Source organism: Phacochoerus africanus, chromosome 2 (assembly GCF_016906955.1).
Source record: "Phacochoerus africanus isolate WHEZ1 chromosome 2, ROS_Pafr_v1, whole genome shotgun sequence".
Taxonomy (NCBI): Eukaryota; Metazoa; Chordata; class Mammalia; order Artiodactyla; family Suidae; genus Phacochoerus; species Phacochoerus africanus.
Window position 1 is genome coordinate 160,252,674 of NC_062545.1, and position 72,089 is coordinate 160,324,762.

Consider the following 72,089-nt stretch of genomic DNA (forward strand, 5'->3'; position numbering starts at 1 on the left):
CGGGGAGTGAAAAAACCAAGTAGAAGGAGGATAGAGTAAAACTGTGGAAGGTTTTGAATGCTGTGTTGGCATTTTGACCCTGTCCTTATGTGGTAAAGAGCCTCTGGTGTTTTATAAGAAGGTGACTTGATCTGATCTGTATTTTGGGAAGGTAAGTGACATTTGCAGATGAAAACATAGAATAACTTAATGACTTAGGGTTTAAGAGTGAGATGGGAAATAAGAGTCACAAGAGGCAGGTAGACTTGAAACAAGACCAATCCAGAGAAATAAATAGCCTGAACCAAGGCAGTGATGATGAGAATAAAGAAAGGGGGAGATATTTAAGAGGCATTTTGGTGGTAACACCAATGAAAAGTTCCAGGGTGAAAAGCAGGAAAGATACAAAGATAATCTTGATGTTTTAAGCTTAAAGCTAAAACAAGATAAAATTTGAACTTAACCAAAAGTGGGCACCCAAGAAGAGGCAGCTGACTCACAGAGGATGGTAATGTACATTGTCTAAAGCATGTTTAGCTTTACTCCAGGACTTTGGGGTAGACTTATCCAGGGGGAAGTTGTGGATTTGGGGGAGGGGAGTTAAACATATAGATACATGTCATCAGCTATCACCAAGGCCATGTGATCAGATGAGATCATATAGAGAGAATTTTAGAAGAGAAAACCTTCGGAAACATTTATGGCTAAATAACCAGATTGAAGAAACATGACACCCAAAGATAAAAACTCATCCTTGTATAAAAAGAAATCCATTTCAAGATCCATGACTTGAATTTATATCAGTGAGTCCCTGAGGTCTCATTTCCATCCCAAATTACTCCCTTGTAACTAATAACTATATTCATTCTAAAGACTTCCTGAGTGTCCACCAATTGCTAAGTATTGTTCTAGGGATGCAGGGCTACAAAAACAAATTAAACATGGATCCTGCCCCAAGAAGCACAAAGCTCAATGTTATTAATAAAGAAGTAGAATAGCTGTTATGTTGGCTATCATTGAGCGTAGTGTGTATTCACAATGCTGAACGGAAAGTATCAACTCTTCAACAACTGCCTGTTCCAGAAGATGTTTCCACCAAACCAAGCCGAAGCCATGACCAGACAACACAGCCCTTCTCAGTATGAGCAGGAGCCCTTTAGTACTAGGTGGATATACTGGTGGGACCAATGAACTAGAATTGTAAGGAAGGCTTGTATTTAGTTTTCTACAGTATTTTCTTACAGACATCACTCTCTCTGATGCCTACCTCAAAATTCAGTGGCTTTGAGCCTACCATGCTGCCCAGAAAACCCTATCAGCAGAGAAGAGTCCCCATCATGCCTCTGGAGCATGTGACCACCATATCCCACTCCTGTATCTTTACAGCCCAAGCACAGAGTCTACAGACATGTTATTTTTGAATGGCAAGATGGAAATGAGATTAATCACAAAAATGAGTTTCTTGTGAAAAGCATACCACTGCATACCAGTTAAATTCACTCTCTGTAAAGGTTTCCAAAGGGCATAATAGTTGGTTCAGGTGTGAAGTTTAGCAGTTAAATTATTTGGGTCAGAGACCTTCCTACATCTTTCAAATCATGTCATGTTTACTCATTCATGTTCTATTCATGGACTCCACAATTGGTTGAAAATCAAGAATCTCCCAGGACTAGTACTAAGCACCCCAGTGCTGTGCTGTAGGCTACTCTCCATTCACCTGCTTTCTATTCACATGAGCCTTTTGCGAAGAAAATGCAATTCAATAGGCTGTTAGAGTTTATAAAATTCTAAGTTTGGCATGGTCTACTGATTTTCAATCTATTTTTAATCTGTCTTGTAAAATTACTTATGGCTTATCATAAATAGTAATATATGCAAATTATTTCACCTTATGAATTTAAACCCTGTGTTTATTTATTTATTTATTTGCTTTTTATGGCCTCACCTGCAGCATATGGAAGTTCCCAGGCAAGTGGTCAAATGGGAGCTGCAGCTACTGGCCTACATAATAGCCACAGAAACACCAGATCCAAGCTGACTGACTCTGTGACCTACACTGCAGCTTGCAACAATGCCAAATCCTTAACCCACTGAGCCAGGCCAGGAGTGGAACCCACATCCTCATGGATACTAGTCAGGTTCATAACAGGCCACAACGGAAATTCCCAGAACCCTAGTATTTAAATTACCTCATCTGCTTATGTAAGTATCTATAAAAGTAACTTTCATGTGTAATAAAATAGCAACATTAACCAAATCAAATTTATATTAAAAAGCACTCTTTCTTTTCATTGCTTTCTATTGGCCTAGAAAATAATAGTGCCGATAGTCTCACGATTGTTCCAAGAAGAATGATCACACTGTAAAATTATATTGTATTTCTTTATTCTGATAGAGAAAAAAATTACAAACTACACAGCATATGAAATAATATACTGTAAATAATAACTGGCAACAATTAAAAGATATTTAATATTTGAAAAACTATGTACATGTCAAGTTTCTGTCAAGGAAAGGCCAAAAGATGTCAATTCAAAATTATTAATGTAATATTTCAGTTGGTCCCAATCCCAAATCCTATCTTTTAGCATCTATATTAGACACTAATTTCAAATCAGATGTATTAAAGTAAATTCTAATGTCTTCTTAGCTTAGCAAGGAAAAGTTATCCTTCACATGTTTTTCCTGCAGCTGGACTTATTCCTAGATCATTTACAGTGAAACTAGAATATCTGTGATAACTACTGTTTCAAAAAATATCCTTAGGACTGCTTCTCCATTACTATTCTACCATTATCAGTAAAGCATTCCACAATTCCTGGATGTTATACCCAAATCTTTGTGCACATGGCTGTAGTGAAGACTGGTAGAAATAAGTGTGTGTAGAAAGACAATGAAATTAGAAATGGGTGAGGTACATGGTCGTAGAACTGATAAGAGCAAGATCAGGACAATCGACCAGCTGTCTAAGAAGGGTCAAGTCACCAAAATCATCTACCAACCAATGTTAGAAGGAAGTTAACCCAAAGGAAACACCACATGCTTCCAGTTCGATTTAAATCTATTAACTTGTGGTGGTTCCTTGATGTTTCAGGGACTATTATAATGGAAACCAATTGGATTTTCAAGGACAAGAGACTTTGCCACTAAACAAGATGATATCATCCTTCTTAATGACAAATAGGAATGGGTGATCAGCTTTGAACACCCTAAAATCAGGGAGTTGCTTCTCTACCACCTCACTTCCTGACACGGCAGCTGCTTCCGTGCCCTCTTCTGTAACCTCAATGTAAGATTTGTGCATCAGTTTTGAAATGTATAGACGGCCTCCTGCAGCTATACCAGAAAGATCAGCTCTGGATTCATCAAAGATATCGCTCAACCCTAGGGCTTTTAAATGGTGATTGATTTCATAATTCTTTTCTATCTTGAACTGGGGAAAAAACACTTCAACATACTGAGGTCTCATTCTTCTTGGATTGGTCCAGTCCATTAGATTCCCAAAGGTCAGTTTGTTTTCAATCTGTAGGAATATTTAAAAGGCAATTTAGAATCATATGGTTAAAAAACAGATGAAACAACAACTACAAAGGGATATGGTTTTCCAGAACCATCCTCTCCTGATCTTTGCGTATAAGTATGTGAATGGGTCTTGGAGGTGTCTGGAAATGGTAAATGATTAAAATGAATGGTTCGGGTACTCTTTAATGAACCACATGTTTTTTTTGTTTGTTTGTTTGTTTGTTTGCTATTTCTTCGGGCCGCTCCCACGGCATATGGAGGTTCCCAGGCTAGGGGTCGAATCAGAGCTGTAGCCGCTGGTCTACGCCAGAGCCACAGCAACGCAGGATCCGAGCCGTGTCTGCAACCTACACCACAGCTCACGGCAACGCCGGATCGTTAACCCACTGAGCAAGGCCAGGGACTGAACCCGCAACCTCATGGTTCCTTGTCGGATTCGTTAACCACTGCGCCACGACGGGAACTCCTGAACCACATGTTTAATTTACTCTGCTATGGCAAGGTGTGACTTATTCGTATTTCAGGGCATTTCTGTTCTCTGCTCATATATGAAAGTATATAGCAAAAGTGGAACAATGGGCAAATGAAAAAAGTAGAAAATCAGAGATTATCAACAGGAGAAATGAACCAGCAGTCATTGAAATCAGCATTTCCTGACCATTTCCCCCTAATGAAAGACACAGAAAATAACAATATTTGCACAACCTGCAGAAGTGAATCAATGGAACCCCTGGTGGCCCAAGGCAAGAAGCCCAGAGCTCTATCTTCAAGGGCTTGTGTGATCAATATCTCCCAGCATGGATACACATACTGAAAGATGGGTAGAAATAATGCCTCTGGGTTGGAAGAGCATATGGCCTGGCAATAGTAGGTGTTCAATAAATGGTGTCTATTATTCCTTTTGATTGGAAGTACAGCGATCAAGACTTCTGAGACTGCAGATTCACAGACTCAGGAAGCCAAATTCACAGAAAGGAGGAGGAAGAGGAGGGGGAGGAAGGGGGGGAGGAAAAGGTAGAGAGAGAAATAGTGCTGAAAGATCAAGATCTGAGATACAGAGATGACATCCAGCTTCTCAGGGCCAGCACTGTCTGCCCCCTGCACTGTGCCAGTCTGCTGAGCCTGCTCCATCCATCACAGGGCAGTCTCTAACCCCTGCTCTTCCTAGAAACACAACACACAGAGTGAGACTATACATTTCAATTCTCAAAGGCTCAGGACTTCAAAATTCCATCATAGCATTCTTGTTTGAAGGTGTTTAGTCTACCAAAATTTCAATATTACACGAAAGACCATTTTCACAGCCAAATGCAAAGACCTAAACTCACGCCCTTTCCCTCTATTGCTTAGATTTCTCAAACCTAGGCTTTCCAATTTTATAGCTATTCAAGTAAAATCAGGCGAAACTGAGATAGTTCAGTCTCAACATCTATAATGGTATCTGGCATAGAGTATATACTCAAATATTTGTCAAATTAATGAATAAATGGGTAAGTCACCAATGCCAGCAACCTGAAATCTTAAAGTTGATGGATTAAAAGCACAATCAACAGTATCCTTCTGCAATAGTGAAGGTGACTGTAGTAACTTACCTGGGACAGGTCATTCTCAGGCAGCATTACGTACATGCTTATGCCACCATGATATTTGAGCTCAAGCACCTGCATGGATGGATCCTTAATGACAGACAAATTGAACCTCCGTTCTTGATGCATCATGGCCACTGCTTTCCTAGGACACTGAAAGTCAAGTCACAAGAAAATGTTAAAAGCCGACCCTATTTTACTTATTTGACCAAATTCAATAAGAATAATGTTGCAGTTTTTGTTCAGTTGGTCTTATGAATTTTTCTGAACTTGCTGCCAATAGTGGTCACATTGGTTCACATCTCAGTGGTAAAAGCACAGACTTTGAGTTTAAACTTCCCAGTTATGTGACCACAGGCAAGTTATTTCACCTCCCTTTCCCCCCACTTCCTCATCTCTATAATGGGAAAAAATAGTCTCTACTGCATAGGATTGCTGTAAAGATTATGTAAGTTAATATATCTGGCACTTGGAATATTGCTTTGCACTTAAGGTTTTATCTGAAAATGCCCATATAATAAGTAATGAGTAATTATTAAATCGTATTATAATTTGGAATGATTGCTATAAATTTTTCTACCCTTTTTTTTTCTGGTGTTTTTGCCTTTTCTAGGGATGCTTCCCGCGGCACATGGAGGTTCCCAGGCTAGGGGTCTAATCAGAGCTGTAGCCACCGGCCTACATCACAGCCACAGCAATGCCAGATCCGAGCCGCATCTACGACCTACACCACAGCCCACGGCAACGCCAGATCCTTAACCCACTGAGCAAGGCCAGCGATCGAACCTGCAACCCCATGGTTCCGAGTCGGATTCGTTAACCACTGTGCCACGATGGGAACTCCGTAAATTTTTCTTCTCATCAGAAGTAAAATTCAGGCTAGTACTATAAAAATTACAATTTAAGAATGGGGTCTCATAAAATTTTTAAATTTCTGCAAAATATTTGGCACTATTCCTTGTATTAACTTGAGGGAAATACAGTAGCTCTTACTGTAAGGATATCATTTGTAGATTTAGAAACTCTATAGAGATATTATAAACAATCTTTTTTTTCCCTAAATGATACTGTGATTCTGCAAGCTTTTCCACATTTCTGTATTATCTCCCTTTAAGAAAGAAAGTTTTACAGGAGGAAGACAGATAATTATTTATGCTCGGATTTATGTCCTTCTTTCTCTGAAAAGGTTGTCCTTTTTAACTGAGAATCAAAAACTCAGAAAGAATACACATGATGTGGGAAAGGGCAAAATGTATCTGCTTAGTGAGACAGATCAGCCAAGTTAATCTGGGAACAAATGGGGGCTGGGATATCATAGACACTAAGTCTTATTTCTATGCTAAGGCAGGGGAAAAAATCCCAGTGCTGGGTTATCCTGGAGAAAGACTAAAACTAGACTTCTTAGCTAAGAGGCAATTTCATCAATTTTTGATGGAAACAAAACTGTCAAGTGATATAGATTCCATATGTTATAGCTATATTATAAGGGATTTATTCAGGAATATTATTGTTTTAAATATAATATTAAATGACTCTAACTGTACATGCACATCTCACAGTTAGAATCACAAAAAAAGGTAAAATGTATGCTTTTGTTATATATTTTTCTTATAGATCCCCTACAAAAATGTCTTAAATTCATACTTTATTACTTTTGTTGGTTGATTCTGAATTTTTTTTTTTTTTTTGCTTTTTAGAGCCACACCCACGGCATATGGAAGTTCCGGGCTAGGAGTCAAATCGGAGCTGCAGCTGCTGGCCTATGCCACAGCCACAGCAATGTGGGATCTGAGCCGCATCTGTAACCTACACCACAGCTCACGGCAACACCAGATCCTTGACCCACTGAGCGAGGCCAGGGATTGAACCTGGATCCTCATGGATACTAGTCAGGTTTGTCTCTGCTGCACCACAATGGGAACTCCAACTCTGAGTATGTTTTAAGAAATATCAATTTACAGGACACCTTCAGCTGTGCTCCATAACCTGCATTAGAGGGAAAACAGAAAGTTTGTTTTGTAAGCAATTGACCACACAGTCTTGGTAATGCAGTAGAAAAATATAAGTAGAGAAATGGTGAACCTGGTGTTCATTTATGTAATCCTACAATTTCTATAAAGGTGTATGACTTGCAAAAACCTTCCTAAATTAAACAGATTTCCATACCTTGGGAGATCTGAACTGGCAATGTCGGGTCTCACTTTTGGTGAAGGCAGATTTCCATTTGCCTTTGAAGTACACAGCATTCACCAGCACCATGACAGCAGAGGAGCTTATGGTATCTTCAGGAAAGATTTTCTTGATTTTGCCTTTTGAAAAATAATTTGAGGAAAAAAGGTTAATTTTTTATGAATTTTTAAAAAGCTAAAGACAAGATGAATATGTTTTTCTTATCACATAATGACTATAAGGATAATGCCCTTAGTAACAATCTATGAGCAATTACTTTGTCCAACACTTTCTAAATGCCTTAAGTACAATATTTGATTTAATCCTCATAAAATCCCTGTGAGGTAGGCACTATTATTGTTTCCCTTTTCTGCGGAGGTCTAGGACATAGATTAATTTATTTGCACAAAGTCACACAAGGAATCCATCAACAGGATTCTGACACAGAAGACAATTCTCAGAGCCCCGCCCTACTCACAATCACCAAACTGCCTTAATATACCCCACTGGTAAGGCCACGGAACTCCAAGTACTTTTTAACTCCATTCTATTGATAGGGCTAATTCCTTCATTCCAGGTTAATGAGACTTTTACTAAATGCATTGGACTGTTCTGGATATTTGAATCATAATAATGAAAGATGTAGTCTCTGCCATCATTGGGTTCGCAGTCCAGCACAAAGGAGGCAACACCCAAATGTAGTGGTAGCACTCTGGTGTCACAGCCCTGTGCTCAGTGTGCTGTGAGGGCACAGATTAGGGGCAGCCATCTCTGGCTGGGCCACTCTGCCTGAGCTGAGGGCAAGGTGGGGGTCAAGGAGAATTTCCATAAAGACAGGACAGTTGGTTCAAAGACGCAGAAGCTTGGAAGATCAGAATGTATTGGGGGAAACCCTAACTCATTCTGATGTAACAGGAAGAGTAAGATTGGAAAAGTTGGAGGCAGGAGGAAGATAATAAAGAGCTTGGAAAGTCTGGTAAAAATTTTAGATTATTTTGAAGGTGATGGAAAATTACTATTCAGAATCCACTGAAAGACAAGAAAGAGCATAGTCATCATGGATCAGAGTTGCCTTTCTGAAAGATGACTCTAGCAGTGTGTGGAGGATGGTGGCAGGTGTGGGAGGGGAGAAATAGGGCCTGGGTAGGTTTGTTGGAATATTGGCATCCATTTTGAAGTGTTCCCCAAATGAGTACTGAGTCAGTATCCTCATCACAATGAGAATTATACATAGATTTGCATGAGAAAGAAAGAGAAATAAGTAGTTGTTGCAAATGAAGAAAGATATTAGTAATCTGAAAACCTTGAAATGCTGAACATTAAATAGAATCCCACTAAGTTATTAGAACAATAATTGCATAGTTCCTCTTGATTTATGAATAATAATATTTGAAACACGTGAGGACAATGGTCAAAGTAACCCCCTACTGATGGAAGACGAATGAATGAACAAAAAGAAAACAGTTGTATTCTTGTTTCTAGGATGAATTGTATGCTTTTGAATGTTTGCATTTAAGGGTGCAAGTCAATTGTCTCATATTTTTGAGACAGAGCCAGACTCAGCAAATACACGTATGTTGTTCAGAGTATAAATTAAGACCACTTAGGTAAAGAAATGACAAGCTTTGGAATCAGTTGACAACAAAACAATGAATAGATTTCTATGTTTGTTTTGTACTAAACCAGATCGTTAGCTGGAATTCCATTTTTAGTTGGAAAAAGACTTATCAATAAAGAGATATACTTTTTCTGGAAGGTTCTACCTTTGATATACATATGATGTGATAAATGAAGAATATTTAAAAATAAAAGATGAATTATTTATTCTTCAGAAAAAAAATGATGTGAAAATATATTTCTTAAACAATAAGATGTAATTTAAACAAGATCCTTCACTCCAAGAAGAAACATTAAGATACTGGATCAATCATTAGAATAAAATATTATGTTGTGGTTATTGAAAATCATATTCTATAAATGACTCTAAGCCTTTGTTCACTAACCAGGCATAAGATATTGAGGTTAACTGGGTAAATTACCTCAGCTCATCACTAATTTATGCAATGGCTGTACTAAAATCTATTTGTCTCACAGGATTGTTTCCTAATAAGATAATGTAATAGGTAAGATTTATAAAAAATACAAAACATTCAAATCATTAAGATTGCTTAAGGTGCTATTACTGTGGAGGTATGGAGGTTCCTCTGAAAACTATTCTATGGTAATAGAATTACCATATGATCCATCAATCCCACTCCTGGGCATGTATCTGGACAAAACTATAATTCAAAAAGGTACATGCAACCCTATTTCACTGCAACACTATTCACAATATCCAAGACATGGAAACAACCTAAATGTCCATTGACAGATGAATAGATTAAGAAGCTGAAGTACATATATAAATGTAATTCTACTCAGCAATAAGAAAATAACAAAATAATGCCATTCATGGCAATATGGATGCAACTAGAGATTGTTGTACTAAGTGAAGTAAGTCAGAAAGAGAAAGACCAATATCATATGATATCACTTATATGTGGAATCTAAAATATGGCAAAAATGAACCTATCTACAAAACAGAAACAGACTTATAGACATAGAAAATGGACTTGTGGTTGCCAAGGGGGAGGGGGAAGGGAGAGGAATGGACTGAGAGTTTGTGGTTGGTAGATACAAACTATTACATTTAGAATGGATAAACAATGAGGTCCTATTGTAGCACAAGGACTATATCCAATCTCCTGATGGAGAATATAAAAAGCATGTATGTATATGTATAACTGAGTCACTTTACTGTATAGTAGAAAATGGCACAATATTATAAATCAACATACCTTAATTAAAAAATTCAAAAAAAAGATTGCTCAAACCCACAGTGTGGACAAATACTATAACATTTTTTTAGAAATGTTTTGGCCATGGCCATGACATGTGGAAATTTCAGGCCCAGGGTCAAACTTGAGCCACAGCAGTGAAAACACCAGATCCTTAATCTACTGTACCACCTGGGATCTCCAAATAGAAATTTTTTTTTTCTTTTTAGGACCACACTTGCAGCATATAGAAGTTCCCAGGCTAGGGGTCCAATTGGAGCTATGGCTACCAGCCTACACCACAGCCACAGCAATGCCAGATCCAAATCACATCTGCAACCTATGCTGCAGATTGCAGCAACACTGGATCTTTAACCCATGGAGCAAGGCCAGGGGTAGAACCCACATCCTCACAGATACCATGCCACGTCCTTAACCCACTGAGCCACAATAGGAACTCCCAATATAGCAATTTTAAATAACAACAATCATTACTTCTGCTTAGGAGGAGGAGTTCCTTATATAAACTAAAGATGCCCAACTTTAAAGTTGAGAGTTCTCAGTATTCACATATAACTGACAATTCTTGCAGAAAAATAAGGCATTGCACTCACCATGTGTCTCATTTTCAATCCATTTATTAATTTTATATCTTGTTTCTTTTATATCATTTGTAAAGTCAACTCTTTTCATTTTGGCATTATATAATTTCTCAGCACGATCAACATAGTCCTATAAATACAAATGACATACAGTTATATAAGTAATATATAGTTCTTATATTTATAAATCACCACCAACTAAGCATATAAGAAATATATTCTTGAACTTGTTTCTTGATTTCCACTACCCTACTCCAGGATTACTTCCTGACTCAAAGATAAGAAAATAAAGCTGGAGGGGAACTGGAGAACTTTGAAGTTGAATTTGCATAGCAAGCATAATGTTTAACTTAAGTTTATCTGAAAGAATTGGGGGAGATCAATAGAGATTATAGCTAATGCCCACCCCCTGGACTTTGCCACTGCTTGCTCACTATAAATACTTCAATAACATCCTAACTCATCTCCCTTGCTTATGTCATCCTCCTCCTCCTAATAAAAACCCTTCATTACCTGGATGTAAGGTAATGAAGATACTATAAAACTCCTAGAGGAAAACATGGGCAGACCACTCTTTAAATAAATCACAGCAATATATTTCTCAATACATCTCCTAGAATAATGGAAATAAAAAACAAAATAAACAAACGGGACCTAATCAAATTTATAAGCTTTTGCACAGCAAAAAAAAAAAAAAATCATAAACAAAACAAAAAGGCAACCTACAAACTGGGGAGAAAATATTTGCAAATGATGCTACTAAAAAGGGATTAATTTATAAAATATACAAACAGCTCATACAGTTCAATATCAAAAAATCCAAACAACTCTAATCAGAAAAAAATGGGTAGAAGACCTAAATAGACATTTCTCAAAAAAAAAAAATATATAGATGGCCAACAGGCACATGAAAAAATCATCAACATCACTAATTATCAGAGAAATGCAAATCAAAACTGCAAGGAGGTATAACTGCATTCTGGTCAGAATGACCACCATCAATGGTGGAGCAAAGGGAACTCTCCTACACTCTTGGTGAGAATATAAATTGGTGCAGTCACTATGAAGAACAGTATGGAGGTTCCTTAAAAAACTAAGACTGGAACACCATATGATTCTGCAGTCCCACTTCTGGGTATATATCTGGAGAAAACTAAAATTTGAAGGAAGACACGCATTCCAGTGTTCACTGTAGCACTACTTACAATAGCCAAGACATGGAAGCAGCCTAAATGTCCATCAATAGATGAGTGGATAAAGAAGATATGGTGTGTATACATGCAATGAAATGTTACTCAGCCATAAAAAGAATGAAATAAGGCCATTTATAGCAACAGGGACAGACCTAGAGATTACCATACTAAGGGAAGTAAGCCAAACAGAGAAAGACAAATCTCGTATGATGTCACTTACACGTGGAATCCAAAAAAAGAAAAAAATACAGATGAACTTATTTACAAAACAGAAATGGACCCATAAACATAGAAAACAAATTTATGGTTACCAAAAGGGAAATGGGGGGAGGGGAGATAAATCAGGAGTTTGGGATTAACATATACACACTACAGAAAATAACCAACAAGGACTTACTGTATAGCACAGGGAACTATACTCATTATTTTATAATAGCCTACAAGAGAAAAGACTCTGAAAAGAATATATATATATATAACTGAATCACTATGCTATACACCTAAAACTGACACAACATTATAAATCATCTCTACTCCAATTAAAAAAAAAAATGTTGTGAGGAATAAGACACAGAAGTTGGCTGTTGGACACCACTGAGAAGGTATAGGTGGGATGGGAGACCATGATATTGTACTGATAACCACACACTTTTAGGTTTTCCTCAAGTATCATCAGTAGCCTAGGCACAATTGCTGAGGGAGATCATGGCACTGATACAGATTCAGGGCTTTGTGGGGAAGGAGGGTATTGATAAAGCAGTGGTTAAGGAATGGATACAGAGGGTAGTTTGGAATGGGAATAAAGCTAGGAGAGGGCTGATATGTTAGAGGAAATGGAGAGATCAAGAAATTAAAGAACTTGAGAGTTCTCGTCATGGCGCATCAGAAGGGAATCTGACTAGGAACCATGAGGTTGCAGGTTCGATCCCTGGCCTTGCTCCATGGTTAAGGATCCCGCACTGCTGTGGCTCTGGCATAGGCCGGCAGCTGTAGCTCCAATTAGACTCCTAGCCTGGGAACCTCCATATGCCGTGAGTGCGTCCCTAAAAAAAGATTTAAAGAGACAAAAAAAAAGAAAAATAAATTAAATAATTCAGTGCAGTTGAAAAACAGGTAGTGTAGTGAGAAAATAATAAAAGAATAAGCATGGGATGATGTGGCCACAAAATGAAAACTAGAGTTGTAGATTTCAGGTTGTTGATAAGTTTCAGGTGTGGCTTGGGTATCAGTTACTAAAATGGTGTAGAGAGAGGGTCAGAAAACTGTAAGAAGTTAAGCTGAATCATCCACAGGGACACTGAATTTATTAAAAATGGTGGCAGAATCAGGGAGTATGGAATAACATTGTCAGAGGCCCGACCCGAGGCATACTTAGCATGGATTGGCGGAGAAAGGAGAACAAGGTATCAGAGATGGTGGTTGGATCTTCCACAATACTATACTTTTTCGAGAGACAATTTATATGACATTATTATCCTTATCAATTCTAATAGAATTTACATTCTGTTTGAATCCATATGTAAATGTGAGGTTAAAAAAATGTTATAAGGCAAAATGTAAGCTTATACTCTTTGTACTGATCTGAATGATTGAATATTGATGATAGTTAAATTTTATGTTTTTTTATTTTTTATTTTATTTTATTTTTTTGTCTTTTCTAGGGCCACTCCCACGGCATATGGAGGTTCCCAGGCTAGGGGTCCAATCGGAGCTGTAGCCGCTGGCCTACACCAGAGCCACAGCAACTCGGGATCCAAGCCGCATCTGCAACCTATACCACAGCTCACGGCAACGCCGGATCCCCAACCCACTGAGCAAGGCCAGGGATCGAACCTGCAACCTCATGGTTCCTAGTCAGATTTGTTAACCACTGAGCCATGACGGGAACTCCTCCAATAGTTACATTTTAAATCAAAAGTGGTTTTTAGAATAACTAACTGTACTTACAAATGTTTGGGAGGAAAAAATGGTTGTCTCTATTTTTTATGTTCTTTTTAAAAAATTTTCTATTATAGTTGATTTACAATGTTCTGTAAATGTTTCTGTTGTACAGCAAAGTGACCCAGTCATACATATGTATGCATTCTTTTTCCCACATTAGCTTCTACCATGTTCTAGCACAAGTGATTGGATATAGTTCCCTGTGCTATACAGCAGGACCTCATTGCTTACCTTATTTTCAATGTTTTTGATCAGATCCCACCTTTACTGTTTCTGGGTACATTGCACTGAGAGCCAGAAAAGGGAACATAGAAATCTGCTAAAAATAGCAACATGGCAGACAAATCAAGTTCCAGTCTCAGGCTGGCCACCTCTAGGGACATAGCAGCATGCGTGGGAGTAAAGACATAAAATGTGGGACTGAATGTCAGGGTGGTTCCTGTAAAACTTGCATAGGATACTTTTGGGAAGATTAAAAAACAAAGTGGACTAATGCTTCGTAATTGACAGGCTGACAAAGGATTTGGGAGGGGTGCTGGAAAGGGACAAAGAATTTGAGTGGGTGACAGACAGAGGAAACAATAATGATTGGGTGGAACACAGAGAGCTGGAAAAGATGCAGGTAGAGATTATTAGCCCAGAGATTTCATTGAGGTGGAGTTTTATAGTTGTGTGAGAAGTGGAGAATTAAAAGGGAGAACAGACTTCCCCACAGGATCCAAAGAATCACAGTCATTGTGTCTGCTTGAATAGTACTATCCAGCTTCCACTTGTCACAGCAATGATGGTTCTAAAGGATGGGTTGACCATAGTGCCATGTAGAGTGCATCCTATATTGGTCTTTGGGTGAACAGGATTCTGCGATGAATGAATTGGCCATACAAACACCATATAATAATACTAAAAATTAGCCTGCTGACCACAAATGAGCCCATTCCCCACCTGTGTTGAGCCTCAGCTGCAATTCTACCAATGGCTGGCTTTTTTGGCTAGCTATCTTAGCAGGAACTCTTTTATAAGTGGTCTTACTGAAAAGATAAATAAGCAACTGCTGGAAGGAGAGGTGATAGGGTATGGCTGAGAAAGAAGGAGGCGAACTCAACACTAGGGATGCAAAACTATCCCAGTAAACAGAAAGCTCAGAGGAAAAATTAATAGGCTTTTCCTCTGCTGCCTATGGACAGCCCTAAGTGGACTATCTGCTCCTTCCACCCTAGTTCCAACTCCTCATCCCTGCCAGAGGACCAGCTCTCTTCTGCTTTGGAGCCTGTCAATCTGGTGACCCTGAATATGTGGATCACTCAGGGGGAAGTAAAGTTGTGCTTTAGAAACAAGGTGATGAGATTTAGAAGACATCTGGGAACATAATTAGTAGCAACAAGAAAAAAAAAAAAAAACACCTCTGTATGGCTCAGTGGGAAGGGGCAAGCATTTATTCAGATGACAGATTGAACAAAACTGGAGTTCATAATAGAAATCACCATTTAAAGGGGAGGCTTCACATACCTTTCGGATATCAAACACTTTTTCTGCAAAAAGTCCATTTGCAATGCTGAGTTCATAATCCTTGTGGGATGTGTTTATATCAGAAAGAATTCTTTTCAGTTGATAATGGAGTCCTGGCTGTTATTAAAAGGATTTTTAAAAATGTATTCTTGGACTGCAAAGATATGCATACTCTTTCACACATGAAACAAAATATGTATATTATACCATAAAAGAATTGAAAAGTATAAAAGCAGTAAAGAACCACATACATCTACAATTTCTTAGCCTTTCTCAAAATAGCATCTGTGATTGAAGTTAATTTGTTATTAAAATAAGTAACCTTAGTTAAAACCTTTAACGGAAGATAATGAATTTGCCTAGTATGTGTATTAAATAATTCATTTTAACAATGTAAGTTGGCTGTGAATATCAAAGGATAAAAAATAAACATTTAGTTCCACATTATCTTGCCAAAATCTGGCTAACACACAAGTAAAATATTGGCTAAATTAATAATTTACAAGTAAATTATCCCAAAATGTATTTGAAATACCTATAATATGGAAATCTGAATAAGACATGGTCCTTTGCTTTAAGGAATAGAGACCATAATTAAGCATATTAACAAGACAGGAATTTTTCTAAATTTAATCTCACAGACTCTTTTCCTAAAAGAACATATTGTCTTTACCTGAGAACTGGAAGAGTTTGCATGTCCAGAGACCCTGTTAAACTGAAGCACCTGCAAAAAAAGGGACAAGGGAAGCAGTTAGCAGGTCGTGCTTAACAAGAAGGGACTTGACGAAAAGAAACGACTCAGGACTTCCCTATTAGTGGTTATGTTGGTTGTTGGTGTGTGTGTTGGTTGCCATCCATGACAGGAATGAAACATTCGGTGGCCCCACTGACTTGGTTAGAATGAAACTTTATTGGGGAAAGTGTCACAGACTGGGAGAGTTCATAAATCAATGGCTACAATAGGAAATGCATTTAATTCTTTTGGTTTGCTTATTCTGGGCAGGCCAGAGCAGGGGGGGTGGGAGACAGTTTAATAATTATTCACTGATCAAATCTGGACAAAAAATCAAAGAGGCAACTAAAAAATGAAAACTTTGTATAATGAAGCAGGGGGAAAGATTAGGGCTTACCTCGCAAGCACCAAGACATAAAAGGGAAATATAGTTATTGAAGATCTAGGAAACACTAAATATGAAGCCAAACTAGGACTTGATAGAATCTATGATCCTGCAATGACCTTAAAGTACGCAGTTTTAGGTTTTTCCTTTTCCAGTGTGGCTCTTATAACTCCATTACTCTCATAATTGCTCCTATGCTCAATTTTTGATTTTCTATTATACTTTATCTGAATTTCCCCAGGCCCTTCAGTCTCTGGGATCTGAAATGTAAAATGGCTCTCTACAAGGAAGTGGTAAAGGGTACTGTGCCTGTCATAATCATGCAACTGTCTGGGGCAACCTGAATGTGGGTGGACAAAATACAGAAGCAGCCATGGACTCAGTTATCTTATAGTCCCCCAACCAATTATCTGAAAGGTCTAAATAACTGCCAGGGAATGGAGGATTTGTTCTATTGTCTACTTGTGAGGCCCAGAATCCCATTGGTTGAATTTTCTATAAACAGATGCAGCTTTGCTTTAAAGGACAATCTGCGCTATATTTGGACCACATCTTTAGTGAGGAGTGGCAGAAAGGAAGAGGGAGGAGGACCTTCCTGACACTGGGTAAAGAAATTTTGTTTGGGAATTTAAGTAAACCAGTTGACTGACGTTGTTATCAGCACTTCTGGGAGGGATTTCAACTTCAAGGTTTCAGACCCCCGATTAACTAGCCATCATATTGACTAGGGGAAAATAGAATGGCTCAAGAGATATGAAAACTTATAAAGGTTGGAAGTGTCACTGTTAGTCTGTGAGGCCACAGAGAATTGCAACCTACCTCAATTTGAGCATCCTCTTAATCTAGACGAATAATATGAGTTGGAGTGATAGAGAATGCAAAGTCTACAAGGCAAATTTGATGTACATATTATTGTAGATTTAAAATTCACAAGTGGGGTCTTTACAGGCATCAAGGCACCATGCTTGATGTCATTTTTTCCCCTATTTTATGCTGTTGTGGGACAGGAAGCCCCCATTATTTGGTCTTGGGCAAACATGAAGATTTTTCAGTGCCTTAAAGAATATTTGTTACCTCTTTTCAGTTAATAGAGTTGAGGGGTAGAATGTGCCAGGGTCTGTAATTCTGCCTCACATTTTTGTGGTCAATTTCATTGTGACTATGATTCCTCCACTAAACAGTGAAATTGCTAACTTGTCACTAAAAGAGGAAAATTCAGCAAGGACCTTTCTTCCCATGGAGTAATTTATTTTGTTATTACAAGGGGAGGAAATAAAAGCATGTGTTTATATTATTTGGACTATGTTATTATAGTTTTTTCATTCTTAGTGCTTGGAACATTTATGTTAGAAAGTAGATGAAGTTCACCTCTTGGTACCCCCAAAATGAAAAAGTGAAACTTGCAGATAAAAGTCTTCACCATCAATTACCTCCATATGAGTTGGGGAGAGAGAAAAGCACTGGCCAGATTTGTCCATTACCTTGACCTTGGGTAGTCGCTTCGTATCTTTCCTTCCTAAAAAGAGGGATTGTGGGTGGGAGGGTCCAGTTCTACAATATTTGAAAAAGTTCAGGGAGAAAGATATAACCAAGAGAAGGCTGAGAAAATATTGAAAGTCATATTGATGCTTATGTAATGTTATCTTGAGTAAACCATTAATGGCTTTGTGGGAAAACATTTTGAATGGTGTCTGCTCATCTGAGTTGTAAACATTTTACTCACTATCTCATAAAAACAACCTAGCAATTAACTAACATGAAGACTGGCAAGAAAAAAGGAATCTTTCCTCTTTTGAGGGGATAAAATTTCTCTGTCAGATTAACTTTTTAAATTTCCTGTAATTTTCTTTAAAAAATTTTCAATGTCCCTGTTGGATACATTGGTATTTGGGAATATTTGGATGTACCAGAAACATAAAATACCATGGTAAAGGGTCAGGACTCAAAAATGCTAATGGTTTTTTTTTAGTTAACTCTTGTGGAATTCAGACAATACTGTAAAAATTATATGAATTTCCAGAAGTCATTCTTATTAACTTTTTGAAGAAATCTTTAACTAGTATAAATATTTAACATCAATCTTTGAGTATTTCTAATTTTACTCCATTTTTATATTAATTTTATTGTCTTTACTGATATACCTAATTGGCTTTTAGTAAACTGGACCAGTATGATATTGAGGTGACACATACATGTTTTTATGTTTTAAAAAAATTTCAAAATCCATATTTATCACAATTAGAAATGCCAGCAGTCCTATATTTTGTGTTCTCTGATATCAATATGTAGGAAAATCATAATTTATTTTTTCTTTCTCATAATTGGTGGCATATTAAAATGACAGCAAACTAGAAAAATTACAGGTCTATGCAATGTAAAAAATTTTCAGAATATTTAGATTGACGGTAAAAAATAGTACTAATCCCAGTGGGCTTCTACCTTTGTATTCATGCCAAACTAAAAAAACTATTATTTCTTCTCAGAAATGGTAGAAAAAAATGACACATTATGCTTATTATTTTTTGAAATATTTTTGGTAGACCTAAATTGTGTTTTGGAAAATTCAAATTTGTATAAATTTTAAATAATATTGTAATATAAAGTCATAATTTTTTTTCTTTTCAGGGCTACACCTGTGACACACGGGGGTTCCCAGGCTAGGGGCTGAATCAGAGCTGCAACTGCCAGCCTACACCACAGCCACAGCAACCCTAGATCCAAGCCACGTCTGCAGCCTACACCACAGCTTGTGGCAATGCCAGATCCTTGACCCACTGAGCAAGGCCAGGAATTGAACCCGCGTCCTCATGGATACTAGTCAGGTTTGTAACCCACTGAGCCACAACAGGAACTCCTAAAGTTGTAAATTGGAAAAAATATTTATGACATACTCTATAATGAGAGAAATGTTATATGAGAGAGAAGAAAGAGGCAGTTCTAAAGAAGGGAAATAATTTTTTAACTTATATATTAAAACATGATAGGAAAGTACAGTAATATTAGAGCTAAATGAAAAAATATGAACCTGAACATATAAACTTGTAAATAAATACACCTTTCTGGCTCCTTCACTCAAAGGGTAAGCAGGTTTCATGTCACTTTAACTCCTTTGAACCTCACGCATGCCAATTCTGGACTTTAATACTATTATTCAGTAAAGGAACCAGGGCTTCATAGAGAGTAACTGACTCTTTTTGGGCCAAGAAAATTCCAGACAGGTCTAGAATGGGTCAGAAAGCGAAGATATTTTAGAGTTGCCTGGAAGAATTGTTTTTAAAAAGTAAGTTTAAACGAATTTATACTGGCCCAGTTGTGACCATTTGAGCATCAAAAAGAATGACTACTGGTCCATAGCAATGCTTAAGAGACATATAGATGGATGCCATAATTTATAGCCAAATTAATTGAGGCTGGGTTTATCTAAAACACTTACATGGTGTCAAGTGTCAGGTATTGCAATGAGAAAGTAAGTGGGATGTGTTGGTGGGGGGGAATGGGAGGAGTGAGGAGGTTGAAAATTCATTTCCAAGAAGGTATTTTTAAGAGGACTAAAGTTTGGCAAATAAATTACGGGAATATTTTTGTATCTATAGTTGCCATTTTTTTCTTACATGTTCTTATAGGAGGTTGCAGCAGCAAGTGTTATGAAAAGTAACTCATAAGTGTCACTGATTGGGGCAGTGACTATAAAAGAGCAGACTCCAGTGGGACAGGAGTTCTTTGAATTCACTGGGACCTGCCTCCCAAGAGCTATTGAGCCCTGGTCCACCAGGCATCTGTGGGGCCAGGAGACCTCAGGAGATGCACCTGGAAATAGTACAGAGAACATCCCTGACCTGAAATCACACAACAGTGAATAGCTGTGTCTTCTGTTGCATAAAAAATGAGCTTTAGTCATGGCATGGAGCTCACACGTCATTGTCTAACATACTGAACAGGAACAACTCTCAAGAAATTTTTTTAAATTGGATGCCATCAAACCAACCCCCATAGTTTACAGATAAGGACACAGAGGTCCACAAAGATGAACTGATTTTCCCAAGATCAGAATTCGGATCAAATCTTCTAACTTCCAGAGTAGTGAGACATTATGTATTTTTATTCATGAATAGAGACATTTTTATTTGTTGCCAAATTGTTTTTTCCCCCCAAAAGCTTTACATGTATTTATCCAACACTGATTTTAAAATAATTGAAATTTTACAATAATGTATTTTTAGCTGCCTTTCAGTTGGTGGATTTAGGGCAAATGGTTTTTCCTCTTGATGGATATTGTTGGGGTCTGAAGACATTTTTTATTTGCACAACTGGAGAGAGGCATGATTAATGATATCTGGTGGGGTGAGGCCAGGGATGCTGCTAAACTCCCTATGATGCATGGATTAGCCCCTCAAGACAAAAAATTATCTGGCCCAAAATATCAGTAGAACTGGGGTTGGGAGCCCCTGCTGTAGCACAAGATCATCCTGAGTTTGAATCTCAGCTCTGCTGTTTACTAGCACAGAGATGTCATGGAAACTCCTCCATAAAATCAGGAAAATGATGCCTAGGCCAGTGTAAGTGTGAGCACCAAATAGGATCATTTGTAGAGTTTATCCCAGAGCTTTCGCGGCAGTCGGCTGTTACCATCATTTCATTAGAGTGAGGTGTTCAGTGTACTGGGTTGTAAACTATCCAACTCTTGGAAAATGGTGTGCTTAGATTTGGTGATTATTCCCCAGCAGCAAATACTCACTGAGCTATCCAGAGAGCGAAACAAATTATTCCATCTTAAATTATCTGCACAAATAATCTTCAACAAGTACTTAAATTTGAAAGATTACAACAGGGACATGCTCCCTCCAGCACTCACTTACAGACTGAAATAATGGGACGAAGCAGTGGGCAGCAAGGGATGACTTCAGGGTTTTGATATGCAGCCTGGTATCTGACTTGCTGCCGGGCTACTGAATTTCCATGGCAAATTCCCTAGAGAATGGAGGGAAACCATACCCATTTCACTTTCCTGCACAGCCCAGCTCAAGGTTGTGTACAAAAGTGATGCAACTGTGACCTACACCACAGCTCACGGCAACGCCGGATCCTGAACCCACTGAGTGAGGCCAGGGATCAAACCCACATCCTCATGGATACTAGTCAGATTTGTTAACCACTGAGCCACAACAAGAACTCCTCCATCCCATAACTTCTGATTCAATTGGGATGGGGCCCGAGCATCTTCATTTCTAGCAAGTTCTCTAGGTGATGCTGGCATGAGAAACACACTTCGAGAACCACCTGACTAAGGCAAAGAATCAAAGCTGAAGTTCCAGAAACATTCCAGCTTAAGAAGAAGTGGTGCATGCTGTGTACATTCTTCACAGCTGGAGAGAGGTTCACCGAGAGGCCTTCAATCTCAATGGCATGGGACCACTGTAGTAGAATATTGGGAGAAAACATTTGTCCCAATAACTGATTACAGAAGCCATGGTTGGTGGCACAAGGGAGACTGACCTTATCAATCTGAGAAGCACAGTCACCTCTCGCACCCAGACGAATGAGGGCCAGAGCAGTGAAGAGGCTCAGAGAGGAAAAGAACACATTTCCACTTCCTTGATTGTTATCCATCTCTCTGAACAAGTTGAAGCAAAATTCTCCATTTGCTGCAGCGAGGGAGGCCATCGTGAAACTGAATACAGCCTAGAGAGGGAGAAAATAAAATGAGTTCCAAGTACATTTTCTGTGAATATTAGGGTTTTTTTTATTATTCATTTCTTTCTTTTTTCTTTTTTTTTCCTTTTTTTCAAATCCAAAGCTTCATTTCCCAGTCTTGGATGTAACTATCAAATAACTGAGAACAAAAAGAAAAAATTCCTTTGGCCTAGCGTCCTTGTTACCAACACTCTAAAACTATCTCTTCTGGCAACAATATTACAATACATGCTTTTTTTTTTGAACATTGATATTCTTTAGCACAATGTTCCAAGTTTTCTGCCTATGCTCTCATAATCATAGCTAGGGCATAGTCCCACTTCTCCTGATGTGTCATTTTTATTTCAGTAGTTTTTGATAATTCTGTTTTGAAGTCCTAAGCAGGCATATTCATGGGGTCTACCGTTTCTCAAATCACCCCAGATTTCTAAGGTGAATAGAGCAAAAGTGCTATTACAATCAAATAAATATTACAACATTAGGTGGTTTATTCAAGGAGCTATAGTCCTTGCTTTTTAATCATCTGCAATTTAAGAATAAACAAACACTTTAAATAATTTTCTTAATTTCAGGAAGAAATTGTGTGCTAGATTCTCTCTTCAAATAATTTTCAAGACTTCATATTGATTGACAAAAATCTTAGTAAATGTAATCACTCTTAGAAAAGTAAAACTTCAAAAGCAAAACCATAATAATCCTTTCCAAACATTTACAGAGAAAAATTACATTTAATAAAGCATTGTGGAGTTCCCATCATGGCGCAGCAGAAGCGAATCTGACTAGGAACCATGAGGTTGTGGGTTCGATCCCTGGCCTTGCTCAGTGGGTTGGGGATCCGGCGTTGCTGTGAGCTGTGGTGTAGGTCGAAGAAACGGCTCGCATCTGGTATTGCTGTGGCTATGGCGTAGGCCGGTGGCTACAGCTCTGATTAGACTCCTAGTCTGGGAACCTCCATATGCCGTGGGTGTGGCCCTATGAAGACAAAAGATAAATAAATAAATAAGTAAATAAATAAGTAAATAAATAAATAAATAAAACAAAGCATTGTGTGTGTATTAATATATAGATGTAATGTGGGCATGACTGCTTTAAGACTTGAAAGATACTTAAATAACCCTGTTGGGAACCTGCCTGCATGGTCCGGTGGGGGTCTAGAAGCTACTTGTGGTATCATAGTCCAAAAAACAAAAATCACACTTTTTGGTACATTTTTCTTCAGTCAAGCCCCAGTTGTTCTTGTGATTTTATTAATTCAAATGTTACTATTTTACCCCTGGGTAGGAAGGGAACCTTTAGTGTTTTTAAAAATCATTCTTTAAATCACTTTCGAAGCAATAATTGTAAAATTTCATTTTCTACTTTTTTAATCATCTGCCTGACTTTTCACAAAACTACCACTGTATTGAAGAGAAGCGAAACTACACAGGAATTTGCTCATTCAAACAATCAGGTTCATATTTCAGGGCATAGGTAAATTTGATGGCTGAAAAACCATAATAGATAAATAATCATTACAGAGAAACATTGACAAAGAAGTTCCTAGACCATTAAAAATTCTCAAGCAATGACTTTTAAAATGATAAAGGGTACTAGATAATACATCTTTAAACCTTCTCGTATAGACATGTTCATGCACTTTGAAAATAAGTGCCAGAAAGTATGTTCCACTTCATGTCATACTTTTTATCATCTCCCTTTATGCAGGTGCATTGTATTTTCCAGAAATGAAAGGAAGAGTCTTACCTTCTCATCTGATATAAAGTCTGAATCCCATTGGTGAATAAATAATAATATTTAAGGCTGAATTACTTGTATTACAACCTAAAATTCCACCAGGTGACAGAAAATATATATTTACATGGTACCAAAACTGTGATTTTTCTTTTCTCATAAAATTTCTTTTCCCAGCAACTTTTATTAAAAAAATAAACACCAACAAAAATAAATTAAATTCAAATAATCCATCGAGTCCCTAATGATTTGTTTCCTAGTTAAATAACTAAAGTAAATTCAAGAGGAATTGAATTACAGATGATGATATCAGCGTAATACTAGCAGTGTGCCAATCTCCAGATATAGCAATGATGGAAAATTCTTTCCAAATCTTAAAGGAACCTGGCTTTAAATTGATTTTTTTGTTTCACTACAAAAGAGCCACATTCTTAGATTCCTTACAGAAACTCTTATTTAGTACACAGATACGTAATTAATGTATAATTTTCAAGTTAACATGATTCAAATACTCAGAGTTATTTAATTCCTAGACATCAGACTTGAGGATCTAAAAGTCCACAGAAGCCTGAAGCCTATTTACTTAAATATGGTATATTTCAGTCTGAGAAATATTTTTACCCCTTTCTTTCTTTTGTTAACATACTATTTGTGTCAAAACCAAAGAGTAGATATGTTCTCACTAAAGCTTTTTTTAAAGTTCAACAAAAACATAAGCAAAATATCTTCTAAAGTATAAGAAAAACCAGGGACAAAATGTATTTAATAAAACATGAAATTATAATGATAATATTTCATGGATCTAAGCTTATTCTACCTAATTGATAAATTATTTCATCAAATATTATTTATCTTAGGATAATTTTGTCTGTATGATGAAAAAGAAGCATACTTCATATAAAACCCTCCTCCTTTTACGAAACTAAAGTACACATAGAGGGAAAAATTAATGACTGCTATTGAACATGCTTAATTTTTATTCTTATGATGTGAGTCAAAAGCAATGCTATAAGTAGTTACTCTTCTACAGAAGTATTTTCAAATCTTTCCATTTCTTTTAAAAAACGTGGTTTCAAATCTTAATAAATCCTTAATCAGATAAGCAGAAATATGCGATTAAAACAGAATTCAATTCTAATCTCAAAAATGTGTATATTCCAACCCATAATGCCTTAAGTAAGAACACGGGAAATATAGAATCTAGATGTGTACGTAACTCCCCAAATGCTTTTCCTCTTTTATAAGATAGACTATGAGTGTCCCTGGGGTCTCCCATCTGCTGCATGGGAGTGCATACCCCTCTCCCAGCCACAGACAAGCCCTAAGATAGAGAAGCGGAGAGTAGGACCGGACCACAGTGTTATCATCGTTTGATGAGTTTAGAATCTCAGGTACAAAGACTACAAAGACGCATCCCTTGCTCTCTTCTCCCTCCCTCTCTCCCTGTCCCTCTCTCTTTCTCGCTCTCTCACGCTCCGCTCTCTCTCTCTCAGAGTCTGGCCAGACTTTAAGTTGTGGACCTCAGAAATATTTACCTTACTCTCTTCATAAAGGAAGTTAGCTGCTGGTTGGGTGAGTCTGCAAGAGTTCTTTGCATTACTCCGAAATATAAAGCCTCTGACTCAGACACTCCCTACTTCCTTTGTGATGATCGTGGTAGTTTTAAATAATGTCATTAAAATGGAGTTACATTCTGGCCATTTATAGAGCAGGAGAAAGGGAATGTGCAGAGTATGAGCTACAGATTCAATTCAAAGTAGTCAAAACTGTTTTAGCATGAAATTTTACTTAACATGATACCAACATCACACAGTCTTTTCATATCGTATATAAACATTTTCACTCGTGGTGTATCGTTGGTGTTTTGACACACGGAAAGGTGTACTTTCCAAATTCATTCACTGATTTCTGTTACATTTGTTTGATTCCTTGCCTTCAAGGATTCATACTCCAGCATGTAGAAATGTAGCTGTGGTGAAGAGCATCATTGTGGTCCTGTAGAGGTGAGGACAGCAAAGTGCTGGAGGACAGAGTGGGAGTGGAACAGAAAGTGTTGCTCTGGCTCAGGACTTGGGGATTACTGGATTCCGGGGAGGTAGATGATTAGGCTCTTTCAGGAGGAAGGAAACACTCTTTTACTTTACAGAGTGTTTCTGACTTTGCCTTACACATCATTCCTACAAGCATTTACCCACCCTGCTTTCATCTTAATTTTATGTTTTCATACTAAGATGGAATGTCCTGACCATTTGAAGTTTTCGAAGGTGAGCATCCTACCAAAAGGATAGATGTGTCTGAACATGTTGAATGGGACGGAAAGATCTCTCCCTCCATCCTAAGAGGAATGCATTAGTGATAGGACCACTCAAAATGGAGCCAAGAAAAAATAAGAGAAAAATATAATTCTTAACTCCAGAGAAAACAAAGATTACACAGTACATCCTACTACACTTTATAGCTTGGCCATGGATAATATTCTCTTAGTTGTAGTGATTTTAAGATTAAGTATTGAGCAAAAGGTTTATGATATATTACTGTAGGGCTAATAGGAGGAGGTGGTAGGGGCTGGGGTGGGGATCCGGGAGCCTTCCATAAAAGGAGCACAGCGTCCTTCCATAAAAGGAAGTCTATAGATTGTCTCTGAGAGCAAAAAACAAAAAAAAGAGCAGCATTTGTTTGTTATTTGAATGTCTGGAAAGATACAAAAAGTGATACTAAAAGCAATTGAGATTGGAGATAAGCATACACCTGTGAAACCATCACCACAATCAATCATACTTCAATAAAGTGGTTTAAAAAAAAAAAAAAGCAGCAGCAGCAGCAGCAGTAGTGGAGAGTTGTCCTACCTGTTAAGTAAGAAGCAGAGTGGGAGGCAGAGGAGGAGACTACTGTTTTGCATGATAAACTGTGCCCTCTCATTTTGACTCCTTACCATCTAGAACATATACAAACCTGAAATAAATGAAAGATAAAATACTGGATGTGGGTTAAATTCCAGCTTGGCAACTCTACTAGCTATGTGGCCTTGAGTAAGTAACTTAATTTCTCTGAACCCTCATTTTCTCATCCATTAAATAAGAATTCAGATCAATTGTATTATATTTATGTTCATATTTTTATTTTAAAATATATGTATGTAACATATTACATATGTATTATGTATTATATGCATATGTATGTTTGTGTGTATATATGTATGTATATGTATGTATGTCTATCTATAGTCACCAGCATGGTGCTTAGTGCAGGGTAAGTCCTCACCAATTTTAATCCCTCCCCCTACCTGCCCTCCCCCATCACTTTGCCCTTGTTATATTTTATTATATATTATTGCCATACTACATAAGAAGTCAGATTCCTTCAGTAGTTTTTCTATAGCATCTACTCTCTGAAATGTGGGGGTTCACTGCTACTATCTCTCTAGTGTGTTAGTTCCATTCCTCTGAGGCAGATAATACAGTGGTTTCTTCACAGGGATTTTCATCACAGGAGTGGGAAGGGCTTTAGGAATAATAAGCAGTCATGAGTGAAATTTCAGAATTAACATGGTAGGAAGAATAGACAGTGGACAGCCTGGAGGAGGGTGACCAACTGGTCCTGGTTTGCCTGGGACGCTCCTGGGTTTGGCACTGAAAGTCCTGCCTCCCAGGGGTCCTCTCAGTCCTGGCAGGGAGTCCACTGGGAGGCATCCCCTCCCTTCAACTAAGGGGTTCCCAGAGTTTTGCCCAAGACCATTGCTCACCTCATACACCCCGAAGTGTGCTGCACACCAGATCATGGTCATTCAAACCAAACTATCATAAGACACCCAGAACATATTCTTGACACCCAAAATATGCCCTCTTCTGCTCACTGATGCCCAGAATCAGCATGACAAGAGACATGGGGTCCCACGCCACAGCTGGAAGAAAGTTAGACTTAGGAATCAAATAAGTTAGGAAGAAAAGAATACACAAAGTACGATTCCCTTTAAGAAAAGGGCAAGCCAGGTAAAACTGTCTTTTTAAGGATGCCTGATTACATAGGTGGGCAGACTATCTTAAATAAATGACTGTCTCAACCTACCTCTAGTGGGAAGGGAAGGGGTTTTGTAGTAAAAGGATGACGGGGGAAGCTTCAGAGGTTTTGACAATGTCCTATTTGTTAAACTAAAGGTGTATATTGAATGCACTTTTATGCATCCAAGTTATATTTAATAATTTTAAAAAGTCAATCAAAAATATAATGAAAGAAAATGCCTCAGAGATATGATCATGGTTCACTGTGTATAACTGATAGCTAATCTACTCCCGAGAGCAGGATTTAGTGGAAGATGGGCTGGGATCCTGTGATGAGGATAAATAGAAGGACTCCAAATAAAGAATAGGATATTAACAAGACTGGAAGACCTGGCAGAGATGATGCAGAGCAGAGACCAGGGGTCCCAGTGTTCCCTCCAGCAGCCCAGAAACCTAGGAAGGTTGCCAGAAATAATAGAGGCTGCCTCCCCAGAAGGACAGTGCTCCCAAAGATGTGATGTGGAGAGATTTTAGCCCTCTGGATGTAACCCTTGGCCACTTCCAACATCTTTCTCAAGATTCAATGGTGAGCTCACCTCTCACCTACAATAACAAATACAGGAACAGCCTCGCTGAGTGTGCAAACCAATAATGCAATTCATACCAGTCTTCTAGGACTCAGAGCAGTGATGAGAGTCAGGTCTCCTTTCTCACTCACAAAGAAAATGTTTCCACACCACCCTGGACTGTTCAACCCTAAATATTTCCCACACACACTTAGGAAGGTGACAAGGAAGAGATGAGATGCAACTCTGATTCACCACTATCTAATGAAACCAAGCAAACATTTCTAAACAGATCTTTTTCCCCAAAAACCTTAGAATTATGTTTTAAAGTCTATCCATAGATGCAGTCTACACCCTGCCCAAGCATCTGCTTGTTGATGTGTAGACCTAGATTCTAGGATGATTTCCCTGTGACTCAGAGTAAGTGCTGTCCCTAAAGAAGCTTATAAGTATTTAGCCTTCATTCAGGTTTCAAAATAATATCTGACTCAGGTGGTCATTATGGGGTTCATTCATAATGTGAATCATATTTGAAGAGGTAATTTGCCCATCTCTGTTCTTTACAGTGCCAGTGGTTTTAACAAAACCATACACTCTCCCCCCCCCCAAAAAAAAATCAGGATCTACAGTATTTATCAGCCTGTCTCAAAACATACCTTCTATTTGTGATAAAGCATCAATAGAGTAAAGCAAGACAGTGGTCACTCTGAGTTTAATCTACAATTGTATTGCAATTTGTCAATGACCTCTGGCAACCTGATTTCTTTTTTTGCTTTTTTTTTTTTTTTTTTTTTTGGTTTTTGGGCTGCACCCGTGGCATATGGAGGTTCCCAGCCTAGGGATCGAATCAGAGCTGCAGCTGTCAGTCTACACCACAGCCACAGCAACTCAGGATCTGAGCTGCGTCTGCAGCCTACACCACAGTTCACAGCAATGTCGGATCCTTAACCCACAGAAAGAGGCCAGGGATAGAACCTACATCCTCATGGATACTAGCCAGGTTCTTTAACACTGAGCTATAACGGGAACTCCCATGGCAGCATCATTTCTTTCAACCCTATCATGTATAAACGTGCTTGGCGTAAGGACCTAAAATAGAAATTAATACAATATTTTCATCATTTCTTAAACTCAGTTGTACGTCTGAACCCTAAGCTATTTTGTCAGGCTTCTCTTTGTACTGTTTGTTCTCCACCCTTCTCCTACTTCCCTTTTCTTCTCACTTTTCTCTGGTTGGAATTTTCCAAAGATATATGTTGAATTAGTCAAATCACCTGGCTTCTCTAGATGCTTACCTGAATGAAGCAGCTTTAGCTAGGAGCTGAAACTTGAGGGGTTAGTTCATTCATGGCACCCTGCCAGCCTCTTCTCCACCCTTCTGATCTGGCTGTGAAAAGCCGTATTGATAACACCCAGATCCTCCCTGCTGCAATACAGGCCAGAGCTCCTTGAAGTGAGTTTTCTGCTTGCAAATTGGCCAGGTATAGGGAAAGGTAGATTAGGACCAATTGATTGCTGACAGCTTTGCCATCAGAACATGCTGCACAGGGGCATGCCTAGCCTCACAGAAGGAACTGCAAGCCTGGTTCTTTTGGCTGAATATTTCCCAAAGGATAGCCAGTGATTACCCAAATGACTGGGTCCTCCATTGTAAAAAGCTATTGCAATCAGACACCTTCACTTTACAGTTACTTATCAGTTTTATGGAGTTTTGCTCCCTTCCTGCGTTGCTTATATGAAATCGGAGTAGTCACCGTCCATTTCCATGATGGTTTATGGGTAAGATGATAATAAAGGACAATAAAGTCACAAATAATCCCTGAAACTTAATTCTGATTGAGCAGTTGTAGTAAGTTTTCTGAGGGCTGTTGTTAATATGGAAAATATAAGCTTACAAATGGATTTCCCTTTCTCTGTACTCTGATTGCTGTGATAATTGACTAGAGCAAGCTGAAATACTTTTAATTCTGCATCCTTTCTATTATCTACTATTGAAGGGATAAAGTACTTTCAAGCAGTAAAATGGTCAGTAGGTAAAAGGCAAGGACTCTGAGTGTCACATAAACTGGATAATCCTCCTGGAATTATAAGAGTCAACCATAATTAAAACTCTTCTCACCATTGTTTTCTTCTCCACTTTAACTCAGACAACCCTCCCACAACTGCGTTTGCAATGGCTTATTTGGAAGTAACCAATCCCAAAGTGACATAAGGCCAAGAAGGAAACTCAGCCATGGGAATGGGCATGTCACATCAATTCTTCCCTCTTGCCCTACAGTAATAACCCAAATGTTCATAGGCCTTACCAATTCATGAATACAGATGAGGTCACATAATTGGCAATAACCTGACTTTGACTGTCTCTTGTCCTCACTTACCTACCCAGAACTGAAGCCTGCTGATGTTTGATGGTTCCCAAAAGATTGCCCATCACCACATTAAGCCTCCCATGTTTCTCTTCTGTTTTGGTACCCACCCCCTATTGATGTCCTCCAGAACCCTTGAGGGCCCTTCACCTTTGTCACTGTTGCCTGTACTCATTGAGAGAACACTGGTATCTCCCTCAAAAGTACCATTTCAGGGTGCCCTCATGGATGCCAAGCAGGGGGTTAGCACTTTCATTGGCTTCCATGAAGAAGTAGGAACAAGGACCCTTCTCCACTCTTATTTTACTTCATCGCCAGGCATTTGGCAGAGAAGCTTGCTGCACCTGCATCTTCCAGAACATGTCACCCAGTTTCTCTGGCTGAAGCTTATCCTTGGGATAGGAGGAAAAAGAGAGATTATTCTACCTTCCTTATGTTATTCACCCATTGTACTCATAGATACCCATGCATAAACATCCTTCTGGTAGATTCTTTGTCTCAATTAAATGAATGATTATAAAATAGGCCCTTTGAGGGAACTACCAAACCACCACATGACTCAAATATATCTGCATTTTCTCTACTATTACCACTGAATTTTCTGTCTTTAACATTTTCTATGATGGTTTTATCTGAATACTCTCCTGTTATCATCCTCAAGTGAACTGCTAGCATAATATAAAGTGAATAAAAAATGTCCATCTGGAGTTCCCATCATGGCTCAGAAAGAACAAACCCGACTAGTATCCATGAGAATGCGGGTTTGATCTCTGGCCTCATTCAGTGGGTTAAGGATCCAGCATTGCCGTGAGGGGCAGCATAGGTCACAGTCACATCTCAGATCCCACATTGCTGTGGCTATGGCATAGGACAGCAGCTGCAGCTCTGATTTGAGCCCTAGCCTGGAAACTTCATAGGCTGCAGGTGCAGCCCTAAAAAGCCAAAAAAAAAAAAAAAGTCCATCTTTCCCAACAGAAAGATGAGAAATAAAAGAGCTGGTCTACCTAGACCCAAACGTATTCTCTGCTCCAAAATTTGTGTGTCCTATGTGTCTAGGGAGTAATTTTACAAACAATAGGAGAAATTCCCTGTGTCTGGTAGAGCATAAACTGTTTTCAAACAGTCGTTCTAGTGCTAACTCCACAAAAAAGTGGGTATTTTTTCCACATAGCTTTGATTGTCAATCTCAGAAAGTTTTGATTCATAGTAGTTCTCCAGCTACATAGACAATTTTTTTTTAATTTTTTCAGGGTTAAAAAAAACTAATCAGGAGCTTCCTGGTGGCTCAGTGGATTAAGGATCCTATGTTGTCACTGCTGTGGCTTGGTTCACCGCTATGACACAGGTTGGATCTCTGGCCACAGAACTTTCACATGCTGCTGGCACGGCCAAAAAAAAAAAAAAAAAAATCTAATTTAACATGCTAGTGTCTATTATTGTAAAGCTCTATATTCTAGATATCAAAAGACATACACTACTGTACAGCACAGGGAACTATATCCAATCACTTGGGATAGAACATGATGGAAGATAGTATAAGAAAAATGATGTATGTATATGTGTGGGTCACTATGCTGTACAGCAGAAACTGCCACAACACTGTAAATTGACTGTACTTTGAGAAAAAATTTTTAAAATTAAGAGAAAATAATAAAGGTGAGAGAAAAAAATTTTAAATAAAAACATAAATAAAAGACATAGACTCCTTCAGGCCCAAAACCAAGAATTCTTCTTCTTCCCTCTATGTATATGATAGTGTCTGATATTATATTCAGCCTTAATAAATGTTTATTGAATGAGTGAAATAACCTAGGGTAAAGGTAGTGTTATAACAGAAGGTCAAGCAAATGAGAGCTCTAAGAAAGAAATGATTAATTGGCAGAGGGAATCTTAAGAAGGCCTCATAAATGAGCAAGCATCTGGTCTGGCTCTTGGAAAATGAAGATAAGATGCATTCCAGGGAGAAGTAACAGCATGACTAAAGACTCCTGGGAATTGATGTACATCCTGTGTCCTGGGAGTAGACAGCAAACACCTGGTCAGGTGATGTTGATCAAGTGGAGGCATTTCAGGCCCTGCTGCCTGAATGGATGATGAGGTCACCATCAGGGACAGAGATTTCAGAAGAGATTTCAGCAGTAGGAGTATGCATAACAGAGGGGAAAATCATAAATTTAGCCTTGGGTATATTGAATTTGAGATCTCCAAAGGACATTCGGTTGGAAAAAAAAGTAGTTGGAAATTCAGGTCTGCATATAAAAGGAGTCATTGATGATATACATGCTTATGTGAAGGGTTTATATATAGGTGATAATTAACACCATGAAAAGAGATCCCAAGACAAAAAGTCTATAGCAAGAAAAAGAAAAACACAATTCCCTAGGAAATTGCTACATTTAAGTTATAGGCATAACAAGGCTCCAGATATCTGAAGTGACTTTGAAAGGTCAGGCAACCAGTTTTGTTGCCTTTATTTTATGGGTTGAAGTGACAATAGCATATAGATTCCATCTTTAAAAAGAAAGAATATGTACTGTGCATATGAGACCTATAAGAACATACTAAATACATATAAACTAAATGGCAAATTTGCCAAAGTTAGGAAATAGTAAAAACTTCCTCTATTATGGTCATTTTATTTTAAATTATGTTAATTTAATTATGGGTAAATATAAAATAAAAATAAAACTGAGAATGAAAAAATGGGACCACCAAAATCCAGTCTGTGTAAGAAGTCACATTCAAAAGAAACACATATCCCATTCCACTTATTTGGGTTTCCTTAAAGATACCACGCCGGGGATTTCACAAAGGAAGTCACAGAAAAAGTAGGGCCTCCTGTATCCTTTTTACATATCTCTTCCCCTCCCCAAACCTTCACTCATAGCAGTAAGTAGATATCCTTCCCTGTATCTCAAATGCACAGTTTCATCACCGCAGTGATGTCTTGGTTTTCTCACATCTCTTCCTTTCTTGCACAAGTTCACACTATTCCCATTCATGGAACACCTACTGATGCCCATCCAGTCTGCCCACCATGCAAAGTGCATGCACATCTTTTGGAAGTTCAGCTTTTCTCCCACTTTATCATCCTCTTTGTTCTGGTGATAGTGAATAAATTCAGTGGGGGGCGGGCATGTGTGTGTGTGTGTGTGTGTGTGTGTGTGTGTGTGTGTGTGTGTGTATGTGTGAAATAGGAAGAAAATAAGGTAAGACAACAAATGACTTTAAAAACATAGCCACTGGGGAGTACCCACTGTGGCCCAGTGGAGACGAACCTGACTAGCATCCATGAGGACAGAGGTTCGATCCTTGGCCTCACTCAGTGGGTTAAGAATCCAGCGTTGCCATGAGCTGTGGTATAGGTTGCAGACATGGCTCGGACCTGGCATTGCTGTAGCTGTGGCGTAGGCCAGCCTACTACAGCTCCCATTCGACCCCTAGCCTGGGAACCTCCATATGCTGCAGGTGCAGCCCTAAAAAGAAAGACCAAAAAAAAAAAAAATAGCCATTGGATAAATACTATGGATATATATTGAACTCTGTACCTTGATAACAAAGAATACATTTCAAGTGCCCATGGCTTATTCATAGAAAATGGTTACATATTTGGTCACAAAGAAACCATCAGTAATTTCAATAAAAGTGAATACTACAAACAAAACCTTCTGGTCACATCACAACAAAATGAGAGTTTACTAACAAAAAAAATCCTCCCACATGGATAGTTATATATACATTCCTGTTAACTCATAGATGAAAGAGAACATTAAAAAATGAAATCATAAAAAAAATTTTAATGACAATGATTTTCAAAATAGGAAAAACACACTCTATCCTATTATTTCCCTGCTAATTACAACTAAAATCCCTGGACGAAAGCTATAGAAGAACTGCCAAAAGACTCTGAAAGGTGAAAAAAAAGAAGAAAGAATGGCTAGGAACCTCAGGACTGGAGGAAAACTTGGTGTTAAATTTGCTGTAATGGGAGTCCCTGTTGTGGCATGGGGAAATGAATCCGGCTAGTATCCATGAGGATGAGGGTTTAATCCCTGACCTTGCTCGGTGGGTTAAAGATCTGGTGTTGCCTGCCGTGAGCTGTGGTGTAGGTCACAGACACGGCTTGAATCCCGCGTTGCTGTGGCTATGATGCAGGCTGGCAGCTATAGCTCCGATTCAATCCCTAGCCTGGAACTTCCATATATGCCAAGGATGCGGCCCTTAAAAAAAAAAAAAGGAAAAGAAACTTGATGGAATGTTTTTTTCCTGTACATCCTAGCATGGGTTCCACAATCTAGAACTTCTAACAGGGTCAGGAAAAAAGTTTCCAAGGAGAGCCTGTTCTCTCCAGCCAGAGGTGGAGGAAGAAGGTAGCCCTACAGGACAGAGCTCTTTAGACTCTGCTCACTATGTTACAGACAGATGTCAGGTCTGTATGTGAAAGCAGTCGTCAATGACATACATGCCAGTTTGGGGGTTTTTTATATGTATAGGTGATAATTAAAACCTTGAATGAGATTCACAGACAGAAAGTCTAGAGCAAGAAGAAGAAAAACACAATTTCCCCCTGGGAAATTCCCTATCCCCTCCTCACTGGCCTGATTACTGCAGACATTTGGGTGAAACCGTGGTGACTAGCCTCACCCCCCCACCAAGAAACTCAATCAGAAGCAGCATCCCACCCCTATCCACTGGTGTGGCTGTGGGCACAGAGTCTACCTGCTCCCACTTGCACTGAGAGCACAGAGTCTGGGAGGTGGATTCCTGTCAACCAGCACCTCCCTGAAAGAAGGGAAATGAAGAACTCAGTTGCCAGCAAAAAGGGTAGCAGCTCCCCTGCCCCCACTCCCAGCCAGAGAGTATGAGGAGTTGGTGAAGAGACAGGAGATGGAGGAAAGGATCCTTCAGATTTGGACCTGAAGTCCTGGCTTCATCCCTATTCCACTTAGCTGTAACACCGAACCGAACCAATAAAACAAAAGGCTTTGAGAACTGAATTACGGTTTCATTTCATATGAGCCACTGGGTCATGCAAAAAGACAAAGCAAAGACTTTGGCAACAAAATAGACATTAAAATCACAGCCTGCAGAAGTGGGGCAGGATGTATTTTCTGACCATAAACCTGTTAACTACCTACTAAAAAAAGAAGATTTAAATGGAATCAGAGCTTCATTATATAAAACTCAAAATGTCTAGGACACCATACAAAATTACTCATTATACCAAAACCCAGGAAAATTCTTAATTCACATGACAGAAGACAATCAATAGATTTCAATGTCAAGATAATACAGATCTTAGAAATATCTGACAGATATTTTCAGACAGCTGTCAGGATATGTAAAGAACTCTTAAAAGTGAGGGCAAAGGACCTAAAATTTTATAGAGAAATGTAGAAAAACATGAACAGATAATTCACCAAAAATGTGTTTAGTTGGGTTTTGTTTTGTTTTGTGTGTTTTTTGTTTGTTTGTTTTGTTTTGTTTTTACATAGGCTTTATTTTCAGAGAAATGTTATGCTCACATCAAAATTAAGGGAAAGATGTAGATTTCCCACATACTTCCTGCCTCCACTCCTACACAGCCTCCCACACAATCGACATCCCCACCAGAGTGGTACATTGGTCACAAGATAGGGAAGTCCATTGACACATCATCACTGCCCATAGTTTATATTAGAACTTACTCCTTTGCTCTATTGTCAGTGGGTTTGTACAAATGCATGACATGTAGTCACATTCTAGTATTATGCAGACTAGTTTCACCACTAAAAAGCCTCTGTGCTCTGCCTAGTCATTTTTCCCCACCTCTCCACCCCTATTTTAAATTTTTATGCTTAAGATATATGATTTCTTTTACTATTTTATGTTTAGAAACTCCTCCTCGGGGCTGAGATTCAATACCTAGTTACCCCGGCTGGTTTGGTTTGTTTTATGTGTTTCCTTCTATAATTTTTTGATATGAAGTGAAGATGTATATATTTAGTAATAATAATAATGGCTAATCCATCATCCTGCCGATATTTAAACTCTCTTTCCCTCAAATATGTGACTCCCATTCATCACAAGCTAAATTTTAACTACGTAAGTCTGCCTCTGAGTTATACGCTGTGCCATTCACCTGTCCCTTTACTTTTTTGTCAGTTAAAACTGTTTGAAAGAGGAGTTCTGTCGTGGCGCAGTGGTTAACGAATCCGACTAGGAACCATGAGGTTGCGGGTTCGGTCCCTGCCCTTGCTCAGTGGGTTAACCATCCGGCATTGCTGTGAGCTGTGGTGTAGGTTGCAGACGCAGCTCGGATCCCGCGTTGCTGTGGCTCTGGCATAGGCCGGTGGCTACAGCTCCGATTCAACCCCTAGCCTGGGAACCTCCATATGCCGCGGGAGCGGCCCAAGAAATAGCAACAACAACAACAAAAGACAAAAAAAAAAACTGTTTGAAAGAAATACATTTCAGTGTCTGATGGGGTAAACCCCTCAAAATTGCTCTTTGTTTTTGAAACATTCTTGACTATGTTCATTGATTTAATTTTTCCACAGGAATTTTTAGATGTATTTTTCAAGAAAAAAAATCCCATTACAGGGCAGAGTTTCATTAATTTCCATGATTTTAAAAATATGCTGAATCACTTGCGACTTAAGCAGAATAGCCTTGGTTCTCTGGTACAGTGACTCCTAGAAGCCTAATATGAAGAACAGTTTTAATCGGCAGCCTGGGAGAAACAGGAGATAGCATTCATTGTATGTAGTAATGGATGAGGCCAGCCAGAACTCAAGCAGAGACCTGACTTCCTTCAAGCAAGAGCAAAGCATTCACTTACTCAGTGTTTATTTGAATACGAATCAGGTAGAAAACAAAGAAGGCTTTTAAACCTCCAGACACAGAAAGATTGCAGTATGAGCTGAAGAGTAGAAAGGTAGTAGCATCTTCTTGGATTAGCTAACCAAATTCCACCTGCCCTCACCTCCACTCCAGATATTAGGAACCAAGGCCGTGCTTAAGATAAATTCATCCAAATATATCAGATCAGTTACCATTCATAAGAGTCTGAGTCTTGGAGAAGTCCTTTCTTTTACCCTGGATGTTGGCTAAGTTTTACTCTCAGATGTGCTTTCAATTTATTTCATTATGTACATGACATGCAGAGTTTCTGTTTTCATAACTTGGGAAATACCACACAATTGTAATTGTATTGTAATGCAATTCTTTACAGTGACCCATTTAGACACACAGGTCAAACTTGTTCTTTTCTGGGTTCCTTGGCCTGGAATATGCACCCAAGTCATGGAATTCTCAAAGCATGGCATGGCAAGATGTTAGGACTTGTCACCAAAAACTAGACCTTAATTTAGAAAAATAACAGTGGGTTCATGTTCAAGGGGCATGATCTTTAACAAAGGAAAATAGCTACAGTATTCTTGGCCCAATGGCCACTAATTTCTGCCTCACTAAAATCAAACCAAAGATATTGCTAAAAGCTACAATTCACCTGGATTATGGGTTTTAAGCCACTAACCTCCTTCTCTGACTTCCTATTATTTAATGTACTCTTCATAAATGCTTTATATTCCCATAACGACTACTTAAATCTTGCACTAGAAATCATCCTTTAGGTCCAGCATCTAACGAATCTTAATGTTACCAAATTTAGCTTCTGACTCTGCCGTCACCAGGATTTTTTAAAATAAAACAAGTGGGCAGAGTTTCCGTGCCTGCCCCGCTTGCATCTCTCACAAGTGTCCTATCTTCATAAATCTATTTCTTGGCTAAAAATAAATACATAAAACAAATGTATTTTTAGACTTGCTTATAAATTTAAAGTATATTGTTAAGGAATTTTTGAATTATTTAAAAGTTAGACCAGCTTAAATAGAAAATCATTTTAGTTTGAAATTTTTTTAATATTTACCTTTGTAAATGTTATTATTAACAACAGAAACCCTATAGAGCACTGTTTTCTAATGATCAGTTTACTTTCTAGAAGAGGTCTTCATGGTTTCCACTTGTAGAAAAAAGTGGAAAAAAAACGCTTGTTAAGAAAAAATCGTAGCAAGAAAGTTTGAAGCACAAGTTTGCATGGAAGAGATAAAAATTTTTCAACAACTCCCTGTAGCAATTCAGAAAAATTATGTAAACATTTCAACAATGAAAAGCAGAGGTTTGTGTATTGGTTAAGATAATCCATCTCTTTCTAGAGCACAATTTTCATCCATCCTTCTATTCTTTTCCAAAACAATTATAAAGCAAGTGTGTAACTAACCACAATTCTCCCAAATCCCAAAGAGATGGAATATGTTTAACTTAACACTAGACCACAGTAGCTGGACACCACCTTGTTTTGTTTTCTGATATAATCTAAAAATAGGTTATATCAGATATAACAACTAATATATAATAATATATTAATAATAATAGCAACTAATCTCATATAAATATCAACCTCTTGATTCATAATTATCTGCTTATATTATGGGCATGAGGGTAATTCAGTATTTTACTTATTTATTTATTTTTTTTTTTGTGCTTTTTAGGGCCACACCTGCATCATATGGAGGTTCCCAGGCTCGAGGTTGAATCGGCTGTAGCACCACCAACCTATGCCACAGCCACAGCAATGCAGAATCTGAGCCGCATCTGCGACCTATACCACAGCTCACGGCAATGCCAGACCCTTAACCCACTGAGTAAGGCCAGGGAATTAAACCTGCATCCTCGTGGATACTAGTCGGGTTCATTAACCACTGAGCCACGACGGGAACTCCTTCGGTATTTAATTTTTAATGTTCCATTGTATATGTCTATAACTCTCATTTAATGATTGAATACATAATAATTGAGAAATAAAAATGAATTTAAAATGTGTCCGTAAATGTAGTGAAACATGTCATCATATTTAATGACTCTTCTCCTCCTGAATGTTTGTACTTGAAAATGCAAAGCTTATTTTACATACCCATTTTTAAAAGTAATAGTGTTCATAGCACTTGGTTGTAAAGGGAGCAAATACTCAAAATGACAGAACAAGTGAGTGTCAAATATATATTAAAAAAAAACAAAAACCTCAGGCCTTCTGACTCAGTGTCCTATACTGCTGGATGAAAGTCAAATGAAGCCTGCACCGCACCCTCTTAGTCTCCTTGTCTGGATCCGCCTAATCACTCTGTGCTCTAAATCTTTATTTCTTTTCTCCCTCCTGCTTTTATTCCAAGAGATCTCTTACCTCTTCTCATCAATTCTAAGACTACACACCACAAAGACTCTCAAATTTGCATTTCCAGACCTGATATCTCCTTGAACTTTATATTCCAAAGCCCACTTGACCACTCACAGGTATCTCCATCTTCACCTTAAAAATCTGCCCTCATCATCTCTCTCCCAAACCTGCCTTCCTCTCCAGCTTCCTCCATCTCAGTAAGTGGGCCTTCCATTGGCCCTGATGTTCAAGTATGAAATTTGAGAGTGAACTTCAATGTCCCCATCTGTCCCATAGTCATGCAGTCCATCACCAAGTGCTACTACTTCCTCCTCCAAAATATACCTCAAGTCTGTCCACTTATCATCTCTCCATGGACTCCCTTAGTCCGAATCACCATCATTTTTCATCTGAACTCTTTCAGGAATTCCTTACTGCTCTCTCCTCTTTCACTCTTATTCTTCTCCAACCTATCCTCTACTACCATCCAGAATAATTATCTTCAGACATAAGGTGGATCATGTTGCCTTGCTGCTGAGAGCCCTTTAAAGACTTTCTATGTTCTAGACATTTCCTACCAGGCCTTCCATGATCTGGCCATGCCACCTGTTACCCCTTCTTCACCACTTTCCTCCTCACTCCTGTAAAGGGTTGAATTATAACACCCCCAGATATATCTGGTACCTGTGAACATAGCCTTATTTGGAAATAAGGTCTTTGTAGATTTAATTAAATCTTTTGAGATGAAGTCATCCAAAATTACCCAGGTAGACTCCAAATCCATGACCGATGACCCCATAAGACAAAGAGGGGTGACACTTCAGACGCAGAGACATGAAGGAGAAGGCAACTGAAGACAGAGGCATAGAATAGAATGGTGTGTCTGCAAGGTAAGGAAGTCTAAAGCACCAGAAGCTGGAAGAAGCAAGCCAGGATTCTCCGCAGAGACGTCGGAGCATGTGTTGGCCTGCTGACTCTTTCGTTTCAGAATTCTGACCCTCAGAACTGTAAGAGAATACATTTGTGTTGTGTTAAGCCACAAAGTTTGTGGTAGTTTTTTATAGCAGCCTTAGGAATGTAATACAGTCCCTAAGCTCCCATGTGCTGGTCTTTCAATTATTTAAAAGAGTCAGCTTTCTTCTCCTCAAAAGCAGGTTTCTACCACTAGGAATGAAAATCAGAACCTCTACATAAATGTACCTCTTCAAAGAGGCTTCCTCAAAACCTAATCTAGGAGCTCCTGTTGTGGCTTGGTGGTAACAAACCCGACTAGTATTCATGAGTTTGCAGGTTCAATCCCTGGCCTCACTCAGTGGATTAAGGAGCTGTGTAGGTCGCAGATGCAGCTTGGATGCCACATTGCCATGGCTGTGGTGTAGACCTGCAGCTATAGCTCCAGTTAGACCCCTGGCCTGGAAACTTCCGTATGCCAAGGGTGTGGCCCTAAAAAGGCAAAAACAAAACACTCCACCTAATCTAAATCAGACCCTCCCTCCTATACTCAGAGGCATTCAGTTTAGCATTTATAAGAGCTCATAACTATATTGCTGTGTATTTGTTGAACGTCTTCTCATTTTACGTTTTAGGATCCATGAAGCCAATGACTGTGCTTTATTGTGCAATAACCTCTATCCTAGCAGAGTAGACACTAAAAACAGTTCTTCAATACATGACATTACAGAGATAAAAGGGGACTAAATGATTTCCTTTTGTTTGTAGGTATTCTGAGAAGTGGCTTACCCCATAGCGAGTTAGCTGAAATCCATCAACTACGTTAAAGTTAAATTTTAACTAAATACTAATGAAATAAATTATATCCCACAGATAGAAGATTAATCTAATCAAACTCATGTAAGTTGAAATGAAAATGCCATTATAAGGGAAAACACTTCCTCCTTGATATTTTTTCCCCTGGAAAACTAGGCTAATCATTTGCATGCATACACCAACTACCACCTGACCTGGCTTAGCTGGCCAAAATACACAGTGGAAAACCCTGTCAGGAAAAGCCATCCACATCGGATCCTTGGCACCTGCATCTTTTCATGAATGTGCCTGAAGTGAGGATGCTTAGTACAAACCACCTCTCCCCATTTCCCTTCAGCCCATAAGCATGTCTATAAGGCTGCCCTGTCTCCTAATACCTGATACACACACAGATGCATACTGTGTGCAGACTCAATAATAGTGACGGTCTTGGACGGGTGAGAGTAGGATCAGGATACAAAGACTATATTGCGAGCAATGAGAGAAAAACATTGTAATCTTATTTCAGAGGGAAATTTCAAGGACATGTTGGTACTGTGCCAACAAAGTCAATGAAGAGTATTAACTATCCTAGAACTTCTCTTAATAAATTTTCCCATTCAAACCCTTCATATAGTGGGCTTTTTCCTCCTCCAATCTTTTTCATTCATCCACTCATTGAATCAGATTTTCATTGAGCATCTTCCAAGCACTAATGCTGTAGGGATACTGTGTAGGTAAGAAACAGCCCCTGCCCTCGGTGGGCCCAAAGTCTGGTAAGGGAGACAGTTTCTTGAGCAATTCAAGGAGCAGGAGAAGTGTGTCTGTGTGAAGGGTGCTAAGAGAATGTGGCCAAGTGACAGTGACACCAGGTATGAAGAAACGATTGTTAGACTATGAGGACAACACACCCTCCTAGTCAAGTGACTTGTAGTTGAGGCAGCAGTTTAGGGAAGAATAAGGAAACAAGAAAGTCTCCCTCAGAAATGAAAACTTATCAGGAAGGCAAACTAGACCATGAACATGAAGAGGCACTCTATGCCAGTCATACTGCTTTGTGGAGCACTCAGCACTTACAATTACATGAAAAATAAAGCAATGCATTGTAGAAATTTAGAGAATGTGTTTCATCAGGAACTCTTGGGAGAAGAGGTTGACAAGGTTTTTCTGTAAGGGGCCAGATGGTAAATAATTGGGGGGTTGTGGGCCAGATGGCCATCTGTCACAACTCAACTCTGAAGTTGTAGCATAAAAGCAAACAAACATATCAAATAAGTAAACAAATGGACATGACTGTGTCCAATAAAACTTTTTTTTACAAAACCAGGTGACAAGCCAGGTTTGGACTGAGAGGTAAAATTTGCCAATCTCTGCCCTAAAGCATTAGATGGCACTCTGAAAGTCAAATAGGAGGTTAAAGGCTTTGTCACACAGTTGATTTTTGACAGACCAATATCTAACTTTATAATTTAAAAATGTGGCACCAGGAGTTTCTGTCGTGGCTCAGCAGAAAGGAATCTGACTAGCATCCATGAGGAGGCAGGTTTGATCCCTGGTCTCACTCAGTGGGTTAAGGATCCGGTGTTGCGATGAGCTATAGTGTAGTTTGCAGGTGTGGTTCAGATCTGACATTGCCATGTCTGTGGTGTAGGCCAGCGGCTGCAGTTCTGATTCGACCCCTGGCCTAGGAACCTCCATATGCCTCAGGTGCAGCCCTAAAAACACACACACACACACAAAAATGTGGCACCAACTAAATCTAGAAAAAGATAATAAATTAGCCTCTCTCTCTCTCTCAACTCTCACAAGCATCAATTTATTATCACTATTTATTTTATTATCATTATTCCTATGTCGCAACTGAAAATTGAAATTTCAAGCTATTCAGTTTCTTTCCCAAGGGTACACATGTTGTAAGAGATGGAACAGAATTTATACACAAACATTCAACATTAGAATAATCAGAAAATCCAGAATCTAAATTTTCATTTTGCAACTAAATTTCCTAGGCAAGGAAGATAAGCCTTTTGTGTTACTAACTCTTCACATGGAACAGAAATGTTCAAAACGGTGATGGTAAGTGTGGGAAGAGGTAGAGGATTTGAGAAAAGGAAGGTTTTTAATTAACTATAATGCCAACTACGAAGAAATGAATCCTTATGAACTTTCTACACACACACATACACACGCACACACACACACACACACACACCAGGACTCTGGAAACAACTGGATAAATCTAAAATATAGGACAGGAGTCTGTGAGGGAGGCACAGTGCCAAGCCTAAGTACTGTAGATAATTAATCCATTCTAATCTGACAGAATCTTCTTCACCAGCTTCTCAAACAATACTGAGAATGGAGTCAGGGACCTCTGTTTATCCTCCACCAGATTTTGGCTGAGAAGAAGTGGAGATCTGGACCTGCTATGTCAGGAATGAATGGCTGCATATGGCTTTTAAAAATCTTTAACAAGTGACTGGGTTGGGCCTCTTATGTTGCAGTGTCATCACTGGATGCCTCTGATGGTACTGCAGGTAAGGCTGGGGACAAACCACTCATAAATTCATGCTCTGTGTCCCATAGATATTAATGGCCAGTCACTCTATGATATTCAGGAAAATGCATTCCCAACTAATTTGCTGAAACATTCCAAATACCCACCCATTGGGTGTACTATATTCTTTATTGGACTTGGTACACAGTAGAGTTCATAATTTAAGACTGAAACAGATACCAACAGGTGTGAAAACATGGCTCTGGTCTTTACTTTGTATCCTCTAAGTCATGTTCTCATTACATAACATCCATGTGCTTTGGAAGAAAGTGTCCTTCCACTTTTAAACTTCAAAGGTTCATGTGTAAGTCTCTGATATATATCTCAATAAATATTGTTACTAATTGCTTCCATCTTTGGTGATAAGTAGCAAAGAATTGGTAACCTGTATACTGACTTTATATAAAGAACTTTATACTTTTTATTCATGAAGAGATGCAATTCTTGTCAATATCTGAATAATAATTTTTAAAGCTCTTCGAAACACAAATCTATTAAGCACAGCTTGCCTCACTAACACCTTTTTAAAACATTTTTATAGGAAATCATGTGTGTGAAACTTTTTTTTTACTAGCTCACCTTTTTAAATGATGCCATGGCAGGTGAACTTTTCTCAGCTAAACCTGAAAACTCCAACATCTGCCATTAAAACAGAGTAATTACATGCCTGGGGACTAATAGGAAAAAGCTAGGGTCATTCTTTTTTTTTTTTTTTATTGCCACATACACAGCATATGGAAGTTCCTGGACCAGTGATTAAATCTGAGCTGCAGCAACACCAGATCTTTAACTCACTGAGCCAGCCAGGAATTGAACCCACACCTCTGCAGTGACCTGAACCACTGCAGTCGGATTCCTAACCCATTGCACCACAGTGAGAACTCTGCATCATTCTTATTTTGTCTCTAATTTTTTTGCCCTAGTAATAGGAGGCCCTCTTCATGCCTACTCTAACCCCAAAATTTCTTTAACTTCTTATTATAGGAAAGAAAAAATTGAAAAAGAGGGGGAAATAAGAAGAAAAGTAGCAGTGGATGAGGGAGCGTTTTTCATCATTTCAGAAGAAATAGGAAAAAAATGGAAAGTCTCTAATGATGGCCTCAAACACCACCACAGTTCAATGCCTTCATTTAGATATTGATGGGCACTAAGACATTATAAAGACATTTTTCCCTGCCTCCTTCCAAATAATCCAAGGTCTAAAAATAAATTTGGAAATTAGACTGTGGTTTGAGGACTGTGATGATTGGAGATACCAGGAAAGTGCTTTGGAGGCAGTCAGGGTAGGGTGGGGTGGGGTGCTTACAGAAGGTTTTCCAGCAGAGAAGATGCTCAAACTCTGTCTAAGCAGGGAGAGGAGAAGGTCATGAGGGTCAGTGGGCTCAGACACAGAGAAGTACAAACCCTGCTGTCCTTCCCACTCCAGCCTCTCTCTGATGAATAGCTTTCTCTAACCAGTCTCTACTCCCCCAGAGAAAATTCAAAGACGACAGGGTTTGTACTTACACAGATTCATTTGTGGAGCTTTTAGCTCTTTTTTTTTTTAAATGTTTTATTATAGTTGATTTACAATGTTCTGTCAATTTCTGCTGTTACAGGAAAGTTGCTTTTAGCTCTTTACTGCCATTCCAGTTAGCTTTACCTGTGGCCACATAACCAAGTTCAGACAGGAAAACATAATCTGATTAGCTCTCAAAGAATAAACAAGGAAATCTGTGTTGGCTTTATAGCAAACCCAAACCTGATCTTTACTCATGAAACGTGAATAAAACTGACACATTTCCCTGGTATAAAATTTAGTGTTTTGACCCACCCTGTAGAGATCTGTAATCTCTACACATGGGAGGCTTACCTTCTTATAAGAAAAATTCCAGAAGTGTCTCCACTTAATGTTTATAGAGGAATCAATGTGATTTTTAAAAATCAATATAAATATAAATTTCTCTACTCATAGGTTAGCACTGCCTTTGGGTCAAAATCTTCCAGATCCAAGTACAGGTAATGCAAGGCCTCCTGTTATTAGCACTTGTATTCTAACCATGAGGCATTAGAACTTCTCTCCTGTGCTGTTCTTTATAAGAGGCCCCCTGTTAAGTTTACTCTCTAGTTAGTTAGTTTCTCTCTCTCTCTCTCTCTCTCTCTCTCTCTCTCTCTTTTTTCAGGGCCGCATATAGAGGTTCCCAGGCTAGGAGTCAAATCAGAGCTACAGCTGCTGGCCTACACCACAGCTCACGGCAACGCCGCATCCTTAACCCACTGAATGATGCCAGGGATGAAACCCGAAACCTCACGGTTACTAGTCCGATTTGTTTCCACTGCACCACAATGGAAACTCCTCTAGTTAGTTTTTACTGGGTGCAAAAATACTGGCAGAGGTGTCCAGGCTATAGATGGTTATAGAAGAAAACAATTTCAGTTCAGAGATATTCTAAAACTGAACCATACCCAGCTTTGGATATATTGAAGAAGATTCATACTTAAAAGTGCATAATATTACTAAAGACAATAACAACAACAAACCCAAGCCTCTTATTATTATGTTAAGGTTACCAAATATCATTGATAATAACTAAAGTATAATCAACAAGGAGTATCTAAAACCTGGAAGATTTTTTGAGAATTCTCATCATTATATCGTGGTCTCTAGCTTTTTTTTTTTTCTTTTGCCTGGGAGTTGACATATAACATGTTACCAGGGTTTTGGATGATTTGCTTTAAAAAAGAAAGAAAAAATAGTGGAAAATACAAGCTTGTAAATATTCACTCACACACATTTATTCAGTATTGTTGTGAAGCCTGATCAAAAGCCCAGATGCAATCATTAAATATATTCAGTGTGAAAGTTATGTTTTATAAGTGTCTGGATTTGTTCAACAGTTGGTAGGCATTTATCATACAAGGTCAAGAAGAAAGCTGATTTTCCTGTGGTTCCCAATGTGATTTATGCTGCCATCCACTGCCATTTTTATCTCCAAGACTACTCTACAACAACCCTGTACAGAACAGAGATTGGCTAGGAAAGTATACGGTGCCTTCAGGGATGTGCAGGAGGCTAAGGTTTTACCAGGCAAGGAAGTACCTGACTATAGACACCCAGATACTAGAGGCAAAGCTATTACTCTGAAGGAAGATGAATGCTTACAACAGGAAGAGTCCTCAGGCTCCAGGTCTTCCCCATCCATCTCAGAGAGTCTGCTAACACTTAGCCTAGAATAATCCAGCATGCACAAGAATGCCACTTACCTCCTCACTGCTGTTCTTCAGCCCTTACTGCTGGGCTCAGTTCCTCCTGCCTCCTCCCTCCTAAAACTCCTCACTCCTCCCACCTCACTCCTGCCAAGATTCAGAGGAAATTTCCCAGACTTCCCTTTGGCTCAACCCCAAGGGAGAGGTTGAGAACAGCAGCAAACAGTAGCAGCAGCAGGACAGCAATGCATGAAAATTCCCTCCCCTCTCATAGACTGTGCTAGGAGGAAAAGCACAGAAGGGACACCAGGAGGAACTCCAAATGGCCTTCCCTGTCCAGCTCAAGAAGGCATGTGGCATCTCTCTGCTCAGCAGAAAACAGCAGTGCCATGATGTCTGTTTTTCACCCCACTACTTGATCACAAGGAAGTAAACCCAACAAGCCACGGAAGCAAAACATTCTAAAGACTGTCCTTTCATGTTCCCTTCTCAACTGTGTACACCTGGATGTGGGACAGGTTATAGTTTAGGGGTGGAAAATCAGAGCCAGCAGGAAAGAACACAGGAGGGGATAAACATGAGGATGAGCCATAGCAAGAGTGGCTGAGCACCAGGAACGGTTTTAGACAACTCTGTCCTCTGTCCAGGACTGAGGTCAAAGACCTGGGCTTTATTCACTTCTAGGGCAGCCATTATCGAGTCGAAACGGTGTCCTGAAAGATGAAGTGACTCAGGTCCCAGCTCTCATGGTAAGCTTGCAACATAAGGTTTTTGCAAATAACAAAGGGCAACATGCAACTCTGGAGAAATACTGACAATCCCCATACACAGCAGAGATCATATAGTATGAAACAAACATCAAGATGTGTCTTCAGGGAAGTGCATATTGGTGGCAAAATACAGGAGGCATGGTGTAGTTGGAAATTCCAGCTCCTCTCCTTGGACCCATGTGACATTCAGCAAGCTATTTAGAATCTTTTAAGCTTGATTTGCTCATTTGGAAAAAATGGGGATAATTCCAGTAAATTTTTGGTTGAAAGGATTATAAGTAACATATGTAAAGTGCTTAGAATACAGTAGGTGCCTAATAAATGTAATTATTATAATAATAGATTAGGGTAGATCTGGAAATCCAGGGTGTATGAGAACACCTATGATAGACTATCTATCTCTATATTATTATTCAAGTTCCAATCCAATGATGGTTCCTTAACTCCATCATTTCCATTATCTTCCATATTATCATGAGCCCACATTGATGTCTCTCTTCTTTGACTATATACTTTTATCATATATTTCACTGAATTTTCCTCTTATTATATGGAATGTTACATAGTCACTCCTATAAGGTCTTTTCCATTTTTTCCCCTTTGTATTCAATAAAGAAACCTGGTAAGCACTTGATAAATATGAACTTATTCATTGTGCCCAAAGAAGTGTTTGGGGTTGGCCATGATTATAAACCGCCTTCGAAATACATAGACATTTCCAAAATTTATCTTTTTTGGGAAAAAAAAACTTTCCATTTTTTGCATTGCATCCTCATCCGTATGGAAAATAAAAATCCTAGGGCTCTCACAAAATTATCATCACTTTTTCTTTGTTATTAAATACAGTCATGGCCTTCTGACAGTGGAACATGGGGAGATGCTTTCTGTGTAATAAAATAACGTGATATCCTGCTCGTGTTACATAAAGTTGACCAATATCATTGATTTATGAACTATATCTATTCCTTTTTTTTTTTTGCTTTTTTTTTAGGGCCGCACCCACAGCATGTGGAAGTTCCCAGGCTAGGGGTCAAATTGGAACTACAGCTGCCAGCCTATGCCATAGTCACAGCAATGCCGGATCCAAGCCGCATCTGTAACCTGCACCACAGCTCATAGCAACACTGGATCCCCCACCCACTGATCAAAGCTAGGGATGGAACCTGCATCCTCATGGATACCAGTAAGATTGATTTCTGCTGCACCACAACAGGAACTCCTGAACTGTATCTATTCTTTATTTCCATTTATCTTGGTTGGAAATTACACAGTTGATCTAACTGGATGCCCTGGCCTGTGGATTGAATGCCAGGTTAGAAAGGGTAGGTATGGTAGCATGACATAATATAATAAGCTTTTTGAAGGTCACTAGTCCTTGGTAGAAACAACACCCCCTTGGTCTCCCTATTATGCACCTATCTATGGATATAGGAAAAATCAGACTCGGTGCCAAGGCTAGACTTGAGAAATGATGAAACATGCACCCCTCTCATTCCAGTGCCTGGTGCCCCTCCCCCAGTCTCCCTTCTGTTATGATCTCCTCACCACTAACAAAAGGAATTCTCATCACAAAGTAAATAGTGATATCTGTCATTATTTCTTAATCCAAATTTGTTTCTCAGGATGACTTTCCCAGAGAGACTTTTTCCTGGTCATCCCTCTAATTTTGAAGGAAAGAGTTTGTCCCTCCTTCAAGGATTTCAACATCAAAAGTAGGTGGAAAAATTTTTGAAGATATGGCTCATTATATTCTAATGTAATGACCAGTAAGACAGTTTCAAAACTGTGGGAACAGATGAGGCTTGAAAACACAAATTTAATTCTCACCCCCTCATCTTATCCCCAATATAACCTTAATAGAAATGACATTTTAAAAATGTAGTAAGAGGACTCCCCACGTGGCTCAGCGGGTTAAGAATCTGGTGTTGTCAGTGGCTCCAGTGCTGTTGTAGTGTGGATTTGATCCCTGGCCCAGAAACTTCCACATGTTCGGGCATGGCCAAAAAGATAAATAAATAAATATAAAAATAATAAACTTGTAATGAGAAAAACTGCATCACTGATGATAAGGAAGAGAGTTATTTAAGTATCAGAAATGTCAAGGAAACACTGTCAGAGTTCACTTACAAATCACCAACACAGGAGTTCCCGTCATGGCTCAGTGGTTAACAAATCAGACTAGGAACCATGAGGTTGTGGGTTAGATCCCTGGCCTCAATCAGTGGGTTAAGGATCCGGCATTGCCATGAGCTGTGGTGTGGGGTGCAGACTCGGCTTAGATCCCTCATTGTTTTGGCTCTGGCATAGGCCGGTGACTACAGCTCCGATTCGATCCCTAGCCTGGGAACCTCCATATGCTGTGGGAGCGGCCCAAGAAATGGCAAAAAGACAAAAAACAAAAAACAAACATACAAATCACCAACACAGAGAATAATGACCTCAAGGGAGTAAGTGATGGAGACTCTCCCCTCCCCACCTTAACCTAAAAGTAGAGGATAGGAGTTCCCCTTGTAGCTCAGCAGATAACGAACCAGACTAGCATCCCTGAAGACTCGGGTTCCATCCCTGGCTTTACTTAGTGGGTTAAGGATCCAGCATTGCCATGAGCTGTGGTGTAGGTCACAGATACAGCTCAGATCTGGCATTGCTGTGGCTGTGGTGTAGGCTGGCGGCTACAGCTCAGATTCAACCCCTAGCCTGGGAATCTCCATATGCTGCCAGCACGGCCCTAAAAAGACAAAAAGGCAAAAAAAAAAAAAAAAAGCAGCAGATAAAAGTGGAAGGAAGATGAGAGGCAACAAGACCACCCTAGAATGGCTTTATAAGGACTCTCTTTTGTTACAACAGACAGATGGAATTCAGGAGCAGAGTGACAGTGCAACCTAGAAATTCAGCCCCCCAAAGGGGAATTTCATCAGATAACAAGTCATGTCCTTAGAGTGAGTCATTACCTGATAAAAATGGTCCTGAAAACCAGCGGTACTAGTGATTAAACCAAGAAATATATCATTGGCAATGTTTTGGAAGAATGAATTCCCAAGGTGGCCCTGTGATTAATTGGTGAATAAAACAGGGTTATTCTAGGAGTTCCCATTGTGGCTCAGTGGTAGCAAACCCAACCAGTATCCACGAGGACACAGGTTCAATCCCTGGCCCTGGCTTCGCTCAGTGGGTTTAGGAGCTGTGGTATAGTTCACGGATGTAGTTCAGATCCTGCGTTGCTATGGCTGTGGTGTAGGCTGCCAGCTGCAGCTCCAATTCAACTCCTAGCCTGGGAAATACTGTATACTGCAGGTGCAGCCCTAAAAAGCAAAAAAACAAAAAACAGGGTTATTATGCTAGCCAAAATGGGTTAGATGCCTGGCCACAGAGCATCGTGCACCTGCTTCAAGGCTTTGAAAAACAATCACTACTGGAAGACAGAAGCAAAACAAATAAATCAAAACAGAGAAGTGACTATACAGAAATGAGTTCTCCCTCCGGCAACAAGTCCACGACTCTAGATCTTATTTTCTCCCCTGACATTTGCATTGCTGAGTTAGCAAATTTTGAATATTGAGGACATTAAACAAGGATCCAAAAATCAAAATGTGTGCAGGACCTCCTCGTAGAACATTAAAGAATATATTTGAAAGAAAGGAAATAAACTTACATGGCAGGATTTATCATGTTTAGGGATTGGAAAACCAGTGTAAATAATCAACTCCTCAAAATTTTGCCATTGATTTTTTCTTATTTCAATCAAAACTCAGAATTTTTTATTTTCTAAATCAACAGGCTGATTCTAAAATTTATATAAAAGTAAAGGGGGCCAATAAGACAATCTTGAGTTAAAAAAAAAACAAAGTCGAAGCTTTATATTAGCAGATGCCAAACTATAAAGTTACCATAATCAAGAGAGTCGAGTATATACAAATACAAGGGTAGAATGACTGTAATCCAGCTATTTCCATTCTATATGCATGTGTATATATTTTCACCAAATTAACCATATATTCTGCTTCTCTCATTCTTTGCACCCTATGTATTTAGTTCTAAACTTTGGAAATTCAAAGACCCTAGTTTCTTTCAAATTTGGGTATGTGCAAGCAAAAGCTTGACTTTCAAGGCTGTGGTCACCACGGTTAGTCTAGAAAATAAACCGAGAAATCTCAGCAAAGACTTTGTCCCACTTAATGCACTCTTTCCTCATGAAGGTGGGTACATCTAACACCCAAAAGAGAGATATAAAGAACCAAGGGAGAAAGTTATCCTCAAACATTGTCTCAAACTATCATTTGTAATATTTAAAACTTAAAAAACAAACCAACTGAAAACTATACAAAAATTAGAAATTATTTGTACAAATCTTGTTGCGTCCTGTAAATAAATGCTATACTACTTTTGAGAATTATTGTGTAGAAAATGCTTATTAACACAGAAATATATCCAAAATATATTAAGTACAAAATCAGGTTTAACATGGTATATGCAATATGATCCTTTTTAAAAAGAAATTTAAATATATGTGCATATACATGTAGGAAAATTCTGGAAGGATACTGTCATAGTTTTATTTATTTCAGAGTTAAGAGTTAAAGGAAGACTTATTAATGAGTTTTTTCATTATGATTACTTATAATTTCTAATGTTTATACCACTGGGTAAATGTTCATAAATACAATGTATATATTCTCAATGAATTTAAGGGTAGATCCTATTCCATTAATTTTTGTTGACGTTTGCTTCCAATGTGTTTTAGCAGATAGCTTCTCACTTTAGAAATATTCAAACTGAGGTTCAGAGAGATCCAATTGGGGAATAAAATTGCACTTCAGTAAAAAATCTTTATCCAAAACCAGTCAACAGGTAGCAGATGTACAGTATATTCACATTCTACTTTCTCTCATACCCACTCCAATGGAAGAACTGTGGGTCATAAAACAATGAAAAATGAGGCCAGCAGCATAGCAATTTGTCCAAATGGATAACAGTAAATACAGAGCAAAAAAAAAAAAAAAAATGCTAAGGTTTATGGGCAAAAGCTTAAGAAGATGCAGGACTTGCACAGTCTCAAAAAATATCCTCAAAGGTACTTAGTCACTGCAAAAGGATGAAAAAGTAACTTAACTATGAAGAATCCTAACAATCATCATATTATCCAAGTGATCAACAATAAGACATGTCAAAGCAATGAACACCCTGACAAGCCGAACTGAGGACATATCATCCTTCTAGGTTTTCTTGCCCAAAATGCATAATCTCACTCCAATTAGGAGAATACATCAGACAGGAGTTCCCATCGTGGCCCAGGGGAAACAAATCCAACTAGGAACCATAAGATTGTGGGTTTGATCCCTGGCCTCACTTAGTGGATTAGGGATCCCTTGTTGCCATGGTGTAGGTCACAGATGCAGCTTGGATCTGGCATTGCTATGGCCGTGGCATAGGCCAGTGGCTATAGCTCCAATTAGACCCCTAGCCTGGGAACCTCCATATGCCGCAGGAGTGGCCCTAAAAAGGACAAAAGACACACACACACAAAGGAGAATACATCAGACAAATCCAAACTAATGGACATTCTATAAAATAATGGATCAGTCCTCTTCAAAATGTCACGATCACAAAATACAAGATCAGGGAACTTTTATGGACTGAAAGAGACTAAGAAGAAATAATATCTAAATGCAGTGTGAAACCTTGGGTTCAATCCCAAAAGAGAAAGAGGACACGTGAAAAAAAACCCAAAAATGGGAAATTCCAGTAAGGATTTCAGCTTAGATAATAAAGCTATTCCAATGATAAATCTTTCACTCTTGATGTCTATACTATGGTTATGTAGATGTTAAGATTATGGGAAATGCAGTGAGAGATATAAGGGAACTCTTTGTTCCATACAAATTTTCTGTAAGACTAAAATTCATTCAGAATAGAAGGATTTTTATTTTATTTATTTATTTAGTCTTTTTAGGGCCACACTGGTGGCATATGGAGGTTCCCAGGCTAGGGATCTAATCGGGACTGTAGCTACCAGCCTACACCACAGCCACAATGCCAGATCCTTAACCCACTGAGCAAGGCCGGGAATCAAACCCATAACCTCATGGTTACTAGCTAGGTTTGTTAACCACTGACCACGACAGGAACTCCCAGAATAAAAGATTTTTTAAAAAAAATAAATGCTTAGCACATTAAAAAAAAAGAAAATCTCAGTTTTTGAGTCCCTGCTGTAAGTTAGATATTGTTCTAGACCCAGTCATGAATGAAGCAGCCAAATTCCACAGTCTGATTTATACTCTTTAGCAAATATTGTGTATATTAAGCAAATAAAGAGGGAAAGTGGAGCTATTAAATACAAATGGAAAGAAATTTAATGAGTAGAAATTTAATAATTTATTCATTATGCCTGATTGAAATATCCCATAAACTGTTTTACCAGTAGGATTCAAGATTTACAAATTAAACACCCTACAGCTACCACAACCTCGCTTCTTTCTGCAACCAAGCCTTCCATCTAGTGATGAGACAGGGAACTGCAGCAATATATCTGTACTAGCCTCTCTGTCGATTCCCTCAAAATGTTTAGGGATTATAGCATTTTAAGAGGATTCGTTAGGAGTTCCCGTTGTGGCTCAGTAGTTATTGAATCTGACAAGGAACCATGAAGTTGTGGGTTTGATCCCTGGCCTCACTCAGTGGGTTAAGGATCCAGTTGTTGCCATGAGCTGTGGCTCGGATCTGGCTTTGCTATGGCTGTGGTGTAGGTCGGCAGCTGTAGCTCCGATTAGACCCCTAGCCTGGGAATCTCCATATGCTGCCGGTGCAGCCCTGGAAAAGATAGAAAAATAATAATAATAAAAAATAAGAGGAATTGTTAGACAAGCAGTGTCTAAAATGCCAATCTATCCCTTCCTCCAACATCCACAAATATTCCGAGTCGCATTAGAGCAATAGTGCAAAGAATGGAACAAGGGCTCTGCAGGCAAATGGCCTGGGCACAGACGTTGGCTCTACAATGAACAACCTCAGCAAGCTACCAACATTCTCTAAGTCTTGGTCCAAATGACAAAGTAACCTGGCATCACATAGATTGTGGGGATCAACTAGTCTTAAGAAATACCTTAAAACGATGCCTGGCAGGCATCAATGACACCTCACCAAATACTGACTGTCCTTGCCATGGCCATCATGGCCTCTCAGGAGTACAGATTATGTGCATCTCCTGTTATTGTCTAGGAGGAACTCAACATACACAATTGACCAAGAGATTGTAACTTTAGTATCAAAGTTGAATAAAATTTAGGTGCATAAATAGTTGCCACTGGTTTGTTATTTAATACTATGAAGTTTTGTCTTAGAGGTGCCAGAAGCCTCTTAATCCTCCCAGACCAGCAACTGTTAAACAGCTCAACTCCATATAATCAACACCTTGCACTCAAGTAGACAGCCTGGAATTCCCTTCCACCTGTACACATCATTGTAGTGGGTCGGCTGACTTCAGTGGCCATTCACTTCACTCTTCTAAGCAGTAACTTAGATGTTCTGGGAACCCAGCTCAACACAAAGTGTATCTTAAACCATCTGACATATGTGAGAGTGTACAGGCTCTTTCATCTCCTTTTTCAGAAGACACTGTGTATGTAGAAATACAACATTTTTCCACACTGCAGTCTGGACTGTCTTGTCTTAATGATAGAACAATCCTATTAGAATTATCAGCTGAGCTCTGCCATGGGTCAAGTTTATTGCATTTGCCCCATTCAACACATCTCACTCAGAACAATGCTCTTCACTTTTCAACTCTAGAACCTAATAGGCACTCAAAACATCAAAGTATTTATGGAACAAATTCATTAATTTATTCATTCATTCATTCAACTGATATTTCTTGAGCATCTATTCTGTTCCAGGCATTGTTGGTGCTGTGATAACAGAAAAAAAAATTTAGGGAAATAAAGCCTGTCATCATGAAGCTTACATACTATGGGGGAGATATTGTCAGTGAACACAATAAATAATTAAAATATATAATGATAGTGATAAGTGCTAACAGGGAATGCAAAAAGAGTGAAAAAAGGATTGTGAGTACATAATAAGGTTGTAGTTTAAATAAGAGGTTTGGGGCTGACATCCATAGATGAAACTTAGGACCATGGCTGGGGTCTCAGGCACACCCCTGTGATCATGCAGGAATTCGGGTGCTGTAGGCATGCATGAAGAAGCAGTAAGGGAGTCCACTGGAGCCTATTTGCATGAGGAGCAAAGGAGCATCCTGAAAGAACTGGTGATCAGTTCTGTCTGTGGCTCAGGCTTGGAAACAAAGGGCAAACTGCTCAAGCAGCCTATCTGTGTGCTCGGGTCAGCTTCTTCCCACACTCAATCCTGAGTCCCAGGGAAAAAAGGCTTCATGGGACAGTTCAAATCTTGCCTCTGCATCATCTCTGAACAAGACTGGTAGACCAAGTCAGCCCTGCTCGTATACAGCTGACAGGAGGCTAGAGTTTTGCCTTCCCAGCTTCCACTGAGAGCACTGAAGTGATTCCCATACCAAATCCTTGGGCGCATCCCGCAGGAGCAGCAACTCTAGAACTCGGGGAGACTTGACCCTACATGGCACCAACAGAGGGCGCACCTCATGCCGAAGTCACAGGCTTCTCTGTGACCCCAGAGAGAGGCTGGTTGATTCCACACTGAGCCAACCATGAGGAAGGAGAGAATGGGGAATCCCAGAAAGGATTTGAGGGAGCTAAGAAAGTACAGGAGAGCTTAAAAGACCCACTTTAGCCAGTGATATCAAATCCAGAAAGACACTGTTAGTCCCATGTAGTCTGGGAAACAGGCTGGACAAGGACATATGAAGATTTAATTAACAGAAAGCACTACTTAAAAAAATAAATCTTTGGATTGTATATAGAACCTGGAAACCCTGCCCAATGCCACTGCGATAAATGTCAGTCAGCGGCCTTATTACTTCTTAATAAAGGGTCTTTTCAACATTGATGATCAAAGATATTTGTGGACCTGACTGGGGATTCTTGGTGCTGTCATATCATTGCTGCTGTTGATGACTCCGACTCAGGTCCACATTATTGGACAATTCCGTCACCCAATTAAGCATCCTGATGGTGCCTTTTGCTGTCGCACCTAAATTATCAGAGATGCTGTCTACATACAGCCAAAATTAACCATGAACAGACATTTTATCCCCACCTCTAAACTATTCCAGTCTTGCCAAGGTGAGTATTTACACGGAAAACGCACCTTTGTGATTTATTTCATGTGACTCATGATGTATCTTTCCAATCATAAAGATGGCTACTTGGAAGCCCATGTGAGCTTTCTAGAATGCAAATCAGATCAAGGTAGTATCCTCAGAAGAGAGCCCTCACTCCCCAAAGTAGGCTCGAAGACTCACCACTAAGAGGACCCGCCCATCTCCACCCTCATAGCTTGTCCTTGCCCAGAACTGTCTTCCCACAACACCCATCACCCAATGGTTGTTACTATCCTGAAGTCTGTGTTCTCTGCTAAAGTATAGGCTTATGAGGACAAAGACTGAGTCTCTTTGTTATTTACTATATCTATGGCTTAACATGGTACTTGGAACCTAGTAGATGCCCAAGAAATAGTTCTTCAAGAAATGAATCATGTTATCAACAGGTAATGGAATGATGAGTATTTTGTAAAGTCATTCACTGTGGGCAGCAAATTTGGTGTCAGCTAGCATTCGCTGTGCCTTTTTGGATCTGGTTGAGGCTGGCTTAGGTGTCTCATTGAGCTCTGCTTTCACTATTGACACAGAGAAAAGAAAAGTGGCCCCTATGGAAAAAATATGAAAGGAGAAGCTTCTTATAGAAAATTCCCAAGAAAGAAGATGGACGGCATCTCACAAAGAGAATCAAACGACTACAGCGACAGTAGAGCAAAGGTCAGGAGTTTGCTGGTGGCTCAGCAGCCTGAGAATATGGCTTTGTCACTGCTGTGGCTGGGGTTTGATCCCTGTTCTGGGGAATTCCACATGCTGCAAGCATGGCCAAAAAAAAAAGTAGAAGAAGAAGACGAAAAGTTCAGAGGCTGATAAAGTAACGGGAGTTAGTATTGTCGGGAGAACTGGGGCCTCCTTGAAGAAGCCCTTTTTCGGCTGCCTTGGGGAACTAATCACCAATTGATAGGATGACCTCAGGAACATCCAATAGAATTAAGGTAGGGAAACCATATAACTTATCATTGGAACCAGAATACATCTGCAAGTGAAATGGGCAACTATAGATCATTGCAGGACAGGAGAAATAAGCCAGTCACACTAGGATCAGAGTCACCCCATTCATCCAGACACCTCCAGGAACAGCACATGGGGGAGGAGCTAGATTCCTCAATTGCTTGAGGGGCCAAGTGGTTTCCCCAAGACTGGTCTCCAGTAAGTCTTTATTTCTGTCATTCCATGCTACTCCTGAAATGTTCTAAGAAAAAACATGGAGTTCCCATCGTGTCTCAGTGGTTAACGAATCTGACTAGGAACCATGAGGTTGCAGGTTCGATCCCTGGGCTTGCGCAGTGGGTTAAGGGTCTGGCTTTGCCATGAGCTGTGGTATAGGTTGTAGACACGGCTCAGATCCTGCATTGCTGTGGCTCTGGTGTAGGCCGGTGGCTACAGCTCCAATTGGACCCCTAGCCTGGGAACTTCCATATGCCTCTGGTGCAGCCCTAGAAAAGGCAAAAAGACAAAAAAAAAAGTGACAGATCTAGAAGTAAAGAGGAAAAACTAGACTTATCAGTATATACAAAAATCTCTCACTGTACTGCTACTAAAAATGGTGGGTTCTTTTTTTTGTTGTTTTTTCACTTTGTCTTTTAAATTTGCAGCAGTTTAACCTAGAGGAGCCACCCTGAGCAGAGATTCCCTGTGAAAGTCGACCGTCTACACCTTGCAGAGGCACTCTGACTCAGAAGCTGGTTTAATGCTCTTTTCTTTTCGTGGGGAGTACCTGCTTCCCTGTTAAGGAAAGCAGCAATTTTGTCTGAGTCACCATGATGTCGGCGTGTCTCACACACTGGTATGAAGGCTCAGTGCTCTTGCAACAAGAGGGATGAAAAGACCATTGATTTACATTTCTCTAATAATTAGTGATGTTGAGCATTTTTTCATGTGCCTGTTGGCTGTCTGTATCCACACTGGTCAGAGTGGCCATCATTAACAAGTCAACAAATAACAAATGCTGGAGAGGGTGTGGAGGAAAAGTGTCCTCCTACACTGTTGGTGGGATTGTAAATTGGTACAACCACTATGGAAAGTAGTGTGGAGGTACCTCAGAACACTTAATATAGAACTACCATATGACCCAGCAATCCCTCTCCTGGGCATATGTCCAGACAAAAAACTGTCACTGAAAATGATATATGTACCCATATGTTCATTTCAGCACTATTCACAATAGCCAAGACATGGAAACAACCTAACTGTCCAACAACAGATGAATGGATTAAAAAGATGTGGTACATATACACAATGGAATACTACTCAGCCATAAAAAAAAATAATGCCATTTGCAGCAACATGGATGGAACTAGAGACTCTCATGCTAAGTGAGGTCAGTCAGACAGAGAAAGACAAATACCGGAGTTCCCATCGTGGCGCAGTGGTTAACGAATCCAACTAGGAACCATGAGGTTGCAGGTTCGGTCCCTGCCCTTGCTCAGTGGGTTAAGGATCCGGTGTTGCCGTGAGCTGTGGTGTAGGTTGCAGACGTGGCTCGGATCCCACGTTGCTGTGGCTCTGGCGTAGGCTGGCAGCTACAGCTCTGATTCAACCCCTAACCTGGGAACCTCCATATGCCATGGGAGCGGCCCAAGAAATGGCAAAAAAAGACAAAAAAAAACAAAAAGAAAGACAAATACCATATGATATTACTTATATTTGGAATCTAATATATGGCAGAAATGAAACTTTCTGCAGAAAAGAAACAAACTTATGGACTTGAGAATAGATTTGTGATTGCCTAGGGAGAGGGAGAGAGAGTGGGATGGACTGGGAGTTGGGCGTTAGAAAATGCAAACTGTTGCATTTACAGTGGATAAGCAATGAGATCCTGCTGAATGGTACAGGGAACTATATCCAGTCACTTGTGATGGAACATAATGGAGGATAATGTGAGAAAAAGAATGTGTGTGTGTATGTGTCTATATACTGGGTCACTTTGCTGTACAGCAAAAAATGACAAAACCATAATAAAAAAATAAAAACCTAAGAAAACTTAAAAAAAGAGACCATTGATAAACTTGAGAGAACTTTTAAGTATCAGAAGGAATAAAAACAACAGAAATGAAAACAAAGTATTATCAGAGAAGATCTGAGAAAAAAAGGGGAGAATTTTTTGTGTTTTTGTCCTCTGTCTCTCTTTTTTTTTTAGGGCTGCACTTGCGGCATATGGAGGTTCCCAGGCTAGGGGTCCAATTGGAGCTGTAGCCACCTGCCTACACCACAGCCACAGCAATACCAGCTCTGAGCCTCGTCTGCAACCTATACCACAGCTCATGGCAATGCTGGATCCTTAACCCACTGAGCAAGGCCAGGGATCAAACCCACAGTCTCATGGTTCCTAGTCAGATTCATTTCCACCGTGCCATGACGGGAACGCCTTTTTTTGTCTTTTGTCTTTTGTGTGTGTGTGTGTGTGTGTGTGTGTGTGTGTGTGTGTGTGTGTTTAAAATCCAAAAAGGCTATTTTCCTTACCACTTTCTCCCCTACTTCCTTTTTTTCTCAACTAATAACCTTCAGTTTTTAATTAATAGTCAGCAGTTTGGGGATGCGGTTTTTTTTTAGGTTTATAGAAAAATTGAGCAGAGTCCAGTTTTCCCATATGCACTTTTCATCCCTCCCCTGATTTCCCAGGCTATTAAGAGCTGACATTTGTATGACAATTGATGAGTCTATATTATTACAGTTATTATTACTTATTAATTAATTAAACTGGCAATTACTTAAATAATTATTAACAAATTCCATAGTTTACAAGCAGGCTCACTCTTTGCGTTTGGACAAATGTGTAAGGGCAAGTATCCTCCAGCGTAGTATCATACAGAATAGTTCCACAGCTCAAAGTGGTGGACACTTAGGTTGTTTTCCTGCCTTGGCTATTGTGAATAATGCTGCTGTGAACATAAGAGTGTAGATATCTCTTCAAGATACTGATTTCATTTCCTTTGGCTATGTTTCCACAAGTGGGATTGCCGGATCCTATGGTAGTTCTGTTTTTAATCTCTTTGAGGAACTTCTGTACTCTTGTCAATAATGGCTGAACCTATTTACATCCCTACCAGTAGTGTAAAAGGATTCCCTTTCCTTTAAAGCTTTACCAGCATTTGTTATCTCTTGTCTTCTTGACGATAGCCATGCCAACAGGTGTGAGGTGATATTACATTATGGTTTTGATTTGCATTTCCCTGATGATTAGATATGGTGAGCATCTTTGCATGTACTTGATGGCCACATTGTGTGTCTTCTTTGGAGAAATGTCTCTTCAGATCTTTTGCCTTTTTTTTTTAACTGAGATATAATTAATATATGACCTTAGCTCTTTAAAAGAGTAAAAATAGCTACATTGTCCCTCCCCAGCACTGGGTGCCCTAAAATCTCCTGGCTCCAGGTTATGAAGGCTCAGGAGCAGGACCCCAGCTCCCTGCCCACCTATTGCCAAGACCAGCTCAGCAGGTGAGGGCTGAAGAATGGGTGCTGTGAAACTTAAGGAAAAAGTTAACATAAAACAAGACACAGAGATATTTATCTTAATTAAAGGTGGGAACCGAGGGACTCAAGGTCTCAGGGACCAAGAGCTCCGCCTCAAGAAACCACACTACTTTTATTGTGCTCTTTGGGATTATGTCAAGTGAGGAGGGGGCTATAGGTGCAGGATATAGTTTTTTTATTATTATTATTTTAAAATTTCTTTTCTTATTTTAAAAGTCACATAGCTGGTAGATGGTTAAGCTTTTACTCTGACCTTTAGGCACTTAACAATCATTAGCATTTGAGGAAGCTTGGCATCAGCTATCTATGCATAGCATCTAGAGAATCATCACTGTGCATCCACAAAGGGCATGCCTATCTGTGGCAACCCAGCATGCCTAGGTTTGCACCTTGGTTCTCTTTGCTAATGCATATTCTGCTAACGACCACTCATAAACCACTTGGGGCCATGAGGTTCCTCTTCCTCTTATTTTAACAGGACATATCATGCTGTGCAAAGGGCATGCCAATCTGCACATGTCCAGCATGCCTAGACCAACACATTTTGTCCTCATTCAGCTGACCACATGAATAACTTATACCTTTAGGTCTTCATTCTTAAGCTTAAGTCATTTACCAGCACTGCCACTGTTCTTCAAGCAGCAATAAGGGACAAAGTAAAGCAGGAGAAGATGGAGTTTTCAGCATAGAAAATAGAAGCTAAGAGGCTAAGAAACTATTATAGAAACATGTCTCCCAACACCTATGCTCTCAAAGGCTGGTTTAGTCACCATCTCTTCAAGCCCAGTATCTTTGCCCAGCATCCACACGGGTGCTTTTGAAGGACCCTCTAGAGTTTCCACTGTGGCTCAGCAGTAATGAACCTGACTATTATCCATGAGTAGGGTTTGATTCCTGGCCTCACTCAGTGGGTTAAGGATCCAGTGTTACCATGAGCTATGGTGTAGGTTGCAGACATGGCTCAGATCTGATGTTGCTGTGGCCGTGGAGTAGGCTAGCAGCTGTAGCTCTGATTCAATCCCTAGCCTGGGAATTTCCATGTGCCATGGGTGTGCCCCCCCCGCCGCCTCAAAAAAAAATTGAAGGCCTTACATCAGCTCAGTTCCCATCCTTCAAGAGAATTGAGGTGGTGGAATGGAGGCTGTGACTGAACACTTACTCTGAGTCTCTTCGATGGATGGAGGCCAAGGCATGTGTGTGCCCTGAGCTTGACCACAGTCACTTGAAAGGTGTCTGGTATCTTGGATGCCTCTGACTTTTGCACAGCACATGCCAGGTGCCATGTAGAAGGAACCTGCATTCAGCAGACAGACCCCATTCATTGTCTTTCCAGGAGGTTTAAAGTCAAAGGAAGATACCAAGAAACAAGTCTTATTATTTTACATGCATCACTGCTGCTCCATGTCTCTCATCCCACAATAAAACCTGTTAGATTACCCTGTGAAGTAAGCCAAGGTGGCTTCTTGGCTTCATGCCACATGACAAATGCACTTGGTAAACAAGCATTAGAAGAGCACATGCTGCCAGACCGGGAGGCAATTTCATATGTTCTTTTAAGGGGATAATCTTCAGCCTTATATTCCCCTGAAATCATTGCTTGCCTTTCACTTTATATTTTATTATTAAAGAGTAAAATAAGCCCCATCCTTCAGTGTCCCGGGAGGGAAGGAAAAGCCATCATCCGCTGCCACTAGTGGTGGAAGGATTGTCTCTTCTAAGCTGGGGAAGGAGAAAGGAGATTTGAGGAACCCTTCTGTGTTCAGATCTCAGAGAGAATTCAGGAAGAAAGCGTTCACCAAAAGGGCACGGAAAAGGCAGTAAATATATTATGGCACTATTATCTGATTATCATTTCATGTTATCTTGAGTAGAAATAAGGAGGCTTTCTTTAAAAATTTTTGTTTGTTTGTTTTTTAATAAAAATTTCCTGGAGTTCCCTTTTGGCTCAATGGGTTAAGAACCAGACTAGTATCCATGAGGATGCAGGTTTAATCCCTGGCCTTGCTCAGTTGGGTTAAGGATCTGGCATTGCTGTAAGCTGTGGAGTAAGTCACAAGTGGGGCTCTAATTCGACCCCTAGCCCAGGAACTTCCATAGAAAAACAAAATAAAAAAATTAAAAAATAAAAATTTTCTGATCAATTTCTGGTTTTGCTATTGTGAATTTTACTCACTGCATTATTGAGAAAGAGAGGGAGGTGGAAGGAGGGAGGGAAGGAAAGAGGGAGGGAAAGAAAAAACTGTTATTCAGTTTAGAGCCTGAAAATGTTTGGCCAAAGATTCTGCTAAACGCTCTTTTCATTAGGCTTCTCCTTACCCATAGTCTCCTTTCATAAGCATTTAGTTACTGCAGAGTATTAAAAATCCTCAATAAACTGAAGGCATTTCATGTATTTATTATAGTCTATATAGAATTCACAGAGTTATATTTACACATTCAAGGAAAATAACAGCTTTTAAAATCCATTCAAAGTTGAAACCCTTAAATTGGTTTTCAGAAGGTAAAGTGGTCACTTATTCAAGAGCTCACTGATATAAACAAGTCAAGACAATCGAATTGTTTCAGATTTTTCCCCTTGACTTGATCATGTCCCCCAGACAGCACCTAAATAAGGCCCCAAAGATAATAGAGTCAGAGAGGCTTTTTGTAGATATGCCTTCTTCCATGGTTACCACATGCTTAGGGTTCACCAAGTCATGGAGTAAGGTGGGAGGGATCCAAGACCCATTTTGCAGAGGAGCAAACTGAGGTACACAGGTGGGAGAGTTATGAACTACTTTTAGTCACAGGTTTGACCTCCTCTGTGACCCCAAGTCTTGCTCAACCCCATTTGCTCAGGGTGAGGTGAGCTTGCCACAGAAAAGAAGGGTGTTGGTGTGAATGTGCCTTATGAAGAACAGGAAGGGGTGGTTTGCCACAAACTGAGCTCGGATGGGAAGTCTTTTTACCACCAGGATGTCCCCCGTGGCTGCAGCTGCCTCCGTGCCTTCCTCATTGACATCCACATAGGACTTGTGTATGACCTTTGATACATAGAGGCCCTTGGCTGATGACATTCCAGAAAGATCAGCTTTGACCCAGTTGAAGATGTCTGTCATCCCCAAGGATTTTAACAGGGAATTTAGCTCATACTTGATTTCCAGTTTGAATCGAGGGAGATGCACTTCCACGTCCCTTTCCACCATGTTCGACGGGCTGGTCCACTCCTGAAATGTCTTGGAGTTCAGCTGCCTTTCTACCTAAGAAACAGACACCCACCCTCTGTATTAAATGCTCTTTGTTTTATAATTCTCAGTGTGAAGGATTCAACGCCAGTTTCTCTTCTACCTTTAAATGGTGCTCAAATTATATATATAATTTAATATACAATATTTTAAAAAGACTCACATTCAGCCACATCTTTTTTCTTCTATTGTTTACCTCTCCTTGGTATTTCATGATTAAACTTCTCAAATGTGTACCCTACACTCTTCGGCCTTAATTGTCTCTGCATGTGGGCATCTCTTAAACTCCCTCTTTTGCCTCTGAAGTCACTGTGTCCCCACTTCCTAGATGAATTCAACTGTCTTTTCCTGGCTGTCATACCTGAAACATTTAGTCGCCTCTCCTCTATGAACTGCTTTCCCATTTGGCTTCTGTGATGCCAGGACTCCCTGTCCCACTGCTCCAAGCCCCTTGTGTCCTCTCCTTCATTGCATCATTAGCTGAACCCTAGATGACCTTTGTGCCTCCGCCCAGTGATTCAGCTTAAGCCTCTGTGCTCAGATTTCCTCAAGTCGCCTCACAACTCTGACCTCCCATCCTACATCCAGTTTCCTAAGTTTCTGAAGCCCTTCAAACCTGTCCCTTTGGGCATTGAAACTGTCTGGCCAGCCCTCCCCATAGCTCCAACCCAGTGTGTCAAACCCCATCAATCTACTACAGGAGTTGGAAACTTTTTTGTCACTCTCTCCCCGTTCTCACTGTATAAAATCAGACATTGAGTAAAGGTGGTTTTACTTCCTAAGCATCTTTTTCCTTTTGTCCTTTTCTGACCTAATCCCACTTACCACCACTTTATGTCAAAGCCATCTCGCTGCCCCATATTTCTAAGGCATTTGCACATGCTCTCTGCTCTGGTTAGAACAACAGGGAACGACCCTTGTTCCACTTCATCTTCTACTCATCCAGTGAGGCTTGCATTGACATTACTCTTACAGAAAAGCTTCCTGATCTCCTCTTTCAAATTTGCACCCTCTCTACTTCCATAGGACTTTCTGCATGAATCATAAGTTACCAAAGACCACTTCTAAACTGTTTCCAAAAATGCTGTATAGCTTCAAATATGCAGCCCACAGGTCTCCAGAGACCCAAGCACCCCTACACTCACCACACCTCCACACCGGTCCTCATGGTCCGGGCTGTGCTTCTCTTCCTAGAAAGTCCGGATGCAGACATCCCAGCCCAGGTATTTCAAGAAGCCTTCCCTACCCCTCACCCACCTGTGCCACTTTGCTTTCCCCTCACAAAGACACTCCCCAACTGTGGTCATCCTATCCATGTGTATGTCAGCCTTGGCAAGGTCCCAGGGCTCTACTGGTGTCCCAAGAAACAGTTACTGTAGCAGAGCATTGGATGTGCCAGCAAGGCTGCAGAGGAGGTGGGGTCACCCCCATCAGTGGCTCATCTGCTCTGTGCTAGGCAGCTTTGGCTGCAGCCACAGAGAGGGGTTAGACCCAAACTTCTTCCACCACCATGCCTTCATCTCAATGGCTGAGATGCTCATTCCCCCACAAAACCAGGACAATAAAAATGGTGGTTAGTCTGCAAAAGCGTGTTACATTTGGCTCATAAATACCTCTCTGGGGAGTTCCCATCGTGGCGCAGCAGAAACGAATTTGACTAGGAACCATGAGGTTGCAGGTTTGATTCCTGACCTCGCTCAGTGGGTTAAGGATCTGGCATTGCTGTAAGCTGTGTGGTGATCTGGTGTTGCTGTGGCTGTGGCGTAGGCTGGCTGCTATAGCTCTATTAGACCCCTAGGCTGGGAACCTCCTTATGCTGCAGGTGCGGCCCTAAAAAGGAAACAAAAAGAAAGAAAGAAAAGAAATACTGCTCTGGAACTGAAGACAGCTTCTCTCTGTGGACTGAGAGACCAACCAGGGTTATAATTGCATCACTGTAGAAAGCCATTTCCAAAAAACTCAAAGACAAATATATGTGTATATTGGTACAACAGGCACTTTTGCCTCCATGTGTCCTTTTTTTAAATGTAAGAATAGATTGTTTTCTCCAAATATATTATCCTGAAGGCAAGAATGGGGTGCTCCCCCCTTCCTCTCACAGCTCCTGGGCAATACTGCTAAACCTAGAGCGTGATGGAATTAGTGACTGACAGCACCACCATCATGTGGTACATATTAGTGGTGTGTTTGCGTGTGTGTGTGTGTGTGTGTGTGCACATGTTCACGTGCATCTGTGCTTTCACCACACATTAGCGTTCTTGTAACCTTACCTGGTCTAGATCATTCGTGCCCACTGGAAGCAGAATAATCATGCTTAGTTCGTGGTTAACATAGGGCAGCTCAAGAACTTGCATCTGTGGCTCCTTGATGGTGGCCAATTTAAACTTTCCAGTTTGACACATCATTTCCACAGTTACACTTTTACCCTGTTTAAGAAAACAAGATTGCAGCTAGATGGTACAGTTACATATGTGTGTGCATGTGTGCACATATATGTACATGGATTTTCTGGCATAACACGAATGTCTATGGTAACATTCTAAAGGCATGAGTAAAATAGAAGCTACAAAATACACCCTTTAAAACTTTTCATTGCAAAGTTATATGATTTTTTTTTGTTTGAAAATAAGTTTTTATTAGTGCCTGACTAGTTAATATAACATATATAGTAGTAAAGATGACAACATATTTTCTAAAAACAAAGCCAAATTTTCCAGATAAAATGATTTATGTGGAAAAATGAGATTATAGGAGCATCTCCTTTTTTCATCCAGTTAGAGACTTTCTGGGAGAAAAATAATACAGATTACTTTATTGTGCTGCTAGAGAAAACAGTTGCTAGATAAAGCATATTTGGGAAGCGTGCATACACAGGAGAACAGTACGAAAACAGTAAGAAAATAACAGCCTTTTTTTTTCTTCCAGAGCCCCTCAGAGTCCAATGGCCCCAGTTAAGTGCCCTGTGAAAAAGGCTACTGTCACTTCATAAGGAACAATGAAAATAAAATTCATACAAGTACAATGAAAACCTAGACCAGTATTTTCACTCAAACTTTCTAAATTGTCCCTAAATGTTTATGGCATTCTCCAAAATTTATTGTCATCTGAAAATAAAATACTTACCTTACTTAGCTGAAATGGGGTTTTAATCGTCTCTTTTTCCTGAAATTTATTTTGCCATTGTCCTTTGAAATAAATGGCATTCACCAGGACCATGACACAAGAAGAGTCAATTGTGCCCTTTCCAAAGAGGTTAGTGACTTTTCCTTGTAATAAAAAACAAGAATAAGTAACATATTTGGATTTGAACTTGTTGGTAATAGAAAGTTGAAGAGTCACAAGAAATTTGGAGTGGTCAATGGGGACCTGCTCTGTAGCACAGAGAATTCTGCTGAATATTCTATGATCATTCATACAGATAAGAATCTAAAAAAGAATGGGTGTATGTATATGTATAACTGACCTACACCACAGCTATGGCAACACTGGATCCCTTAACCCACTGTGCCAGGTCTGGGATCAAACCCATGCCTCCACAGCATCCCGAGCCACTGCAGTTGGATTCTTAACCCACTGTGCCACAGCGGGTCTCCAATTTATAAATTTTTTGGAATTATGACCTGTCATACAATATGAAACAAGGATATCTTGAATATCAGACTCTAAGCTCGTTGAGAGTTTTAATTTTTATTGAACTTTTGACCCAAACACAGCACAACACCTAGCATGCAATATCAATGTCTAACATTAAATGATCTCCTTCCCTCTCTCTCTATGTGTGTGTGTGTGTGTGTGTGTGTGTGTGTGTGTGTATTTGAATGAATGAGTGGATAAATAAATGCACAAATGGATAACAAAATAACAGTAACAATCAACAATCTATATAAATACATAGCATGTGGATTCCTAATGCACGCCCATGACAGACAACACTAATCAATCCATTCATTTATGCTAAAAATTTTTAAGAGACTGGTATGTGCCAGGCATTAAATCAAGGCTAGAGCACTAACCTAAATAGACCTCACCCAGCTTCCTCCTTTAGTGTTAACTCAGCAAGTTCATCAACAGAGCTCAAATAAAGTTTGGAGAAACATGTGTGACTTATCCATACCATTAGTTTTACTTTCAACCCAAGCGTTAATAGTTTTCCTCGTTTCTTCCGCAGACCGTTCAAAATCAACAGTTTGCAGGCTGGCTTGATACAGTTTCTCAGAACAGTTTAAGTATTGCTGTAAAAGAAAGGGCAATTGCACAACAACACAAAAATAGTGTAAGAAAGGCCAAACCCTGCCCCTTGGCATATTCTAAGTTCACACCAGGTAAACAAAGCAGCTCATGTATGTACATCTGAAAGGAAGTGGAATCTGTACACACCTGTCCCTTGGTATCCACTGGGGACTGGTTCCAGAACCCCCATGGACACCAAAATCAGCTCAAATTTAATCTTTTAAAGATGAATGTCATGTGACACTTCTCATTCTTCATTTTATTTTAGCCTGTGAGATTCAGAGGATGCCAAGAAAGCTGTTGACCACCGTCCAGAAGGGACTTACCTTGTGAAATGCCATTGCCTTTGTCCCGTAGAGTCTGTTGGCAATGCTGAGGGTATAGTTAGAGTCTGGCTGGTTGATTTGAGAGAATAGGACTCCAAACTGTGAATGAATCCTTCCAATTTGACTGCACTGAAGCACCAGTTTAAAAAAAAAAGAAAGAAAGAAAGAATAGAGTATTAAATTGCTTGATTTCTTGCCATTGGAGAGTATAAATAATGTGAAAACAATTATACAGTAAAGTGTTTGCCTCTGAATAAAAGGGCAGTGACTACTAACAAACAAGGAGTTGGCCAGTTTCAAGCATTTTCCTTCTTGAGATTGCCTCTCTCAAGATAATCTTGGCACTCTGGGACTTTGGTTACAGACTGTGCAGAATTAAAAACTACTACAAAACATGCATGTATTTAGCTCCAGGGGCTTAATCCAAAAGCAGAAGTTTTTATAAATAAAGAGATCCTAGGGAGGATTTTCAGGGCAATGATCAAGTTTTATTGCTGCCTTCGTACTGAAACAATAATTTCTCTTTTCTATCACTCTCCTTTCAATGTCTCCATTTTCTGTGGGACCATTTAATCAGAGGCTCACTGAACTTATCTTACTCACCCATCTGTCCTTCACAAGAGGAAATCAGTTAAACATGCAGCTTCGATGCATCTCAATTTATGGACTTTATAGGGGTTATGCCTATATTCCCTAAAGGGAATATTTCTGAACTCTGGGCTTTCATCTAAGAATAAGTTGTGTTCTGTGAAGCAAGCATTCTGTGACTCTGTATACATTTATGTATTTTCTCCATGAAACACAGAATTATTTTCATGTGGCAGTTCTATTTAATTTGTTGTTGTTGTTGTTGTCTTTTTAGGGCCACACCTGTGGCATATGGAAGTTCCCAGGCTAGGAGTCAAAACAGAACCACAGCTGCCAGCCTACACCACAGCTTTAGCAATGAAAGCCCCAAGCCACATCTGAGACCTATGCCACAGTGTTCAACAACATTGGATCCTTAACCCAATGAGTGAGGCTGGGAATCGAACCCATATCTTCACAGATACTAGTCAGGTGCTTAACCTGCTGAGCCACAACGAGAATTCCAGTTCTATTTAATTTTGATGTCAAAGGAATCCATTTCTTGGAAAGAACAGGGACCATAGTCCCAGATCATGTGGGTTGGGTGACATGGTCCTGTTGTCCTGCTACATCATTATCTTTTCTCAGCCCCTCGCAGGACAGAAAAACCTGACACTGCATAGAGGAGGCCAGCAGACTCAACATGGGGCACAGTCCTTAAAAGAACAGAGAAGTTTGAGTAAGGGGTCAAGGGATCATATGGTAAAATCTGGGGCAACTTTATTATTGTCATTAGCATCATTCTATGGTACTCTACTGGGCATGGCCATCCTCAGGAAGGTTAATAGAATAAATCAAGGGAGGTATCGCTAGCACTTTTACGGGTGCAGAAGGGGTTCCACCACTCAACCTCTGGACTGGATTATTTCTTGGCATCTGACAGCTTGGCAGTGATATGATCATACCTTAGCTGAGTCCTTGAACTCTGGTCCTAATGACTCTGCAATGTGATTAAAGTGAAGCACCTAGGAAAAGAAAATGGGATGGATTGGCATCAAAAGCCACATCCAGCCTTTTGAGGTTAGCAGTTACAAGGATCTGTTTTTCCATTTCAGATAAAGAACAAAAGTAATGGCTAATGTTTAATGATGCTATAGTCAAATTCCTGAACTAAGCCTTTACGCATATTACTTGATCCTCTCAACAACTTTATAACTAGATGCCATTATCCTCATTTTCTGTTAGGGAAATTGAGTAAATGAGATTAAGTGACTTGCCCCCAGACTAGGGTCTGTCAGGCCCCAGGCCCTGAGCTCTCGATCCATGAGGCTTTTCTGTCCCTCTCCCACTGTTCTCAGGCCATCACTATGACAAGTGCCTGCCTGGGATCCCATAAAACATGACATGGTTTCCCAATACAATACCTATTTTAAATGCAAGAAGGTCATGAAAGTGCATCAAAATATGGAATAAAGAAATAAAGGACAAACAATAATAAGATGTATTATTCTCGAAGTTGTCATGTGACATTCTTCTAGACTTTCCACAGCGATTAAAAATATGTATGTAATGGGGAAACTACTGCGTATCAGCCTAGGCAACCTGAAAAATCACCCTTTTGTGTACTCTTAGTCTCAATTTCCCCATCTGTAAAATGGAGGTAACAATCCCTACCTTGGCCCCACCGGATTGCTATGGACTTCAAATGTATTCACGGATACTTTTAAAATCTTGATAGCTTTTAAAGTGTCACTAAGTTTTTTTGTGGTTTTTTTTTTTTCTT

The 72,089-nt window shown here is 39.5% G+C and overlaps 2 protein-coding genes across 4 annotated transcripts in view; both read right to left on the reverse strand.

Moving 5' to 3' along the window:
* Window positions 1-2,347: 2,347 nt before the first annotated feature.
* On the reverse strand, window positions 2,348-47,581 carry SERPINB7 (serpin family B member 7). 3 transcript variants are annotated; one of them, XM_047769481.1, is made up of 8 exons: window positions 47,524-47,581; window positions 21,926-22,111; window positions 15,988-16,038; window positions 15,315-15,431; window positions 10,687-10,804; window positions 7,254-7,396; window positions 5,094-5,240; window positions 2,348-3,502 (listed from the first exon to the last, which is right to left on the reverse strand). In XM_047769481.1, exons 2-8 carry the CDS (start codon window positions 22,091-22,093, stop codon window positions 3,104-3,106), a joined length of 1,143 nt encoding a protein of 380 aa, XP_047625437.1. In that variant the 5' UTR covers window positions 22,094-22,111; window positions 47,524-47,581; the 3' UTR covers window positions 2,348-3,103. The 3 variants fall into 3 exon arrangements, with proteins under 3 accessions (XP_047625437.1, XP_047625435.1, XP_047625436.1); XM_047769479.1 differs by lacking the exon at window positions 47,524-47,581 and adding an exon at window positions 47,423-47,493; XM_047769480.1 differs by lacking the exon at window positions 47,524-47,581 and adding an exon at window positions 25,390-25,442.
* A 16,753-nt stretch (window positions 47,582-64,334) lies between these two features.
* The window catches only part of SERPINB11 (serpin family B member 11), a 15,237-nt gene continuing 7,482 nt past the window's right edge, over window positions 64,335-72,089 (reverse strand). The window contains exons 3-8 of the mRNA XM_047769482.1: window positions 71,272-71,331; window positions 69,740-69,868; window positions 69,298-69,415; window positions 68,307-68,449; window positions 67,454-67,609; window positions 64,335-65,198 (exon numbers count right to left, since the gene is read on the reverse strand). Of these exons, the coding sequence (XP_047625438.1) occupies window positions 64,794-65,198; window positions 67,454-67,609; window positions 68,307-68,449; window positions 69,298-69,415; window positions 69,740-69,868; window positions 71,272-71,331 (1,011 nt within the window). The 3' untranslated portion in view covers window positions 64,335-64,793. The remainder of the gene's footprint in view (window positions 65,199-67,453; window positions 67,610-68,306; window positions 68,450-69,297; window positions 69,416-69,739; window positions 69,869-71,271; window positions 71,332-72,089) is intronic.

Excerpts from the sequence above, each read along its gene's own strand:
- SERPINB7 (XM_047769479.1), bottom strand. The coding sequence starts at position 47,458 with ATGGGGAAGACCTGGAGCCTGAGGACTCTTCCTGTT. Across the intron at positions 7,397-10,686 it reads GATTGAAAATGAGACACATG|GCAAAATCAAGAAAATCTTT; the intron begins GTGAGTGCAATG and ends ATTTTTCAAAAG. Across the intron at positions 5,241-7,253 it reads GCCAGTTCAGATCTCCCAAG|TGTCCTAGGAAAGCAGTGGC; the intron begins GTATGGAAATCT and ends CTTGACTTTCAG.